General features: G+C 39.3%; 1 protein-coding gene across 1 annotated transcript; it reads left to right on the forward strand.

Moving 5' to 3' along the window:
* Positions 1-4,384: 4,384 nt before the first annotated feature.
* Positions 4,385-37,504, forward strand: TMPRSS7 (transmembrane serine protease 7). Its single transcript, XM_066568878.1, has 18 exons — positions 4,385-4,460; positions 8,259-8,447; positions 9,172-9,302; positions 11,620-11,687; positions 12,715-12,908; positions 13,692-13,730; positions 17,379-17,607; positions 18,901-19,031; positions 20,236-20,348; positions 21,934-22,040; positions 26,671-26,807; positions 27,939-28,046; positions 28,649-28,759; positions 29,898-30,014; positions 33,316-33,493; positions 33,669-33,937; positions 35,043-35,179; positions 37,295-37,504. The coding sequence occupies exons 1-18, from the start codon at positions 4,403-4,405 to the stop codon at positions 37,463-37,465; spliced, it is 2,487 nt and encodes an 828-aa protein (XP_066424975.1). The 5' UTR covers positions 4,385-4,402; the 3' UTR covers positions 37,466-37,504.
* Positions 37,505-72,089: the final 34,585 nt, after the last annotated feature.

The raw sequence follows: 72,089 nt of genomic DNA on the forward strand, positions 1-72,089 counted from the left end.
AGTGTTCTCAGCCAGATATGAGAAACAGGACACAATCAATGTGTGCATGATCATGATTAGGTTCATTGCTAGTACAGTATATAAATATTGCTAATGCAGCATATAAATAAAAGTTTTATGATCTATTACAATATCTAAAGGGTTATAAATATAAGAAGGCTTGTCTAGAAATGTGTAAGTTTAGAGTCTTTGGCCCTGCAGAATTCTCAATTATAAAGCTAGAAAGCACCTATGTAGCTAATTCAAGATTGTATCTCTGTATTTATCGGGATATTAGCACTTTTAGTCACTTATCCAAAAGTCAGTGTTCCCTGTCTTCCCTATTAAAGGAATCCACCCTGAAGTGCTTGCAGCTTCAGGAGAGCTTGTCCTCAGAACAACTGTCCTCTTGGGTTGGTAGATGTTGTCAGGGAGCAGAATGGTCCTCCTGTTATCCAGGAGGAGTCAATCAGAGAACTGCTGAGTTGTTTGGATATTCATAAATCTATGGGACCAGATAGGATCCTTCCCAGGGTGAGGAAGGAGCTGGCAGATGAGCTTGTGAGACATCACCGCTCTCCATCATTTACCAACAGTCGTGGCTCACTGGTGAGGTTCCAGATGACTAGAAGCTGGCCAATCTGATGTCCATTCACAAAAAGGGTGGGAAGGAGAGTCCTGGTAATTATAGACCAGTCAGCCTGACCTCAGTACTTGGTAAGGTTATGGAACAGTTTGTACTGAGTGTCATCATGCAGGATGGCCAGGATATCAGACCCAGTCAACATGGGTTTAGGAGGGGTAGGTCATGTTTGACCAACCTGGTCTCCTTTCATGACCAGATCACCTGCCTGGTGGATGCAGGAAAGGCTGTGGATGTTGTGTACCTGGACTTCAGCAAGGCCTTTGACACTGTCTCCCACAGCACACTCCTGGAAAAGCTGGCAGCCCATGGCTTGGACAGGAGCACTCTTTGCTGGGTTAAGAACTGGCTGGATGGCTGGGCCCAGAGAGTGATGGTGAATGGTGCCACATCCATCTGGGGGCCAGTCAGCAGTGGTGTCTCCCAGAAGTCTGTGCTGGGGCCAGTTCTGTTTAATATCTTTATTGACAACATGGACGAAGGTGTTGAGCCTTTCATTAGTAGATTTGCAGATGACACTAAGCTGGGAGTGTGTGTCAATTTGTTGGACTTGGAATGGTTGGATGGATGGGCAGAGTCCAATAAGATGAAGTTTAGTAAGTCCAAGTGCTGAGTCCTGCATTTTAGCCACAATAACCCCCTGCAATGTTATAGGCTGGGGGGGACGTTGTGGCTGGGCAGTGCCCAGGCAGAAAGGGACCTGGGGGTACTGGCTGACATGAACATGAGCCAGCAGTGTGCCCTGGTGGCCAAGAAGCCCAAAGGCATCCTGGCCTGTATCAGGAACAGTGTGGCCAGCAGGAGCAGGGAGGTCATCCTTCCCCTGTACTTGGCACTGGTGGGGCCACACCTTGAGTGTTGTGTCCAGTTCTGGCCCCTCAGTTTAGGAAGGACACTTGAGTGCATCCAGAGGAGTATGGAGGGGCTTGACAGCTGGTCTGCAAACAAAGCTGAGTTAATAGAAGAAATAACAATTGATGATTTTTGAGTGTATCCATAGCAAGGAAGAAGACAAGGCCCTCAGCATGGAAACAGATTAGAAAAGATACATGAAAATTTTTGTAAGCTAGACTACATGCATAAGTAGATGGGTATACGTGCCTTATTAAATTTCTGTAAAACTTTCTCCAATTATATTGACACTAATTGCTTTGCACCAATGAATATAAGAAGTTATTGTGATGTAGTTAATGGCTTAAGATCACGCTTTGTTAAGAGTATATAAGCTGGAGAACACGCAGAATAAAAAACTTTTTTCTTCTTGGACCCTGATCATGTGTGTATGTCACATCCAACCTAACAGTGACAGAGGAAGGCAACAAGGCTGGTGAGGGGCTTGGAACACTAGCCCTGTGAGGAACAACTGAGGGAACTGGGGTTGTTTAGCCTGGAGAAAAGGAGACTCAGAGGTGACCTTATCACTCTCTACAACTTCCTGAAAGGTGGGTGTAGTCAAGTGGAGTTTGGTCTCTCTCTCCAGACAACAACTGGCAGAATGAGAGGACACAGTCCTCAGCTGTGTCAAGGGAAATATATGTTGGATATCAGGAAAAAGTTTTTACAGAAAGAGTGATAAAGTACTGCAATGGTCTGCTCAGGGAGGTAGTGGAGTCACCATCCCTGGATGTGTTTAAAAAAAGAGTGGATGCAGCACTCAGTGCCATGGTTTAGTTGAGGTGTTGGGGCGTGGGCTGGACTCAATGATCTTGAAGGTCTCTTCCAATCTAGGGATTCTTCGTCTGTGTGTGACATTAGTTTGCCCAGATCACCTGGTGTCCAGTGGTATTTTATATACCCTTTTGCAAGCCAGCCTGCACCAATGTCAATCCAAACATCACAGCTCCCCCAACTCTGGAATGCATTCATTACATGAACATCCAGACTGTTCCTCCTTCAAAACCATCTGGTGTTCTCAGCACAAACCGCATTGCCCATCAGAGTGGAAAGGGAGAGAGTGTCTGTAGGGGAGGATGCACCAAAGATCCAATTATCTTTTTTTTTAATCTTCAGACTTCTTTTTTTATGTAGGGAATATGCAATTAATTAAACAGAAGCAAACAACAGTGCTCCCTTTTGTAAGATGGTTTAATTTCTAATGTGTTTCATGTTTTATTTGTTTGTCAGTCTCTTTATATTGAGTGCATTCTATTTCAAAGTAAAGATATCATGAACAAAACTCAAACCCATGCTTTTTAAAAGGAGAGGAAGTGAAAGTATGTACTAGGTAATGCAACAATGTCATGGTTTAGCCATGGCTATCAGCCAAACTCCCACCCAGCTGCTCAACCCCTACCTCCTTTCCTCAGCAGGATCAGGGGAGAAAATGGGTGGAACAGGAAGGAGGGAAAATGTTTTCTGATGAAGACAGGGAGATTATTTGCCAAATACTGTCACAGGCAAAATAAACTCAGTTTGGGGAAAATTTACTTAATTTATTACACATTCAAATAGAAATTGAAGTATTCATGTGGGTAGTGAGAAACTAGAAGGCAAACATTAAAACAACATTGTGCCTCCCTGCTTTCCCAGGCCCTCTTCTTTGCTTGCTGCTCTTCTGCTTACCCTTTCATCTCCCAAACCACAAGTAGTGCAGGGGATGGGGACTTACTTGTCAATGCTCTTTCAATCTATGGACTAGCTTCTGAAATAGCACTTACAGCATAGTAACTCCCTGTGCATGGGGGAGTGGGAGACTTTGGGGAGTTACATGAACACTTTGAGACCAGAGTAGCCCCTAAAAGTTAAGCATAATTAAATAAAAACAAAAGCAAACAAACAAACAAAAAAATAGGGACTTTGAAGCAATTAAACATAGTAATATGGAATACATGGATACACTTTCCTATGCTGCTAAGCTTTAATACAACCCAGAGCTTAATAAGTACATCTTTTCTATTGTAGTGCTTTTTTTTAAATATATCTTCAAAGATAAATTAATAGAAGGGTTATTTTAAAAATAATAATTGTATATCTCCTGTACAATTTCTGCAGTTGACTCAAGGAAGGCATTGAGATTGTTAATCACTTAAAAGGAAAGACAGCTCTATACTTAGCATTCACTGAGGAAAGTACTGGGTTACATCCTCTATAAATCATTAACAAAGACAATAGGACAGAACTGTTCTAATACAAGTGACTTCCTGCATCTGTTTATAAAAAGAATTCTCAGTTTGAAGCCTGATCTATTTTAATACTATGAAGTAAGTTGCCTGGAGCAGTTTATTTTTCAGTTATAATAAAAGAAGCAAATTTGAGTGTTCAACAGTGTACATTACAAAATTTCAGAAGATAGTCCAAATGCTCATCTTGATTGGCTGTTGTTATCTGCGATTTTCAACACTATTACTTAGGGTGCTTACATTTATTTTCCTTATTTTAGCATGTTTTTGCTCTCACTTTTACATTTTGCTTGCTGCTTTTCTTGTTCATGTAAGTAATGTTTTGACATTTTCACAGAATCATAGAATATGCTGAATTGGTAAGGACCCATGAGGATCAGTAATGTATAGATTTTAGCCCTGCAGTTTTGTATTTTATTATTTCAGCTTTATAAAGACCATGAAAAGCCTGAAGTTACATGATAGCAGTCTTGTAACATTTGCAAAGGTGCAGTAGGGCAGATTAGATTACAATTGGATACTCAATGAAGTAAATTGATGCCTCTTTTGGTCCTGGACCTTGCAATTAGCTGTCTTCAGCTTCACAAGCAGAAAGGGTGCCTGAGGAAAGGTGCAAGGCTCTATCTTAGCTTGGACAAGTCATAAAATTAATTCTGCTGAAATGGATGAAAAAAATGATCCCCCAACAGCTAAACCTGAAGCTGAAGTAAATGAAGTAGGTGACTTAAACATTCTTGATTTTCTATGCTTCTTGACATTATTAGATGTCTTGTGATATAATTCTCAAGTATTAAATTTAATATGATGGTTAGATTTGGTATAATTTTCTGGTTTATAGCTCAGTCTGAAAATGTCAACATGTGTTTATCCCTGGATTGCTAATGTTATATATTTTCAGACAATTGAAATAATGGACATGTCAGTGTGACAACATAAAAGCTTATATTGGTGTCATGCAGCGTGTTTTTCAAAAAAAGTTAACTTCTAGGCAAGAAAGGCAACATTAAAGGAGGCAAAGTGTTTTGCTTTTCCCAGAGAAAATAGAGAAGGGGATTGTTGTATGAGTGCTAACTCATGAAAAAGATGTAATTATATAATTTGGTGTATGGTGATAGACGAATTGTAATGCTAGCTGGAAAGCAGTTCTAGACTACAAGAACTAAGTTGCAGTAGAGAAAAGCTGGATTGAGAATTATGGTCCTTACTGAGGGAAGGGAGCAGCTTAACTTTGCTGTTGCTTTCCTTACTGTAAAAGGTTTATGATAAATTAATAAAACCTATGAAAATACTGATAATGTAGCACAGAGCTTTCAATATTCCTATGAATCCCATGTAACAGAGAACTTTGTCCTGGAAAGCTTGATACATGAATTGCTTTATTTTAAAAGCATAAGATGAGGATTACAATAGATGAAATGAAGACATCAGTTGTTTCAAGTGCCCACTTATATATCCAGTGATGTCAGTTTTGAGTAATTTTTAACAATACTTGACAGGATTTAATTTTTAATAATAAATCTGTCTGTTTAGGTCTAGAGCCACAAAAAGGAGTTACATGGGAAAATGTTAATATAAAATATTATTGTGAGAATCTTGATGAAAGTGAAAGAAACGAAATTTCATTTCTTGATGAAATTTCAGATGTCAGAACTCAACATTCATTGAACTGCCTCCAGCTGGCCTACTGAACACCTAAGAGTATAAAGGAACTTTGTGACAATCCAGAGCTTTAAACAAATGTTCGTTTTCATCCTTAAAGAGACTCAATAAAGTTTGTAAAAAATAAAGAAGATGGGTAAATCAAGTGGAGAGCGCACAAAACAAGAGCAGTTCATTACCTAGATAGAAGACATGAATCTGAAATGTTCCAATTCTGTGTTTAAAGATTTTGTTTGAGGAAACTGTAGAGGGTCATACTTAGTCTTTTAACTCTACTTGTTATTAATTATTACCATGTTTTCTTCTCCTTTTAGAACATCCTCCACCCTGAGATCAAAGATTGCTATCTGTTGCATTTGACTATGGGACCAGCAGGATAGTTGTGGGGATGTTTCTTATGCTTCCTCTGACGATACACAGAGGTCTCTTCTTGATAGTATTACTAGTGCATAATATCAGAGAAATGTATCAAAAATATGTTGGTGAAGACTTCTACAAGTTTTTAATTTTTTTTAAGAACAGGGCTAACATCAAAACAAAGACAGATTTCTTAGAACATTGATCCTCTGAGGTTTGAATAACTCCAGGCATGGGGGTTCCCTGACCTCTCTGGGCATGGCCCAGGTGCATGGCCTTTGTGGTGAAATACATTCTTCCCCCTCCCACAGTGCAGCTAGAATGTCCCCTGCTGCTGTGTGTGGCTGTTGTGGCTCTCTCTTCATTGTGCACCTGTGAGGAAAGTGTGGCTCTGTCTTCTCCATAGCCCACTTTAGAAATGGAAATCTAGAATTAGATTTACTCACACTGTCTTTGCCTTCTTGTCTCCCGCTGAACAACCCTAAGGCTCTCAGCTTTTTGCTGTACATCATATCCTCCAGCTCCCTACCTCTGTGATCTTCCCCTGGAATCACTCTGGATAATCAATATCTCTCATATCCTGATTGGCCCAAAACACAGATGGGCATCTCCTACTGTTGAGCAAAAGGAAAGAAGCATTTATTGTAGGTTATTTCACAACCCCTTTTGCAAATTGCTGGTAGTTGTGCTTGTCATTTCCTGTGTGTCAAGCTGCATCAGCACAGAGTTTTTGTAGCCACTGTATTAAATTTGACATCCCACACTGAAAACTGAAGAGTGAAATTCTCAGCTGGTTGTTTCCTGACTTTCATGTTCTTTTTCTGATCAAGTGTAATATAATTAGTATGGATGAAAAATTACAGTTGTGTCCACACATTTTAGTCAACAACAGATCACGCACTCTTTGCAGGGTACCTTCTGAGAGGCTTCAAACAATGCAATGCTGGTAAATAGGTGAGCATCTTGTTGCACACTTTCTCCTCATCATCTACCTGCTGTAGCTCTGCAGAGGCCTATTGAGCACAGGGAACAGCTAGATCTCCCCAAGACAGGGGCAGTGTGTATCTTCAAGAGTGAGTATGAATTCCTCAGTGTATTTTTGTGTGGGCGCAGAAGGAGATAGGTGATAGGACAGCAGTTTGTCCCTCAGAGTGAGGCTGTCAGCATCTTGAGCACATCATAGACCAGTTATGTTCATAGACCAGGCCATTGTCAGAGGCCATTTTTGATTTGCACTGCTTAGAAATGATGTACCACATAGAGAGGCCTCTGAGTGGCATAAATTCAGCTGTGAGGCGAGGGAGACACACTTTGAAGATGCCATTAAAATGAATCTAGCTGTTCCAAAACCAAGGGAAAAAATCTATTTTTTTGGTCTTCATCTTGATGAAGTTCAGTTTAATCTTCATATATATGAGCTCCTGAGCCACGTCATTTTGTCTAAGACTGTTTTGTGCTTTATAAATGACTGTGCACTGAAACCCTTGCTGCTGATTGCTGACTGGTATTTGTCAACACCTCCAGTCATGGACAAGCCACAGCTACCTAAAGCCACTCCTTGAGAGCTTCCCTCTCACTGGCATCAACATGCTTCTAGAGTACTTTTCGTGAATGCGCCTTGTTTATGTAGCAATATTATCTAACTTATGCTATAATTTTTATGTAAGGAGGAAATGCGTGGTGGGTTTTGGTTTGTTGGGGTTTTGTTGTGGGGGTTTTGGTTTTTGTTTTTTCTTGTAATTTTATTCTGGTGCAGCTGGGTGTAACAGCTAAAACAGTATTCATATCTAGTACACGTGGTCAGTAATACTCTGAGTGGTCCACGAGTTTGCCAGCTAAACTCTGAAGAGATAAGACAATGAATTTACTTGAGAAATGTGATTGAATCTCTAGCTGATTGAATCTCACAACAAACCATTTGACTGTGACAGGAGATACCCTAAAGACAGACTTTTATGAAGTGCAAGAGACTTTTCAGGCAGCTCTTGCTGTGCCACAGCAACTGAAAACATTTTTTGTCTGCTTAAATGTGTTGATTTGCAGAGGAAAATGCCTGAGGCATGGTGGTGGTGTCCGATACAAATGGGCTTTCCAGAACAGACAAGATGTAGATACCTTATAGGAAGTGGAAACTACTCCCGCAAATACAGAAATGGTCATGTATTCTTTTGTACCTAGATGAGATGATCAGGACATATTTTGGATCCAGCATAGAAAATTTGAGACTGTAGTTCAAAATAAACTGTCAAGCATTTGGATATCCAGGTGATTTTGTGCAGGTCCCATCTCAGCAAGACTGTGCTGTGCTCTCCTGTTCGCTGGAGGTAACTTCTCAGAGGGAGCCAGATATGGAGGAAGAGCCTGTCCATAGCCACTGCTCCACAGCCTGAAGGAAGTGGAGACGTTTCTCTGAGGAGCAAATTGGTTGAGACTTGTTCATCAGTAAATTCCGGCTAGAAAGATTCCACGATTTCTGTTGTCTTTCATCTTATTTTAGGCAGCCAACATTTCAGTCCAAATGGTATCTGCAGAAGACAAGTTGGCAAAGAGGATTCTGGCAAGAAAAAAGCATGACAAATTGAAGAAAAAAGATAAGTTGCTATGGAATTTTCAAAACAAAATAATTCTCTTTACTCTCATTCTATTCATTTTAGGAGTTGTAACATGGACATTACTGTGGCTCTTCATTGGTGAGTTGCTGAAAGTTCATGCAACTCTATATATCATTATCGCCAATAGTACTTTCAGATGACTTTAGGATCTCAGTTGTCCTGAAGGCTGTTTCTAAAGTAAACATGGAAATTTTAAAATGGGGTCTGAAAAACTTTTGTCTTTGCTAAGACTTAACAAGTAATAAGAAAAGCTGGCTTTAGGGAGCGTGACTTTATTTCAGGGGTATGAAAAACATTTTAATGTGCAAGCTGATTTGCACAGACCTGACAGGTTTTTATGAGCTTGATTCCTCAGAAATTTTGCCTTCCATTGTGTTTCTTGGCCTTCTGATTCAGATAAGTACATTCTTTTTCAGAATGGATTTAAGGAAGTAAAAGGGGAGTAAATTAAATTTGTGTGTAATTAAGCATTAAAAGCTATGTTTTCCTCTTTAGGCCCCTGATACTAATACTGCCTAAGATACCTTAGAGATGCTTCAGAATCTGGATGTTGATACTGCCTTCAGTTATGCTGGCTTGTTTGTATGGTGGTATCTTATCTTGTGTGTAGGTAACAGGAGCTCATTAACCATAATTTGGTACACATCTAGAACAGTTTGGCTATAAAAGTGTAGTGTTCTTTGGGTAGTTGTTTCAAACTACAAAGTTGATTAGGCCAAATAGATAAATTTGGTTTAGAATTTAATAAAAAAACCTTCATTGTTATTAAAAAAAGGCTAACTGTCTTCTTTGTTTCTTGCAGTTCAGGCAGAAAACAAAGATGCATTGTATTTTGTTGGACTGTTTCGTGTTGCCAACATAGAGTTTCTTCCAGAATATAGGCAGAAAGAATCAAAGGAATTCCTCTCTATGGCACAGACTGTACAGCATGTGGTAAGATGCGTGGGCTGCTTGGTTAGCAAAAAAAGATCAGAGCCGTGGACAAGTGATGTTTAGATGCCTTTGAGGCTGCTGTGGTGCTCTTCTACCCCTTCCCTCTTGGAGGATTATGTGCAAGTGGTGGCTGTCTGGAGGTATGAAGGAACTGACTGCTTTCAGCTTGTTAATCGCAAACCATTTTGAATGGATCTAGTTTTTACATTTGACTTAAAATTTTCCATACTTTCACCCATAAATTATGATCTGGGACTAAAATTCTACAAAAGTCCTTAAACTCAATTGCCACCTTTGAAACATCAAACAGACAAAATCTCAAAATTTTTTGCATTTACACTGGTATCTTCTGCCTTAAAACATCCATAATTGCCCTAGGGATCACAAACATATTTCAGACAGAAATTTACATTTCCTTCTAATACAAGGTATTCTAAAGACCATTATACTTCCCAAATACCTTGCATCAGTCAAAGCAAAAATAGAACTCTGGATCAATAGCTGCCCTCCAGTGGTAAGAAAGGGGTGAGGGGGAATCTTGGTTAAAATGGGAATTTGACTTTAAAGACATTTGGTGTAGGCAGCAAAAATACATTTTTGCCAGGAATGCTATCCACATAACGATTCAAGTGACTGTATGAAAACTGCTAAACAAAACCAACAACAACAACAACAACAAAAAAAAAGTTAGATGAAACCAAGAAATTTTTCAATAATTACTAAGTTTTTGTCACCTTATAATGTGAACTAATGTTCCTGTTTTCCAGCTCTTTCCAAGTCCTGCATATTAATCGTTGAAGTTCTTTCAGATAACCAGTGCAGGGCATCACCTTTCCCTGCTATCCATGGAGCAGCTCTAATGTCCTGTATTTCTTGTGTCTTGTTCTTGTCCTGCCCATGTCATACATAGTGGAGAGAGGCAACAGGGAGAAGGTGTTGAGCTGCCAGTGTCACCACCTCCTACTTGAACATTACTTGGAATTTATTTTTTTTTCTGTGAGCTTTGCCTGAACTCATCAATGGATTTTGAATTGCTGAAACTGACAAACTCAACTGTTGACTAAAATTGTTAGTAGGGAAGTGGGGGATTTGGGATTTTGTTTGTTCTCCTCAAAACCCTTTTGTTACTGGCTTCTGGTCCAGAGACCCCAAGTGGTGGTAGAAAAACCTCTCAAGATAGGTTCTTTCCATTTGATAGTAGCAGTAATACATAAAATCTCTTATACCTTAATCTAGAGCAAAATTGAGCTCTAGCCACCTTATTTAGGCCCTTAAAATTATTGTTTAAACTTTCTGTTTCAAATGATGAAGGTTAGGGGTTAATATGGATGTGATTTTTAGTGTTTGCAATATTCTGTGTCATAGTCCTTTGCACATTAGTTTTAATCATAAAGTAGCAGAGTGAGGTCCAAACAGCTTGAGGTACATGCCACCTTGTGGCTTTGAACAGGATGGGGAGAGGAAAGTTAATGTCACACCAGTATTATCACAGCCCAGCAACAGGGAGAATCAGGAGCTTGCTTTGCCCAAAGACAGTCCTTTGGCAGGGAACAGGCAGAGATTTTGCTTCTCCACGTTTTACACTGTTATTGGAAAGAAATATATTACTACTAAGATGTTGATGAAGAAAATAGACACAAAGGAATCAAAGTGCAAAAAATTCCATGGACACATTTAAAAAAAGATAATTCCTTAGCTAAGATTGGAATCAAGCACTGGGGTTCTCATCCAGGGAAGGTGTGGAGTCTCCATTCTTAAAGGTAAAACTGGAAATGGCCCTGAGCAATGTGGTATAGTCAATGCTGCTTTGAGCAGTGGGATTGTACTAGATGCTCTCCAGAGGCCCTTTCCTATCTCAGTCTTTCTATGATTCTGTGGGAAAAGCTGTGGTATGTGCTGTTCACTGCACATTAGTAACAACGCCAAAAAGCGTTGTGAGTGTGTGCACATTTTTTGAAGTTTGGCCTTAAGTTTTAGCAGCAGGATAGGGATGCTCTCTGTGTTTGGGATTTTCTGGGTGAAGGATGTGCATTGTTGTCAAAATTCATTTATATGGAAAGAGCATTATTATATATACCAACTGGCCATAGGGAGAAGATTTGTTGTTTCCTAGGAATACTGGATTTATTACAGATGCATTGAAGAGCTGGTCTGTTCATCTCCTCTTCTGCCTAGCTTGGCTGATGTATGTCTGGAAGTGTGTGCATGTTGCGTAATCTTGGTGGAAAATAGGTTGCTCCTAGAAAAGCCTAGGCATATAGCATCTCTAGGGGTAACTGGTTTTCAGAATGCTAAATCTTTATACTTTGTCTTTCAGATGAACTTGGTTTACACAACTTCTTCTTTCTCCAAATTTTACAAGCAGTCCACTGTCTCAGAAGTCAGGTAAAACTGTGGTTAAAGTAATTGCATTTCTGCTGGGCAGTAGATAATGTAATAAGCCCACAAAACAAGCTTATTTTTAATAGTTATAATTCAATGTCTTTGCTAGGTACTTGAACTGATAGCAAAATAGGCTTATAACCTATACCAATTCACTTAACAAAAGTAAGGCCAAACTAAAGTCATATAAACAGTTCCTTGTCTGCCAGAAATACAATGCAAGATGAACAAAAACAATGTCAATTAAGAGGTTTGGTAATCCTTTGGCTCATGTAGAAGTTTAACCACTTAAACATGCTGTTGGAGCACAACTCTGTGTTATTGATTAAATCACACATATTTTGTGAGTTATGTTACTGGAATAAAAGCATTTTCTACTTAGAATGAAGGAAATCTATAAAGTATTCTTACTCTAATATTCATATTTGAGCTAATGTTAGAAGTTTAGTTCGTTTCAATCATCCAGAACCAAATACAGTTTTGGTTCAGAAACTGGACATTTTTGGGCTGTGTTTGATTTAAAGGTCTTTCTCCCACTAAGGAGGTAGAGATTAGTGTGATCATACATGGCCTCTAATGTGTTACCTAAATAGTCTAGGAATCATTTCCTACATACTGCAACACACAGTGCAGGGTGAAATACATACTACTGCAGAGCTCTGCATTTCTGGAGATGATAATTCTACTGTTTCTGTTCTACTATTTCTGTTTTGATCTTTAGGAAATAGTCTAGTTCTAATTCATGTGGAGACAATGTGATTTCCATAGAATCTCCACAGTTAGGAGCCCTCAGGAAATCAGCCTACTGAATATTGCCAACTGGACGTGAAGAGCGTGTTTTGGTGTTTTGAGATTTGTCTTGTTTGTTTCTTTCTTTAAGGGTAAAATATACATTCACTGGGTTAAAGTAATTATAAAATATGGAAATGAGCCATGCACTTCTGAATTTATGCTTCAGAAGCTTGGGCTAAGAGTCTTGTCTTCAGAGGACTTCCAACAGGGTGGTGATAACCTGTGCTCTTTATTTCAGTAACAACAACAATGGAGGCCTTCTTATTCATTTCTGGATCGTATTTGTGGTACCACAGGCGAAGGGGCAAGTGCTGTGTGAGGATTGTGTGGCTGCCATTTTAAAGGATTCCATTCAGACAAGTATCATCAACCGGACTTCGGTGGGAAGTCTTCAGGGCCTTGCAGTCGACATGGATTCCATTGTCCTAAGTGGTTAGTACTAGAACATATCCTCGACGAAATACTTCATTAAGCAAATATTTTTACTTTGGAGTAGAAAATTCTATAAATAAACTAAAATCTTGATCCTACATCTCTAGCTTCTATCACTAAAATTGTAATAAAGGAAAAAAACTGTGAAGAAAAATAAAAATGAGATTTGAGGTCAAATCAAGGTACAAATTGTCCTTTTAAGCAGTGATTGCAAAACTTCCTGTATTGGGAGTCGTTATGTTCATAGTCAGGAGGTAAAATGGAGTCCTTTGTAGGCAGATTTGGGTTAGTCTGTGATTTTAAAACCATAAAAACACGAAGGGTTAAGGTGGACCCCTTCATTGACAATGAGACTCTTATCACTACTTTATCAAAGATTCAAGAACAGATTTTAATAAGTTGCCCATTTGCTAAATAACTTTTGTGCCATTCCTGTCTGAGGAACAAACTCACAACCTGTGATTCAAGCATAGTTAATGTATTAAGCTACAAAATGTTTAATGACTTTCTATTCTAAGGGCATCAGCCAGAAAATGATGTCCAGGGTACCTCTGTCTCAGTCCTTCAACTGACTTTGATTGCTTAATTGCCATGCAGTATCTTCTTACCTCACCTCCAAAGCTGCTTGCAGAATTTTCAGAAATAAAGGGGGCTAACCCCTCTCAATGAGAAAAGTGTTTTGTCCTGTGTGTTCAGTGTTAGGACTGAGGTGTGATTGAATTAAACCCTGAATTCTGGATTTCAGGCAAACAAGAGGACTCACACAACTCTTTTTCTATGCAGCAGGTCTTCGGTCAGATTATTGGTCAACAACAGGAACAGGTAATTCACCCTTTTGGCAGCTTCCTGTAGAGGAGAGGTGGAGAACAAAGCTTTTAGTTCATGACTTGGACTTAGATACTGTTCAGTGTTAATTTAAGAGGGCTAAATTCAGCCTTGGCATTTAAGTCCTGACTTACTAAAAGGATGACCAAGAATCTTGCATGTAACAAATATAGGAACTATCTACCTTTAATCTGCCTGGTAAATTTTTAGATGTACCTGGTGACATAGTAGGAAACTAACTAAATCAGGTGTTTGCTATTAATTGTGTTGACCAGCAGATTAACCTTTTCTTAACTGGACAGTAATGAATTTAATATGCTGAAAAAGCGCATGTGTTGTCCATACTTTTGTCCATTCTTTATTCACCTTAACTCCCTTTTCTGCAAGGTTAATGGTGAGTTATTCCTTTGAATGAATTCCCTAACAGTAATTACTTTAGGCAGTTGAGTTTTGCCACGGTTGTGGGAGACACACATTTTGTTTGTATACCTGCTTGGCTTCATTTTGTAAACCTCCCAGAAGGGTTCTTTTTCAGTGTGCAAAGCACTGAATAAGCAGGTCAAAAGTACAGTACATCTACCTTCAATAGTACATGGAGCAGGCATCTAGAAAAAAGGTGCTACTAGGCTGAGCAATAGTACTGCACCTCTGATGGGGACACCTGCTAAGACTCTGTTGTGCCAACAGTTATCAATTAGCTGGGGATGTGTTGGCCTCCCTTGCTACTTGACACAGACTGACTCTTCATCTGGAGAAATCTCAATTTTTTGGTCTTTCAAGGGCTTTATAGCTTTCCATGTTTGTGTTTTTCTTTCCTGAAACATTTGGTTGCACTTCTACCTGTGATTTTTCACTTCTGTTACCTTGTAAAGGTTTTAGTTTGCTTTTTTTTTTTTTTTTTTTTGGAATCCAACTACTTTTGCCATGCAGCCAAGTCAAGCTCTGCTAGTTCTGAGGTCCACAGGCAGACTTCAGGTCACAGAGCATGGTCCAATGTTTATATTGCTAACAGCCCATAATTTCTCAAAACTCAAGTCAAGTTTGCTATATCATTCATTTGTATAAGCCTCCCAATTTAAACTGCAAAGCATAACAATATTGGCTTCTATCACATCTCATTAATGTGCATTTTATTTCTATAAAGAGTTTTACGTATTGGTGTTTATTTGCATAGCAATTTCATTTCCCATTTCCGTGTTCCAGGGTGGAGAAGTTAGCACAGTTGGAACGTGGTTCCAATTTATTCCAGAATGCAGCCCCTAAAAGAGAAGAAATTAAGAAGAACGCAACACAAATATTGTTGCTGAGGCTTTGTAGGGCTTACATGGTGTCTTTTACACAAAGGGAGAAGGATGACCTGCCATATTCTAGACATCTTTCAGAGACTTTGTATCGGTACCCACAGGTTTCAGATGGTATCTGTGGGAAGTGTGGAGTGGGTATATAATGAAGTGTGGGGACAAACAGCATGGATGGCCACAGTACATGAGAATCTTATACTGGTGCAATTTTATTTGCTGGGGTTCTTTGGCTGTGTCTGTTTAGGACTATAGAATATGATGCAGAGGTAAAAGTGAACATGCAGCAGCACAAAATGAATGAGCATTGGCAGGCTATATTTTGAGAGCAATGGAGTTAATTTTGGGTATGGAGATGAACCCAGTGTTTGGTTCAGGCACAGAATGGAGTGCAGATTTATTGAAGAGTGGTGCTGGAGAAGGGACTTGTGGACATCCAGCTGATGTGAGGTTCTTGCATTGCCATAATATCTGATTGTGCTGGGTTTCCTTGGGTAAAGACTTTATCCAGCTTTGGTTTCAAGCCAGCATGCTTCAACTACTTGTAGTTCTAGAGTCAGGTCTGTATTTGACTGTGCCCCATAGCAGCAGCGACCTTATCCCATTATTAATTACTTAGTAGAAATAATGGTAGTTACATATAATTTTAGGGATTATGATCAAAGTTGGTTCTGCTAAGGGTGACTAGATAAGCACAAATAACTATTATAAAAATAATGTTGTTGTGAAGAGATAAGAACAAGGAAGAAGGAAGAAGAATTACTTAAACAAAGCTTTTAACTGTAATTCATTTAAATGGAATGTGAGCCTTACAGATTGTTCATAAACATTCATAGCATTAGTTTCATGTTACATTCAATCATAGTTTCAAGATTGTAATTTAAAAGTGGAAGTTGGACAAAGCCTGCCACTTCCTGTCTTGATTAGCTACTGGTTAAAAGGTCAACATTTAATTTGAGTCAACAATTGTTAGTAAACTTTCACAGTGCTCTTAATTGGTGTTCCATGATGGTAACTCTTTGAGAGACTTATGTTTGTAATAGGCAGAAATTAGGGCAAATACTCACTTTTGATCTTATTCTCCCTAATTTGCATTTTTCTTCCTTCTCACCTTTTTAAAGAGCTATGTTAAGAGTTTTAGACATGACCAAACAAAAATTCCCTAAGCATTTTGCTGACTGCTAACTGCAATATTGAATTGAAATAAAGACCTCAATATATTTTATTTGGAAATTGCAGTTGTTCCCGCTTAATTGGAAAATTGGATGCAAGTAGGATAATATTTTTATTATCCTTGTCTAAATTATGACAAATTTTTACCCTTTTTAAAATAAATGTTGTGTAGGGTAAGTTGCATAATTTTTATTTCCATTGTTTCCATTTGTTTCCAGTGTTTCCATTTCTAATGGTGATTTCTAGCACAGCAAAAATTTTCAAGACTGGGCAGAACAAAGTCCTGGTCTGAATTAATTTTGATCCTGCTTTGAGCAGAATGTTGAGCAAGAAAACTCCTAGCATCCCTTCCAAACTAAAGGACTTGGTGAATCTGAATTTGTTACTAGCACTTCTAGCTCGTGTCATGATAAAACATTGAGAACCCTGACATTTGATCAATAAAAAATCTGGGGGCATACAGACGTGCAACTGTATTTTTCCTTTGATTTTGTTTTATGTATTTTAAATGTCCTAATGTCTGCAGGGGCAAGCAGTACATTTATGCTTTGAAAGTAAATGAGTATGTCCCAGTGAAGAAGTAAGTAATTTATCCTTTAGAGACTCTGCAGAACTTTAACTGCAAATTGTACAAAATGGCACTGCTTTAGTGCAAATACCCTGCAAGAAAATACCCTGGCAACAGCACTGTTGGCCATGCTCTGTACTTGTTATAAATAGACTGTTCTTGGACCACAGAGTTTTATCTAAGATGAAAGCAGTGAATGACACAAACAGCCAGAAAGGGAGGCTTCACAAGTCAAAGGGGAATGGTTTTAACCTGAAAAAGGATAAGTTTGGGTTTAGGGTAAGAAAAAATTATTTATTGTAAGGGTGGTTGCCCAGAACAGCTGTAGATGCCCTTTGGATGTGTCTGAGGCTGGGTTGGATGGGGGTTTGGACAACCTGGTGGAGTGGAAGGTATCCCTGTCATGACAGAGAATTTGGAACTAGATCATCTCTTACAACCCAAACCACTCTATAATTCTATTATTACTTTGTTTTCCAAGTTAGATATGCCTTCATAATTTGCTTTAGTTTAACACAAGTTTTAGGGTTTTTTGTTTTAATGCCATGTGGATTTAGGAGTTTTGGAGTGATTGTGTCCAGTGTTGAAAATGTGACATTTTAACAGGAACAAATTGCATGTATGATCTCTATGCTGACCAACTACATGAGCACTTTCCTCTGGATACTCAAGCTAACTCAGAGGGAACAATCTGCTATTTTAAGCTTATTGCCTCTGTGGGCCACCTTGTCCGCCTTTCCATAGTATCCCTTCAGATTGAAGCAGATAACTGCATCACTGATTCGCTCACCATTTATGATTCTCTGATGCCAATCAAAGATAAGATACTCTATCGGTGAGTATAAATTTCTATTAAGAATTAATTGACAACTTTTGGGTTTTTTTCTGAAGACCTATCATCTTCATTTTTTGGTTAGTTTGGTTTTGTTAAAACTGTTCTGATCTTCATGTATTACTCACACAACACCTGACAAATTAAAATTTCTTGGATAAGTTATATTGCTAATAAAAGGGAAAATTTTCTTCAATTTTTTCTCTTTTTTTTTTTTCAACTGGAGTGCATCTTCACCTAGCTACAGAACTATGAAAAATTTGTGCACTACTGGGCAAAAATTTCTGTTTCTTATCAGGAAAGAGATGCTGACTGAAAGAGAATGTCAAAATTTCCTCCCTTAAGCAAGCTACTCTGTATTAAGATTAGTGCTTTTCAGATAAAGACTGAAGTTCTGAAACTAAGTCTTGTGATTTTCACTAACTGGCACTCGCTAGTTCAATGCTTTTTTAATCTGCTCTATTTGTTTAGAGGGCTATGAAAATCTTGACTTGAAGCTGTGATGGGTTGAGGGATGTGGACTACCACTTTTTTTCTTGGTCTTCTCTCTCTTTATTGATCTATTATGCTCGTTTAGGAACTTTTTCTTTCAAATTCCTGATAATTAATTCCATAGGACTCTGTAAGTCAAAAGGAAACAGCACCACCTCCATGAAGTAGGCAAATGCTCAGCATTTTCACCTCTGAAACCTTTTCTCTGCTATTTCCGTCTGTGGATAAGCCTCAAAACTGGAGCATTGACTTTTCAGTCCTTTTTGAGAGCTGTCCTGTACTAATCTGTATTTCCAATTGATTTGGATGGTATTCACTCACATGTTAGTATCTGTAGAGGACTGAAGATGTCTGCTAGGTAATGCATATGGAAAGTAATATATTTTTTTTTAATGAGAGTACTTGATTTGCTTAGGTTCTTAATTTCTGACTTGAAGAATAACTTTCTTGTCTTTCCCACTCCCCAATAAGAAGATAAGACTGTTGGTCTAATAAAATAAGATTTTTCTTCAAGCTTTTTGTTAATTTTTCCTTCATTCATTTTTACTGGGAGTGAAGGCTGGAAGTCATCATCTCATAGAGTGAAACATTCCATATTAATTTTCATGCCACTTCCTTCATTTTTGTAAGAAGAATTTCCAGTATTGAGTTTTAAACTGCCCTTGTAACAGGTACATTTTTGTTCAAGAGCATGGAGATTTGACTGGACTTTGAAGGAGGTAAGATCTGAACCAGTGGAAAATTTATGCATAGAGTGAGAATAATGTGTTAATTATGTATTTGCTCTTCTTTCTTCCCCCTCAGAGCCTGTGAACCAGCTGATTCATTGGTGTCACTTGTGTCCACAAATAATCTCATGCTGGTAATATTTAAGGCAGCACAAGTAAAGGAGCAAAAGGAATTCCATGGCTATTTTGAGGTCATTACACAAGAAAGTAGGTTTGTTCTGTGTTTGGAAGTGTGTTTATTATATTGTTTCTTCTTCTGAAGTGTCTGTCATGTTTCTGACTATGGCAAAATGATTCCTGTATCTGAGTTTCTCCTTTTTACAAGTGCCTGTCTCCCTTTCACCTTCTTTGCATTACTCCTATTGAGTAATGTAATCCGATCAGACTGGTTGTGAAGTATGAATACAAGAGGCTGAAAGCAGCCCTGAATTCAGTTGGCGAGGACTGCAGTGTGCCAGTAGATGGGGCTGTTATTTCAGGTGTAGCAGTGGTCGCCCTTCTGCCTTGGGACTCGGGGATCATGTTAAAAGCGGAAGGATGACAGCACTAAAAACTGCTTCCAGAAAACAAAACTTCAGTTGCTTTGTCTGAATTTGCTATCAGTCACTGCCTCCTCAGGAACACAAAAGAGTCTGTAACGTTTGTGCATCAAGCTCATGTCTTTATTGCTTTAATCTTTAGGAAATGCTGAGATCATAATCACAAATAGTGCAAGGAATATCATGCTAGTGGCCCAAGAAAAATCTCACACAACTCAGTGCAAGGAAATTCAAGCTGCTAAAAAAGATGCTGCATACTTTTAATGTTGAGTAATTAAGCATTAAAATATCATCATAAAAACATGTGATAAATTCTCCATAATAATTAACTTCAAGTTCTATTCTGCATGGGCTGTGTGTTGGTTGGTTGGTTTTTTTTAAGTTCAAGTTGAAGTTTTCTTTGTTTCTCTGCGTGTGCAAGTTTGTCTTTAATGAATTCCGTAAATCCATTGAGCTGTCATCCAAGAAAGTTTGGTTTCCAGGAAGCTGATTAGTTTAGTATTTTGTCTACTTCACTTCTAGTTAGCTGCTTTCTAAGACTAGAGGTCCCTGTGTAGTACTGCAGTGTGGATGTATTGGCATTCTTGTTTGCAAAACTGTCTTCAGTGAAGTAACGTAGATTTACAGTGTGTTCTTCTGGTCCTGCAGAGACTAGCACTCATCCCTGGATCTTTACAGTCTTTGTCTTCTGTGTGCACTATTGGGAAGGGTCCCTTTTTACAACTTGAATCCAGCTAAACATAATTCCTGACCTGCCCAGCTTTGCAGTGACAGACTTCTGATAAATTTGGATGCTTTAGCCCACTGAATAGCTTTACTGAAAGTATATTAAGGTTTGCCAAATTTTGCCTCTTTTAATTTTTTTTCCCTAGGGTGTGGGAAAGCAATAGTGACAAAAGAGGAAACTGGCTATGAAGGGAGAATCACAAGTCCATATTACCCAAGCTATTATCCTCCAAAATGCCTGTGTGCATGGAACTTCCAGGTAGCGTTATTCTTTCTCTCTTAGGCACTGCTGTGTGTTTTGGCCACATAGAGCTTAAGTAAAGCAGAAGTTATTGAATTGGCAGTAACCTGCATCCTCACAGATGCAGTAGTTTAAAGAAATGGTATTGCTGAATAGCTGGCTGTGCTCAGGTGTTTTGTATCAGTTTTTTCTCTTTCTGTGCACTTGTTTTTAAGGAAGATAATATAGTATCTAAGCTGTCCTATTACAAAGGTGAAGAGTTAAGAGTTTTGATATTAAGCCTGCAGAATTACTTCATGGCAGGCAATGTAAGACTTGACTGTTTTTAACTCCTCTCTTCCCACCCCCAGAAATCTGAATGAAAAGTATGTACAAAAAGCCTAACCTAGTTATTATTGCCACTTCTCTGGTATCTTTTCATATGCCTAATATATTTAATTTGTCTTCAGAATGGTCTGTCCTATCCGCACAATCCTGTGCTGTTTGTTTAATTTGGTATCCTTTTTCTGCATCATTTCATGTACTCTCCTGAAAGCAAATTGCTGAAAGTTGATGTTGTTTTAAAGTACTTCTGTTTTCTCTGACATGAGTGTTTCCTTATCAGTGCTGCTGAAATAAGGTCTCCAACAGGCTTTGCTCTTCAGTGTTTTCCTCTCTATGGAATGTAGCCATGGATATGATAAGATCCACTTTTTACCCATCTTTCTGCTTATGGTACTCATGACTTGTTAATCTAGTGACTGACTACAATTAATAACAGCAATATAAATGAAGTCCAGCTAGCCTACAGCCTCTTCCTCTTCTAAAATGATGAGGTGATTTTTGGGGGGCTAAATTTACAGTCTTCAGTTCACCCTGGACTTCTGATAGAAAGGTTTATTGCTCAAACCAGTTTCATTTTCAGTGTTGTATTTTCTTGCAATATTGAAAATTTGCTCATTTCCCAAGTTATATTTTTTGTAAGAGAGAGGGAGAAAAATTTTCATTTCTGGTTTTTTGCCCTGAATCAGTTCTTGTTTTTAAATGAACACTTCTTTGCTGTGCAAAAAAGGTTCTGTTCCTTTTTATGAAAGCAATTTCCAGTTAAGTATGAACACTTGTGATTTTGCTGGGTTTAGAAATGTTCTGTAAAATATGAAAGAATGCATGGCTGCGCAGGTGCTAGCAGAAGACTATAATAATGTGGGTAGAAGTAACTCCTAGCATTACAAATGTGACACAAGTATTCCAGGCAGTATCTTAACTCTAAAAATCCTCTGGGGCTCTGTGTCCCTACACAAGTACATTTGGATGTGTTTGAGTGCTTTGATCTTGATACAAAAGCTGCTTTCTATGGCCAGTGGCTCTCTAAAGATGAGAAGACTATTGGCTAGCGGGGGAGAAAGCCTGCAGCTGTGGTGGGCCTGTGTCAACCCTAGACTCAGGACTGAATAGCTGGCAAGTGTGTAAAGTGCTGGCTGTTGAGGTGGTGAAGCCAGCACAGCTCCCAGAGTGTGGCAATGCCAAGCTCTGTAATTCCTGAAATACGTTTATACACTTTTATGTTCTATGCCCACAAAAGGAAAAGGAAGACTGCTTGCACTATCTTTCTTGCTCACAACAGACTCCACAGAAGAGCCTTGGTGTAGCTCTGAAGTTCCATAACTATACCATTAGTGAGAAGAATATTAAAGGCTGTGAGCGAGGATGGTGGAAAATTAATGAACACATGTGAGTACTCTGCATGGATTATTAATGTAATGGTACCAAATAAACCATCACATTACTACTGCAGCTCACTCAAAAAGCTTCCACAAGGACAGAAGTAATTCACTGGGGTGTCCTACCATTCTTTCATTTTAGCTGATAATGTAACAATCCTTATAAAATATGTGTGTGTATATATATATATATACATATACATATATACGTATATATATATACACACACACATATATATATAAATACATATTCTATTGAAAAGTACCAGAAAGATGAAGACAAGAGTCTGTGGTACTCTGGAGAGAGAGAAATGGAAAGAGTTGGATGAAGATTGGTGTCCTGTGAACTCTAAAATAAATCTGTGTATAAATCTGTGTTTTCTGGGGCCACTAAACAAGGTCCGGTTAAAGCCCTTTTAAGTGTAATTTAATTCTATGATTGCTCAAGAGGACAATGAATCTAATTAACTTTTTGGTGAAAGCCATTGCAATGAGATGATTTGGAATAGAACTATAACTGCTTCCTCATTCATGTCACTGGCTCTTGAAAGAGAGACTGCACGAAGTAGCTTTCAAGGAACCACTGTTTTTGATTTTTTTTATTAAAATGTTGCTGCTGGTTTTTAATTAAGACGCCACTGCTTTCCCAGCATATTGTCCATCCATGCTTTTCTCAGTTTCAAAGTCAGTATCTTTAGAATACAGGATGATGAGGCAAGGCTAGATTTAAAACATCTTTTTTTTTTTTTCCTAAACTTCATTCAAATGGGAACCTCAGTAAGATTAGTCTTGAAACTTAAGTTTCTGAACTCACTACTGGAACTAAGTGAATTAGGCCCTTAAGAGTACACTGAAAGAATAACATACAGAAGAAAAAGCTTCATCTGTTCTTGAACAGCATGTTGTATTTATAGAGCGAAAATTCAATTTGAATCTCCTACAACTGTACCTTGAAGGGAATTGGTTGCTGGACTAGATGAGTACATAAAAACACCAGTCAAACACACCACACGTAGTATGTTTGTGTGATTTTTGGGGGTCTTTTTACGAAATAAATTGAAAGATTTCTGATATTTGGGATGGTTGAGATAAAAAACAAAGGCAAAATCTGGAGAAAAATATTATAATAGGATCATACTGAGGAATTCTCTGACAGAGAATCCTGAAAGAATATGAGCAGCTTTTTGACAAACCTGCCAATTATGCGTTCCACAGAATCAAATGTCCATGGTATGATTCTTAGAAGTTCACTCAGGGTTACTTTTGAAGTACTGCACAAGAACACATGTTCCTGCTTTCTGCTGCAAGTTGCTGGCTATAGTTATAGATCAAGACAAGCTTTCCTTTGAACAACTGTTTTTCATTCAAAATAAGGCTTTTGAGCTTTTGATTTTCTGTCCTATATTAACTTTTGAAGGGGAAAAAATATGACTTCAAGCATGAAACGTGGTGATGTGGTTTTTTTTTTTGTTTTTGTTTTCCAAATTTTAATTGTTAATGAAATGGGGTGGGGGGGGTGGGGGGGGCAGGCAGGGGACCCCCATTTTTCAGCCTCTTGCAGTTGCAGCCTACGGGATGTTTATTCTGCTATCTTAGATAAAAATGGTTAAGAACCTTTGGGATACTGATATTAGTAAACACTGTGAACAAGCAGGTGGTGCAGATAAGGTTCCATCAGACCTCTAGGGACAGCTTTCTCTAACCAGAGACACTCAACACGACCATGCAGTTCTTCCTTGTCTTTCTTCCAGTGGACATACTGCCTTGTCAAAGTTACAGCTGGTGAACTTCTTACTTAAAGTTCTCAGAGGCAGGAATACCCAGGAGTGTCTTATGAGGAGACTAACAGAGCTTTATGTGAACACAAAGGTGCTTTATTTGTCTTAAAACTGTTAGTGCAATATCCCCTTGTTTCTGCTACAGCATGCATGAATTTGCTCATCCCCTGAAAAATTATCCTACTCACTTCTCCAACATATGGGCAGGATCCCCTTAATCAGTTTCTCTCTGCAGCAATGGCACAGAGTTACGGATGGTGCTTTGCAACTTCTATTTGCCCTGGACTTGGATATATGACCAGTAAAACACCAGCAAAAGGCTCCTGAGGGCCTGTAGCTTTCTTTTACCAATCCCATGAGCATATAGCCTTTCTCAATGTACAAAGGAGATGTACCTGTTTCAGCTTTTCCACAGATGGGCAGTAATTTCTTCTGCTTTTGGTGAGATGAATTTGTTTTATTTGTCTGAGAAGGGCTCAATGCAGACTTTAACCTTCATTTGTTGTTTGTTTGTTTGTGGCTTTTTGTTTGTTTGGGGATTTTTATATTGCTAGGGTTTGTTGGAAGGAAGACTGTGTCAGTCATTGGCAGAAGAAGAAATGTAGAAAATGTCTGTGAACTACTTGAAGGGAATCAGACTGGTAAACAGCATTTTGCTGTGAACTTTGACAGGCTGTTTTAGGTTGGGAGCATTGGTGGCAAACACTAAAATTGGTGACAATTAGACTTCCTGTTGTAGGAAGTCTGCACTCAACACTGATTGATTTGGCGGGTGGGTGTACTGGTTTGAAGGCAAACCAGCAGGAGGAATTAGCTTCACATGAATATTTTGCAAGAGCTTCCAGGTCAGAGATACAATTTAATAGGAAAATTGCAATAAAGGCAACACTGAATAGGTACAGAAACACTGGCCTAAACAGAGGAAGTCAGAATACGACCTGACACCCTGTTGGTCAGGATGGGAGAAGCAGTCCAACTAAATGGTGGCTGCAGTGCCATTGGAGGATGGATACAGCCTTGTCAAAGCAGTGATCCTGTGAAAAGGTCTCCTCTTTCTCTGGAGATCCAGCGGTGGCTGTCAAGAGTCCTCTGGGTATCAAGTGGTGGTATTGTGGTGTCCCAAGCCCCAAATTATATACAGGCAGGACTGTTTGGTACATCCCCCAGGGCAGGGAATTCCACAATGGGATAATGTAATTCTGTGAGTCATTCTGGGGAGTCCTTGACTTAGCAGAGTTGGCCCCCTCAGAGTGGTGACTGCCTCCCCAGAGGGAGTTACCAGGGTTCTCTCATTTTAACAGCTCACATAGATGGTAGTAGAAATATGTACTTTTGGTTACACCTTACATTGTAACCCAAGACTGTAGTTAGTGGGTTTTTTTGAGGTTTGGGGTTTTTTGGGTTTTTTTTTGTTTTGTTTTTGTTTTGTTGGTTGGTTGGTTGGTTTGGGGGGTTTTTTTGTGGTTTTTGTTGTTGTTTGGTGGTGTTGGGGTTTTTTTTTTGTTTGTTTTGGTGGGTTTGGTTTTGGATTCTGTTTTGGGTTTTGGGTTTTTTGGGGTTTTTTGGGGGGTTTTGAGGGTTTGTTTGCTTGCTTCTTTGTTTGGGCCTTCTTTTACAATTAATTTTCCTATAGTAAGAAGTTGTAAAATTAACTCAGATTTTTGTATCTGCTTCCAGGATGTCAAAGAGAAGTCTTATTTTTAAAATTGTTTTCTTCCTTTATTTTTCACATTGCTGGAACAGATACCCCTAGATATGTTGACAAGATGTTTGATTTTAGTACAGTGAAATAGGGCGTACATGAAAACATATGAATGTGTTCATTCCTTTTGGCAGACCTCACTGGGATGCTCAGGACACTGAGGCAACATCTGTTCACATGGAAAGCACTGAACAATTTTTCTCCATTCAGTGACATGAAGAGTAGTCCTGGTGCAATGTTTTATGTGGAAAAATACACAAGGGGAATATTTACTTCTGGCTAATAGTCCACTGCTCCATTTAACAATACAACAATCCATTTTTTTCTTTTGTTCTTTCTGTGCATTTTGTTGTCAGTGAGTGACCTTGTACTGCTGTCAAACAGTGTGTGTGCCAAGTCTGCTAAAAATCAATACAGCCACCTGTGTTCTTAAATCTACTTAAGATTCATATGTACTTTTATTTTGGCAGGAATACTAAAGCCAGATGTTTTTCTTTTAAGTGTTGCATTTTTGAGGCATTTTAGTTGAGCAGAGGAGGGAGTCTTTATTTCCACTTCTGGAACAACCTGTACTGTTGATGTTCACTGATATACTACCTCTAAAACAGTCTCCATTTTTAAAATAATGATTCAACAACCTTTCCCTTGTCAAAGAGGCTTTGTTTGGTTGTGGGGTTTTTTTTGCTTTGGGGTTTGTTTTTTCTTCTTTGCTTTTTTTAATCTAGTATTTTTGTGGCCCACCTCCAATCCCCTGGTAGAGAATGGCATATTTGATGAAAGGAACATTAGAAATTCATTTAAAATGGATGGATTAAATATTTGCTGGCATCAGAAAGTACTTAGGTTTCTCTGAATCAAGTGGCACCTAGGCAGAAGTCCAAGGAACCTCTTTGCCAAAATAGCAATTAAAAGTATATGTGCACCCAAGGCATTCTTTTTTAGGACTAATTATTTGAAGGTGGGACATTCAGAAGTAAATTTCTATAATGTTAATGGTGGATGAAGGCTGGGTAACTACTGAGAAATAGTTTTGGTTTTGGTTCTTAATTAATGTATGGGAGCTGACTGTATTTCTGAATTTCAGTGGTGTTGACATTTAAATTGTATATAAGGCAGTTTTCCCGTGAAGGCTGCTCTAGAATTCGCCTGGACACTTTCAGGTACTGTGGTTACTATGTTGATCACCAAACAGTGTTCCACGTTACAAGTTCTGCTGTCAGCGTGGAGTTGCAATGCAGTTCCAAGGTCTCTGAGAAGCCCCTGCTGGTGGAATATGGCAGCTATAACATCGACCAGCGTAAGATGGACTTTATCTCTTTCAACCCCTCTTTGCATTTCAGATCTGTGAAGTAGCATTTTTTGGGTCCAGTAGGACCTAATTAAGTTTATGCAGGAAATTACCGGTTGGGCTTCAGTTAATTTTCTTTTCTAATCTCTCTAAGTCAGATGATAGCAAACAAAGAACCTTTCTAGGCTATGCATCTAAGGTTTGCGGGCATGTGCAGCATGCTCTGCTTTCCTGCATGCACACTGTTCTCTTCTGCACAGTTCTCAAAGCTTCCTGCATGACTATAACCATGGTGAAGTCAGTTGAAGTCTGTTCCTGTTTGTTTTAATCCCCAACAGTTTGTTTGCAATGTTTCTATTGCTATAAGGATTATAGGTAATGAAAAGAGTACCAAATAACCATCTGCTTATTTCAGTGTTTCCATGTATTTATATACAGTGCGTGCAAATCTGAAATCTGAGCTGAAAAAAACAGCTCAAAAAATTAATAAACTCTGAGACCCTGAGTTTTTCCAGTCTGTAAAATACAACCTGTTTACTGGTACTTTTTCACCTGTGTTACTCTTATATATTCTTTTTAAGGTGGTAGAGAAGCAGTGTTTTCTAGACATAGTTACTTGTCGCATTAGAGGAACTCTATTCAATATGTATATGTAGGGTATGTAAAAAGAGGAGAAATTTGATTATTTTAGTTTATAAGGCAGAATTATGTAGTTCATACACCTCCTCAACACAGGTTATTTACCAAAGTTGCAAAGTACTACAAATTTTAGTTATTGGAAGTGAGATGTCCTTTAAAACAAAGATGGCCTTCTAAGTAGTCTTGTGTTGCACCATAAAACACTGGCTTATTTGTTCCAGCACTAGAGAGCCTGTGGTACCATATTCCAGGAACAGCTGAACTGGAACTTTAGAGATATTTTTTTCCTCTTCTTTAAATCCCAGTTTTCAACATTTGAATTCAATTTAAGTGCTGGCAATATATACAGACTATTAAATTTAAATCAATTTTATTGTTCCTTGGAGCAGCTTAGTGACTGTAAATTGAAACAAGATGGCAATATTTGTGAAAAAGAAATCTTGAGGTTTGGTTGCTTGGTTTTTTTGTTGTTTTGGTTTTTTTTTTCCTTTTAACCTCCAGCATGTCCACCTGGACATTTCAAGTGTTCTACTGGCTTATGCATCCAGCAGATGCAGCGCTGTGATGGCATAAACAACTGCTTCGATGAAAGTGATGAACTCTCTTGTGGTTTGTATTCATTTATTAGAGATCTTGACTGGAAAACAGTGAATGTATTCTCTAATCTTAGAAGGCAGCTGAAACAAGGTGAAATATTTTTAATGAGAATAACAAAATATGTTTTCATCTTCCTTTGTACATCTGGGTACAGAATATCTGTCAGTCTCTTGAATGCTTAATTCATAGTTAATTGGCAAGGGACAAAACCAAGAATAAATACGATATGCACTGGAGAGCACGAGGAAGAAATTTAGATGTGCAGTAATAGCTGTAGTAGGATGTATTTTCATATGTGATAAAAGCTGGCAATAATTAATGAAGTTCTGTGCCATTTTGATGTGAGGTTTTTTTGTGGGGGAACAACAAAGAGGGGTTCACAGAGTAGATGAGAGTGATACTAAGCATCACCACCTGGGGCACTCACTGAACTCCTTTGTGCTCTATTTTCTCCATGCATAATGTGGCACTGATGCCCATCCTTGTATTGGAATGTATTGCCTTGTATTGCCCATCCTTGAAGGAATGAATGTTGTATCCAGACATAGTCAGAAGGGGATGTGTTAGCACTTACAGGAATGCTTCTGTACCTGATTTGGCTTATATTTTTAAAGTTGTCCCTGAGTGGAACTGTAACTCCAGCTTTGCAATACAGGACAACTTGCTTGCCTGCAATGGAGTAAGTGATTGTGAGAACGGAAAAGATGAGCAGAACTGCACCCACAGTAAGGCTGTTCTCCTGAATAACTTTTTTCCTCTCTTTTGTCATCTGTCCATTCCTGACTTGAATTGTGGATGCTGCATTCAAAAGGTTGAGAGGCACTGTCAAATCTCACTTGGGCTATATAATTCTGTTTAATTCTTCTGATACACTTAGAAACAAGCTGTTACAGATTTTAAACTATTTCTTTTTAATAAGCCCATGAACATCTGTTTCTGCAAAACACTGGCAGAAGAATTAAGTACTTCAGGTGCATGATGGGGATCTAGGGATTTAAAAGAGAAGCTGAGATTTTATCTCTTTACTGCATAATCTGTGCAAATTAATTCCTAGATCCATTTTACCATCTGTAAAATAACGATTAAAATGATAGTTTCTCTGTCATATTTTTCAGGGTTATAAGGTTAGCAGAAGCTGTAAATTTGGCATTAGACAAATAAAAATTTTGAATCAGAACTTTCTTGAACTTTTTAGAGTAAATGGATGCTGTGACCTATGGAAGGGTCTTATGAAAGGGAGCACAACTGCAAAGTTCTGCAAGTAACTTTTTAAAAGAAAACTTTTTTACTCCTCTCACAAGACAATCTGTTTAAATGATTACAGGATACTTCTGTGCATTGACAAGAAAAATGGATTGGGTTTGAGTGCATTTATTGCAAGTCACAGGGAAACAGGAAAATGATGAGGTTTGGGGGTTGCTGTTTTACTGGATACAGTAGTTAATAAGGCTAGTTAATGATACTAGTTTAAAAGGCTGCTTTCACTGCAGTCCTTCATTTCACATTTAATACTGAATTACAAAGGAGAGCTCCTTTCCAGAGTACTGGATGTTTTCTCTTGCTATCCTTACACTCTAAATCTAATTTTCACTATTATATCTGTGTGTGTTAGTGCTGTGGGAAAGGATGGGAAGAAAACTTTGTTTGGACTTAGCCAAATAAATGCACATCCAAGTACAGATGCAGTTCTATTTGAATAGCTTATTCTCTTTAGAGGTTAAGCCATCCCCACCAAAGTGCTTTTTTTGTCATATTACTTCCTACCTACTAATATATGCACATCTTCTATCTGTGCAGACATGTCTTCGTGTATTAAGCTGAGCCAATGGTTGTTTTGGGTTTTTTTCCTCACAACTATTTCAGGTATTCCCTGCACCAACCACACATTCAAGTGCAGGAATAACATTTGCATTAGGAAACAATATGCAAGGTGTGATGGGACTGTGGACTGTGTTGATGGAAGTGATGAAAGCAGCTGCAGTAAGTTCCTTTCAAATATTCATCTTTTTGAACTTTGAACTTTTTACACAATAAAGACCTTTATTTCTTCTTGTTCTGGAGTGGGTACAAGTCAGGCTGCAGGTACTAAATTTTTATTGCATTCTCTCTGCGATGGTTGGGTAATGATCAGCTACCAGTTTACCACAGATCTAGTTTCAGAACTTGCTAGGTTCTTGTGGGAGGGTGGGCTTAATGTTATGGGAAGCCTTAAAAAGCTGTACTGCTTATTGCAGCTGTGCTGAGGATTAGGGCATCAGGGTTAATTACAGAATGAACTTGGTTAGTTGAGGAGGCAGCAACTTTTGTTGTCTGCAGCAATGCCAAGCATTTCATTGAAGTTGAACTGTATTTGGACTTCCAAAGTGATACGGCTGCAATGGGAAAAAAACCACAAACTTTTCATTTCTCTGATTCTTCCAGATGGTGAAGACCCCAATACTTCATAGCATCAAGTCAGGTTCTACTCTTAAATCTTCCTAAAGTAACCTCTGTGCAACCTTTTAAGTTTGTTTTGATGTAAAGCGAAGAGATGGTTGTCACTGCAATAGCAATAAAAGTGGGGTTAGGATTAGTTGCTTAAACTGAATGGTCTCAAGTATATTACATAACATGGATGTGTTGGAACAAGTTCAAAGGAGGTTTGTGAAGATATCTGTGGGCTGGAGCACCTCTCCTATGAAGACAGGTTGAGACAGCTGGGGTTGTTTAGCCTAGAGAAGAGACAGCTTTAGGAAGAAGGCTCCTAGTACCTTCCAGTACCTAAAAGAGCCTACAGGAGAGCTGGAGAGGGACTTTTCACAAGGGCGTGTAATGATAGAACAAGAAGGAATGGCTTTATAATAAAAATGGGTAGATTTAGATATAAGGAAGAAATTTTCCACTGTGAGGGTGGTGAGGCCCTGGCAGAGGTTGCCCAGAGAAGCTATTGATGCCTTGTCATGGTTTGACACTGGCACAATGCCAGTGCCCCCATGAAGATACTTTTTCTCTGGTTTTTGCTGTGAGATGTGACCAGGAATAAGCAAAGCAGGCTCTTACTTAGGGAAAAAGAACTAGAACTTTATTAACTACTCTACAACTACAGATAAAAAGGAACACACACACAGGGAAAATGAAAACTTCACAAGTGCATTTCCTCTTCCCCCCACCAAATTTCTAACACAATACATTTATTCTTCAAATCACTAACTTTTGGTCTAGCACCACTTTTTAGACAATCAATCTTCAGTTCATCAAGAGGAGAGGAGTCTTTCTTGTACTATGGGCTTCTTCTGGAAACACAGCTGAAGCTTCGTGTGTTTCTGTGTCACTCGTGGCACCACCCGGAGTACATCTGCTGTCGTGACTCTTTCCTTTTCATGTCCAGTGCTCTCACCACTGAACACGGACCAGAGCTGCTTCTAGGGTTGTCTTTTAAGGATGCTCTGTCCCGATATAAAAAAGGCACAGTTTCTCTTTTGGGACACTTGTCTCCACAATCTCTCCTTTGGGACACCTGTCCCCCCCATATTTTTTCACCCCCTGGGGCCGAGGGGCATCAACACTGAACCCTCTTGGTTCTGAGGCCATTGCCTCCCCCTAGAATGCAGTCTCTGTGTCACAAGGAACATGGGTCTGTCTATGGCTGTACAAAAAGAGTCCAGCAAAAGCCACTCCATCATCTCTTCTCACTAGGATTCTTCTCAACTCTTCTACTATTTCTCGCTCACCCAGACCTCTTTCACACTTGCACATTTCTTTCTTCATCTTCCACTCTATCTTCCAGGAGAGGTCAATGATCTGTAAAGTTCTCATTCTCTAAAAAAGGGGTTAAAAGCTCCTACAAGTGGCCGGCTGAACGCCCCCCTTCTTCTCTTTCTCAGCTGTGCTGCCAGCACAGGCCCATGTTTATCAAGCTTCAAGGTTACAGTCCCAGGCAGCGGCTCTCCCTCTCTCTCTCTGTGTCTCTGTGTCTCTCAGGGGGGGGCTGCCCGATGGCTCCCGGTCTCTCTCTCTTCCACCCTTCCACCCCCGGGCTCAGGCCTACCTCTCTCGGCCACATGGCTTTCCCCTCCCCCTGCCCAGCCAGCAACTGGGCCGGGGGAGAGACCCGACCTCTTTCCCGCCGGAAACCCAAGAGGACCCTCCCAGGGGAGAGCTCTGCTTTTAACTCCGTGTTCTCAGAGGCGTGTCCATGTCTCAATGGCCAGGTTAAATGCCAATATTAAAGTCTGAATATCTATTGGCTAAAAACACAGCATCCCAAAAAACACATTTCCTGTCAAACCACCACATGCCTCATCTCCTAAATTGTTCAAGGCCAGGCTGGATAGAACCCTGAGTAATCTGGTTTAGTGGGAAGGGGTCCCTGCCCATGGGAGGGGGAGTTGCAACTAGATGATCTTTAAACTCCCTTTCCAAACCAAACCATTTTAGGATTTTGCCTGACCCTCAGCTGTCTCTGGCTTGCTGCCTGTATGACAAATCTGTCAGCACTTGCCTTGGATCCAGTAGGATGTCTTAAGAGACTAGCCACATGCCTATTTTTATTTGGAAACATTAAAGCTACATTTGACTTTCTGGATGTGTTCAGGAAAGGATCCAGAAATATTAACGCCTGTGTGTGGGAGCGTAGGACTAAAACCCCTGAGCAGATGTGCAAGCACTAGGGATGGAGAGAGACTCTACAGAAGGGTCTTTCTTCCTTGCTTTTCCAATTAAGAGTTCAGATTTTTGTGCTGATAAGACATGACTTCTTCACCTGTTAGTATTATACATTGTCAATCAGTCATTTCCATACAAAATAATAATTGTACCACCTTGTTTGTCAAATAAATATCCAGTCTCCACATACATTTTTCTTGTATCATTCCCACTGTTTTGGCAAGAAGTGTTTTGATGATGTTGGATTTCTTTCTGGTTGGTCTCTTTTCAGGTCAGGGTTGGCAGTATCAAAAAGAGATGAGGGTTTGCCTATTTGTATATATTCACTGTGATGCTTATTAAATCAATGGATCCCTTGACATTTTTGACACAATAAATATTTTGGGCTAATTTCTGTAGCAGAGTTGGAAAAGGGACTCAGTAAAATTTCCAGACTGGTGCCTTTTTATGGAGTCATCTCTGATTTCACTGATAGAATAGAATAGCCAAAGAGAGAAGTTTTATTATTATAAAAGGGGAATGACATAGATTTCAAAATATTTCAAAGTGTAATATTCTTTCATGCCATGTGTGGGAAGACCCCTCATTAAAGGAAAGTACTGAAAATGGGGATTATAACCTGAAATATCTCTTGCAGGTTGTGGCAGTAGCAAGATCAGCAACCTCATCCCTCGGATTGTGGGTGGCTCAAACACTGAGGAAGGTGAATGGCCCTGGCAGGTCAGCCTTCATTTTGTGGGAGCTGCTTACTGTGGAGCATCAGTGATATCGAAAGAATGGCTTGTGTCTGCAGCCCATTGCTTTCAAGGGGGCAAGTAAGCAGTCTTCCCTCTATATTGGTCCCAAACATGGCCAGAATCCACAAGTGCCTTTAGGTTCCGGAGTTTGAACTGCATGGAGGTGCTGTGTTCTGTTTTTCCCAGCCCTGCTGAGAGTGACTGTTTTGAGGTACTTTTTTAAGACAAAACATCTTTGTTTGCTCCTACCTAGGCTGGCTGACCCCAGAGCATGGCGTGCCCACCTGGGCATGCAGATGCAAGGCCGTGCCAAGTTTGTGTCTGCAGTGCGGCGGATTGTAGTGCACGAGTACTACAACAGCAGGAACTACGACTACGACATCGCACTGCTGCAGCTGAGCACACCCTGGCCGGACACCATGGGCCACCTCATCCAGCCCATCTGCCTACCTCCCTATTCCCACAAAGCCCGCAGCGGGGACAAGTGCTGGATAACAGGTTGGGGCCAAAAGCAGGAAGCAGGTGAATTTTATTCCTTCCATTGATATGATTTTGTTCCAGGAGCCTTCACAGCTGGGGCAGTGTGCATGTACCTTCGTACACTCAGGAAACTTGGCTGCTGGTCCCATGCATCTGAATGTCATCCATATTGTGTTGTTAGTGTAGGGAGCTACACTTACACCAAAATATCACAGGGTTGTCTTTCCCTTCTTTTCCCCTCAGAGGTGTGGGACACATGGTGTGGTTTCTCTTTGGGCTGCTGGTTAATCATATGTAAAATTAAGAAGCTGGTTATTTGAAAGATAATGTAATGTCTCAAAAAAAAAAAAAAAAGAGGGTGTATTTTTTCCTTTTCCCCTCTATTCCCTTTGTCAGCTTCTATAATACAAGTGCCAAATCAATCTTTTATAATTTCAAAGTATACTTTATTACATACTAGCTCTATCAAATCCTAAAATAAAGTTTCATTATGTAAACCAGTGCTTGCATATCTGAGTATGTGGGTGAGGGCTTTTTGGCTATAACCAGATTTTGAAAGGATCACCTGTTGATGAGATTGGGCCTGCTGTATGGAAAGGAGGGGAAACTTTAGTTCAATTCTGCTATTATTAAGTTATATACCTTACAAAAAAGAGGTGTTTCACCAAATCTTTCAGAGAGAAAGAAGCAAATGTGGAAATTGATTCTTTATGCTGTGAGAATTTGCATTCTGAAACTGACTCATAATCTTAATCTTGAATTTGGCTCCTTCATATATGCTGCCCTCACAGCAAATCTATCAAGTGATGGTCTAAATATCTTTGTAAAATTCAGTTTCCTTTTTGAAATAAAAAGAGAGCAAATGAAGAAGTCTTGAGATGTTTTGGAGAAAAAAACCAAAAACAAAAACAAAGAAAAAACATTTTGGCCAATCCTAGTGATTATGTCATTGTATTTTGTGTGTCTGAAGGACCCAGATAACATTAACCAACTGCCTGATAGTTTGAAGAGGCTTTCTGCTCTGTTGCAGTTAGTTGTTTGGAATCTGGAATAAATCAATGGTCAAAAGTATCTATGGATATTTTCTAAAGACTTCTTGTTTTATATTTCAATAGATGAGTAAAATGCTGTTGAATTTGTTTTCCAGATGATAAAGGTTCAGCAGCTCTTCAGAAAGCAGAGATAGAAATTATTGACCAGACATTATGTCATTCCACATACGGGATTATCACAGCTAGGATGTTTTGTGCTGGGCTATCATCTGGGAAAAGAGACGGGTGTAAAGTATGTACCTCAGTGAACTCTGCAAAGAACTTATCTGGTCTTTCATTGCTGCATGAGGAGGTGTAAAGTTGACTGGCAGACCACTCTGTGGTCAATATGTTTCAGTTCTGAAAAAGAGGAATATAAGTATTGCCTGTCAGCAAATCTCTTCTGTGGGTGATTTCAGAGTTCTGCTGCTTTATGTGCATGAGTAACATCGCTAAATTTCAGTTGCAGGCCAAGAGCCAATCAAACTGTATGTCCCAATAACAAGTTGAAATCAGGCAATTTTCAGCATAGTAGGCTCTCAGCTGAAAAAAAAACAAACTGAGAAAGTAGCTTGTGTCTTTTCGGAATCCCTCACCTCCAACTTGAAACTACAAGACTGTATGATGAGATGCAGACAATTAGGCATAAATTTGCAAATGTAAGATATTTCTGATCTGGAAAAACTGAAAGATGATAAATGTAACGTGCTGAATTTACTTCTAGTGAAAAGTAGTAAAACCCCATAGATAGGCTGTATATATCTATAAGACACTTAATATTACAGATGCCATATTGTATTATAGTACTTATATAAACCATACATATTTACTGCTAAAATAGTAGTACATTTACTGCTGAAATAATAATAAGACAATTTTTTTATGATGGAGATCTGGAATCTTCAAGATGTTCTAACTTTCACTGATCTACATAAAAATGAGTGAGCCTACAATGGCTGAGGGAGTATAATGCTCCAGCTGTTTTTTAGAGGTTAGTGAGGCCATTGATATTAAGTATTGTTTTCAGTAACTGGAGAATTTGTTTATTTATGGCCACTCAAGATATAGCCAGGGAAAGACATCATTTTGGCTACTTTTTTGTAGAGGTAAATGATTTGTGTCTGTGTCTGGCAGTTGTTAGAGCTAATCAAATTGTGGTATTCCGGTTTTGTGAAAAGTGCTGGTGTTCTACTTTTGTCCTAGGAATGAAGGAGAAAACTTGCAAATTTTACTCTCTAAATGTGAAATCTTTTTTGTCATGGAAGGAAAAAAAGTCATCTAAATTCTTGACCTTTTTTGAGGCAATTCAATCTAATCCTACTCTGAGGAGTGAGTAGCACCTTAGCACCTTGGAAGAGGTCCCTTCCAACCTGCATATCCCAACAACCTATAGAGTGAAAGCAAAATCGTTTTCTAGCTCTAACAAAATATTTGTCTAGCAAGAAGGCACTTCTCTTGCAAAACATCTGAATTTTGCCAAATGCACCTTTTGCTTTTAGAAGTTGTTTCTTGCACCCAATATTTTGGTAAAGTTTACTTTGCTAGTGGGTGTCTTTCAGACATGCTCTGTGTATGGCAGAGCCTTACAGGGAAGTATCAGCTTGGTCCAAGGAATTTTCCCCAAATGGTGGCAAATGGTTTTATACCTGATGGTCCGCCAATGTATTTCTAAAAGAACATGCTGTAAAGGAAGAGTCCTAGTTGCTTTGTCCTGTATTACAGCATGATGAGATCCTGTAAAAAATTTTGAAGTCTAGAACAGACTTAATTTTAACTGCTCTAATTACAAAGACATTATGGGCCCCTAAACATTATATGCTGACTGGTATCTACCAGAGGACAATCCTTAGGCTCTTTTTCCTTCTTTAAAAAAAAAAAATCAAGAAAAAACCCAACAAAAAACAATTTAGGGATTCCATCTGTTTCCATTTACCTTTAATTTGAACTAAGTCATACAATTATTAAATACTTAATTGTATTTATCTTATTTAAAAATATTTTTTAAAGTGTACTATTTTTGAGTTTTAGTGTCTAACCTATGAATGTGCATACATGTTACGTAGCAGATTTGGGGTTTATGGTTAAGTATAAGGTTAGGGGAAAAAAGTGAATTTCAAATGTAGTCCGTGCAAAGTAATATCTTTGTTAGTGTCTTTAAAGAGTGAGAATTACCTTCTCTCTTGTGAAAGAGCAAACTTTGGTAAAACTGCGCAATGCCATCTACTTGAAAAAAACCCCTATCAATTGTTTGAACTATCTGAATTTGAAAATATAATCACTGGAATTATGCAAAATATCTCCTGTGGATTTTTCCCCAGTTTTCATAATTCATGTTGTAAACACATATAACTCGATACATTATTTTTAGGGTGATTCTGGTGGACCACTGTCATGTCAAAGCAATGGAGATGGAAAATGGTTTTTGACTGGCATTGTGAGCTGGGGTTATGGATGTGGAAGACCAAATTTTCCAGGTGTCTACACAAGAGTGTCAAATTTTGCACCATGGATACACAAATATGTGCCTTCAGTCTTGTAACTTGAAAACTGTTTCCTTGGAATAAAACATGTCCTGGATATCTTCATTAAAACCGTATTTGGAGGAACTGTTCACGGGTGGAATTTCTTTGCATGTCTCTTGCTGATTCTGGCTCACATATGGGGCTAATGAATACCAGGGATTTGAGCTCTGGTGAAAAAGGAGGAGGCTATTCCTTGTGGTGGTTGTTTCACGCAGTTGTCTGGAGACATGGGGGGAGGTGCAACAATAAACTTTGTTTTCAAGGCACCAACTAAATGCAGGTGCACTCACCTGTCAGGAAGCTGAAGATACAATTGATTGTGTAAACAGAGAGCTTGAGGCTTACTCATAATTTCTTCTGAGATGTGTGCAGCTAATACAGAAGTAACGGTGAAGTAGCAGTGAACTGTTTGCACTCTGGCAAATACTACTTTCACTACCTCTTCCAGCAAGGACAGCTGATGGGGAGAAAGAGAGAGGAGACACTGTAAAAAGTGAACTCAATCCCTTCAAACCCATAGGGCCCAAATTTTTGAAGATCACAAATTCTGCTGCTATATGTGATTTGTCGCATGCTTATTCCTTCTGCTTTCATTTTAATTAACTGCATGATTTGGACCTACTGACTTTTCTTTTGTGCTTTCATTTCTTTATTTTCAAGTTCATCCACCTAAGAATTTGAATTCTCAAGCTTCAGGCAACCGTATCAAGATGAATAAACATGGTGATGTGTGTTATTGCAATGATCTTGTCCTTGATGAAATAAAACCATTATTTCTAAAAGGTCCTGGTATAATATTTATGTAAAAGTGGGTTTGTTTCCTCTAGGCCTTTTTCTGGGTGTCTTTTTTTGCCTTTTCCATGAAGGAAGGGGCAAAGCATCAGTCAGCAGGTTCTGTATGTGTAGCAGAGACAGGCTGTTGAAAAACAGAGGACTTGAACAAAGCCATCTGTCTGCAGCTGTAGTTTGAATTTCTGAGCTGTGAGGATTGCCTTCCAATCAATCCCTTTTGCAATCTCTGTATGAACTGTTCAGATTTGTTTTATTCCCTTTGTTCCCTTTGTATTATTTTTCTGGGGCTGAGATTTCTCCATCTCCTTTTGCTTTTCTAGATTCTGTTCTTTGTGCTCTCTCTCTCTTTCAACATGTATCAAATATGTTCTTTCCCCACACACATCCTTGATTTTCTTATTTTATAAGCAGAACATGCTGAGCTTGATGGTTTGCTGACTTAAAGCAGCTTTTCCTTTCAAAGAGAAAATGTGAACATAAATTGGTTTTCAATTTATTTACTGTATTTATTCTGTGGTACCATCTTGAAGCTGGAAAACTAAGGTGATATGTGGAACTGAACATTTCTCCTCTCTTACAGATATTTCTATTAATTCCCCAGGGTGTTTACTAGAAGTTGCCTCATTCATATTGCCCTGGGGCCTTTTATCTGTAAATTGCATGTCTGCATGTCCTTTGTATTGTGTCATAAATGATTTCCCTACTCCCGTGTTTCACAAAGAAGTGATCTATTTTCAAATGATGGGATCCATATCCTACTTAGCCTGTCAGGTAAACAAAGAGTTACAGTGATGGTAACTTTTCCTGCCCACCTTCTTTGACTGCAAATCAGCTGGCTCCCAGTTGAAGCAGTACGGCAAAGGTGAAATAAGAGAAGCTCAGGATGTGCAGTGGGGAGAGCAGCTATTCTGTTTAAGAAACAGGGTTCATTTATGGGGTTGCTGCTAGCTTTGTCAAAAGGCATTTGTCATGGCATCATGCTGCAGGCTTTTCCCTCCAGCTGGATTTCTGTGTACAGCATTCCAGTTCCAGATGCTGAACAGGCTGCAGGGCAAGTAAGAGCCACCAGCTAAGCTTTGCAGTTGGAACACAATAAAAAAATTATCTCTGTCTACTCCTGTGTCCACTGACCCCCATTCTTCATAAATTGCTCTTAACTAAAATTATAAAAATTCCCTTCCCCCCCTCCCCACACTTTCCCAGACTGAGATGCATACAAAAAGGAAATAGCCCAGAGAGATAAGGGTTTCAGGTGTGATGTAGCTGATAACATGAAAGATCTTATCTCAATTTTCAATATTTTTATCTCTTTAAAACTATGAGAGTAAATACATGAAAATATGATACAATAGCTCTTCTTTTTTTACACTGATGCCATCCATGGTCTTTCTCTAGGAAAGACTGGATGTTTGCTACTGCCCATCCTACCAAGAAGGTTTGTGCCAAAAGTATCATTTCTCCAAATGGATGAAGTTGTGTTTCTGGAGGAGATGTCTTCTAGGAATATTACCTACAGTTTCTTTAACAATTACAGCAATCATGTTAGTCCTGCACTACTCACTCTGTAAGTGTTACTCCCCAGCGTGGATTAGGTGGGATGGATGTTTCACACTATGAAAAGCTCTGCACTAAGCAGCTGAGCACAAAATGTGCATATATAGACTACTGACTTTCCCTTCTTAATGTCTTTGTTAAAGCAACAAAATACACAGTAATTAGCAGTGAGTAGTTGCACAAGAATATTGAAAATGTGCATTTTATCACTAATTATTTTTTGTCACTGCTTGTGAATACCATCATTATTGGTATTAAATGTTATCTTTTGCAGGAACCTATAGGAATTCTTTGTCTATTTTCTCTTCACTTTCTTTAAAAACAGAATGAGTACTTAAATTGTTTATGTACTTTCCCAAATGTCAACACATAGCCATTAAAGCCATGCCTCTTCAGGAGGAGAGTACTGCAAAAGAAATGGAAACTTAACAATGAAATCTTTCTAGTAGAAACACCTGCCTAAACCTTTATCCCTTTCCTTTCCTTTCCTTTCCTTTCCTTTCCTTTCCTTTCCTTTCCTTTCCTTTCCTTTCCTTTCCTTTCCTTTCCTTTCCTTTCCTTTCCTTTCCTTTCCTTTCCTTTCCTTTCCTTTCCTTTCCTTTCCTTTCCTTTCCTTTCCTTTCCTTTCCTTTCCTTTCCTTTCCTTCCCTTCCCTTCCCTTCCCTTCCCTTCCCTTCCCTTCCCTTCCCTTCCCTTCCCTGACTCAGTGCTCTAGTTATTACTACATGTTTCTCTTAAGAGCTAATACCTGCAAATGCCAAGGACAAGCACATACTTCTGCAAGCATCTTGCTCTGTAACGTTATTAGGTGTGCTAATTTTTTTTTTCTTTTTCTCTCAGCTCCAGCTTTTTCCTTTATTTTTATCGGTGGAAGTGTAGAAATTCCTAATTTGACTTTTACAAATGACCTCAATGATCCAACATAACAGAAGTTCATCCTGCAAACAAACGCAATCCAAAATTATGTAAGTTTCCACATAAGTAGAGAAATATTTTGTAAATATTTATACAGAAGCAGTTGGGAATGAGGAGAGGACTAGAGTTAGCCATTTTTTATTTCCCTTGGAAATAGTAAGTTTAAAGCTAGAAAGAACCTTGGCAGCTTTCAGATTTAGAAATGCAGCTAGAGAGATGGGGCTGTGTGTCTTAAGAGTAAGGTCAATATTTTCTAGGTAATAAGGTTTCAGGGTTATGGACAAGTTACTTGTCTTGAAGGAAATAGGAGAGTGGGGTTTGTTTTATTTTACTTTATTCAAACTCCTTTCCTTTTACATTTTCCTTTTTCTTTTTAATTTTACCTCCAATTCAGTGCTTCACTTTTTAAATTTTCCTTATCACTCACAACAGTGCTTGGTTTCTTGCCCTTCTTATGAGTTTCTATTTGTGAGATCAGTACTGTTTGCTAGGTACATGTGGACAGCAGTTTTGAATACAAAGCTGTTCTCTGTTAGCTTGTATTTCCCAAAAGAACTAATCTAGTGTCTCAAAGCTGGTTTGTGCATAGCCAATACAAGTTAGTGATTCTGGAAGTTTAAAGACTGAAAGAAAAATATAAATGTATTCATAAAGACTTTTTTCACAACTAGTTATCAAGAACTGTCTCAATGGCCTTGAAATGTGATGTGGAAAAGCAAATTTTTAGTGGAATTTAATGCACATTTATGATCCTTATTTGAAACATTTTGTGAAAATTATGGACAGTGCTTGTAATGTGGGGGAGGGTGGCGAGGAAGAGGAAAGAATGAAAAAGACAAGCACTTTATAGTATTAGCGATTATGTTGGCATTCCAATATAATTTTCTATTTTCTTTTACTACTATTTCATTGTCAGTTGGCAGAAACATATGAATCTTCCTTCTTGGGAAAATACTACTTGAAGTCTGTAGTGGCTGCTTTCAGGTAGGTGCTGTTTCAGCATATGGTAGCAATTTGATATATTCAGCTTTGTTTTCCTGTTTTTCTTTAATGCATTTTAAATTTGCTATCTAGAAGAAAATGCACATCTCTGTAAGAGAATTAAAAATGCAGAAATGCATTTAAGTATATGATCTAAGCTTATAGTGTGACTTCTGTCCGGCCCTGTAGAATTTGTGAGAAATGAAGTCTGATTAATCATTCCTGAGTCTATGGGTATTTTTTTTGTCTGTTAATCTACTTTTAGTTTTTGAAATAATAATTCAGCTCTTGCAGGATCTTATTTTATCCATTCAAATAAAGTTATCTTTCAACCTCTGTAAACAAATCCTTATATATGTAATTTGGGGCAAAACACTATTTGAGCTCCTGGTAAGAAATGTAAATCCACTGAGAAGCAGGTTATTACAGTCCTGGTAGTTTCTGAAAATCCTGAAGGGTCAGTGCACAGGTGATTTCAAAAAGATTGTGGTGGAATCACTGCAGTAATAACTTGTATGTGTATGCTCAAGGATTCTTTATTTCAACAAAAATTGCGTGAGCAAAAAAATTGCGAGCATAAAATCATGTCATTGTATGGTGATAGCTTCCATTAAAAAATTAATTGCGATGTGTCTGGAGCTGTCATATGATCTTAAAAGTGTATAATTATACAGCTGGGATGGTAACATCCTATTGAAGGATTTCAAGGTGTGGTTTTCAGTCTTAGTGTGTAGCTGGTTAATCTGTATATGTCAAAAATAGTCCTACTGTATAAAAATGCAACAAAAATAATTGTTAAACAAAAGAGCTTTTTGTCACCACGTTTAGCAGCAACTATTGGGCACAGAAGTTCAGCTGCCTATGAAACTGTGCCAGCCAAAAATGCAGACCAGTGAAAACCATGTCCAAAATAGTAATTAGACTGTATTTATAGTGAATTTCTTTTCCTTTCACAGTGAAGGAGAATGTGGGCTGCAAGCTTACTTCTGGAATACATTCTGGGCACCACAAGATATGGTTGCTTCTCTTAAAATCTAACCCCAGTGGAACAAAAAGAAATCTGTAGTAAACAAGCAGTTCCCTTGCTCAGTTCTGGGGAGGAAGATTTTGATCTTGTTACCATGGAGCTTTTTGGTATCAATGTACCTGTCATTTAATACTTATTCTGTCTATTTTTCTCTCTCCACTTTGTGTCTTTGGCTTGTGTAGCTCATAATTATTACATTTCAGTTTCAGATTCCAGAGAATATGATGTGATGATAAAATCAGGAAATTACGCTTCAATCCCAAGTGATGCCACTTTGAGGGGGAGTGGAATCCTGTGATAGAAAAATGGCATTTTTTGAGTTATTCTTATATCTGTAGGGCTTATGAACTAAACTAGGTTATGGAATCTCCATGTCTTATGTTTCAAATGAAGGCTGGATGTTCCGACTAGAATGGCTGAAATTTAATAGCTCCCACTATTGCAGTGAGCTGTGGCTCCAATTTTTGCCATTTCTAAATAATAAAACAAAAACAAAACAAACAAGCAAACAAAAAAACACCCAACAAAACCTCTAAGAAATTGTACATAATTTGGCTTGTGATTAGACAATTTTGGCTTTATATTGTTAGTGAACAATTAGGCAGATATCATACCAATTGCAGCTGAATCAGTTCCTGCTCATGATGGTGAGGCTTTGTACTCCCTCGGCCAGAGCAGGAGAAGGTGATGCAGTCTGATAGGAAAAAGGGAACAGAACTGTAAACGTAAGAGCAAAAAAGGAATAGAGGAGTCAAGAAATATGGATAGGTGATTTTTTTCTACCTTGTCAGAAATCTTACCCAAGAACCTATCTTTCAATCTAACAGTTTCTCCATACTGATCTACACTCTATTTTGTAGCAGTATCCTTTGACCTGTATGCCAAGCCAGGCAACAACAGGACTCTAACTCTGATGAATCTCAAAAAGTCTTTTTATCAATGGAGACTGTAAGTTCCTCCTAATTACGTGGTAGTTATCACTCTACATGGTGTCACTCCAGAGAGCTGTGCATCATACCACTTGTCAACATATGATTTCCTTCTTCCACTGCAGAACAAGATCATTATGAAGTAATATACAGAGCAAAGACGCTTTACTGAGCTGTACAGAAGCTCTCTGAAACCATACCAGATGGATAAAATGTGAGATTTGAAATACAACTTAATTAAAAGTCTTGGATAGTGTAATAAAAATATCTTCTAATAAAGTTGAAAGGCACTGATAAGGGTTTCCAAGTCCAACTCCCTGCTCCTCAGAGGACTACCTAAAACGAAACCATCTGATTAAGAACATTGTCCAGATGTTCCTTAAACTTTGACAAGCTTGGTGCCATCACCCCTTCCCTGAGGAACCTATTACAAATTTCTGTGGGGTTTATTCTACACTATGACTAATTCTAATGGGTTCCTTTCTATAAAATTACATTTACAACTAAAAAACATACAGAATTTATTTTAGAGTATTATATTCTCTTACTTTCAGAAAATGTATGTTTTATGGCAGTCCAGTCACAGCTGAATTCCTCCTCATAATAGGGGGTTGGAAGGCTACATCCTCAGAGTCACTGTAGTGTATTTGCATAAGTGGGTTCAGATGATATTTAAATTTGAGAGGCTACACTGCTCCTACTTTTCAGAGTTAAATTTCATGTATGAGCACAAGGAATCTGTCTTCCTCAATCAAATGAATGAACAAGTTTTAGCATCTGAGGATGGATGGTTTCAAGAGGGGAACTTTACTTAAATTTTTGGAACTTTCAGGAAGAGGTTAGCTGGGCATGAAGATTCAGCTAGGAATCTGAAATGCACTTGTTTAGGAGTGGTTTAGCTAAATTGAGTAGTCCTCTTCAGCTCTATTAATGTACTAAAATTAACTGCTCTCTATGCAACAAGACATAACAGATTGCCATTGTTGGCATGAAATGGACAGAAGGTTTTTGTAAGGAGTTACTCTCAAACTTCAAAGGAGAATCCTGTTCCTGATGTAGGCCTGCATTTGTTCTGCTACTTATTATGGATTATTGCTGCGACTATTACTCCATTGTGTATTATTAACACTGGCTCAGCTTTTTAGGAACCACAAATGTAGAGCTGGCCATGAGCATGAAAACACCTGGAAGACAGCAAAACCAACACAGGTGTCTGATATAAGACATTCAGAGAATATTGATGCAGTAAGCTGTAAGACAAAATTCAAGAATGTGTGTCACAGACATCTTTTTGTGAAAATCTTTTCTTTAGGATTTTCCTGCTGAACTGAGAAGTTTCAGCAACAAATGTAAACAATTATTATCTGCTGCTGTGGAATGCAACAGGTTCACCTGTGATTGGCCCCTCTTGGATGTTTATAATTAATGGCCAACAAGATGGAGCTATCTCAGGCAGAGTCCGAGAGAGCTGCCTTTGTTAGGCAAAAATCATTCTTTTCTATTCTATTCTTAGCTTAGCTAGGTTCTGAGGAAACCTTTTCCTTTCTTCTCTTTTTAGTATAGTTATAATGTAATATATATATATATATATATATAAAATAAAATAATAAATCAAGCCTTCTGATCATGGAGTCAACATTCTCGTCTCTTCCCTCATCCAAGAACCCCTGTGAACACAGTCACAAATGTGCATTGATGTCTGTCTATTAAAGAACCAAAACAGAATTTGGTGACTGAAATGATGTTAAAAGCCTGATAGTACTTCAGAAAAATGGACTTTTTCGGTTGCTTTTACTGCCACCCTAAAAAATGCATTGTTTTGCATATGTCTATTCGTTTTGTTCTTGGATCAAAAGCAGCCTAGTGACATACTTATTACACATGCAGTAGAACTAATAATAACAGCATGTCCCTCTGTGACAGCCAGTAACTATGATAGCCATTATTCCCTGATGTTGAGGTCCAGGGTCACACGTGGTGACTGAACTGATTCTCTCCAGTTTCTGTAAACTGCAGTAATAAATCCGTTCAGTGACAAATCCTAAAGCATGCTCAAGCTGAGATAGGGAGGTGTGCTGTGAGAGTAAGTATCTCACGTGGACAACTCTTCTCATAGCTTGCCTTGCTTTTCTGATGATACTGTGACAGAAGGTACAGATAGAAGATAAACCAGGCCGTTGACTGGGTTGATGAAGATGCTGAAATATTTTCACATGGCAATGTGGAGGTACTTAAATTGTTATTTTATAAATGTTTTGTCAGCTATTATGATAGAAAGTATTTAATAATGTCTGCAGGAGAGGCAAAGCAGAGATTCATTCACTAGTGCCTCACTTCAAACGCATGAAAGGAATATCCTGCTAAAGGAGAAGACAAGTACTTTCAATTGAAGGTTAAAAACTTTGATTTTAATGCTGCCAATCTGGGCCTCAGTTACATCAAAGAACTTGATGTAGGGCTGTGATAGAAATAATCTGTTACTGTGAGGTCTAATCTTAATTGCTTTCATTTGCTGTGCATAGAAAAAGAGAAACCTGTTAGAAATTTTTAATGTATAGATTCACAGATATCGCAAAATATTCTGAGTTGGAAGTGACCCACGAGGATCATCGAGTTATAAACAAATTAAAAAAGTCCAAAATACAATGGAGGTGCAAAATGGAATAAGCATAAGAGTGAATTACAGATGCAAGAAATAGCATCTCACATTACAAGTAAAAGAACAGCAGGAAGTAATAGTTGCTAAGCATGGGGCTCCACATTTTGTGTGATAGGTTTTGTGACACAAAACCAGGCCTAACATGGATAGATTGAAAATGCTTTGGGTTCATCTGTTGCACAGATGCTGCTTAACACTGCTGCACTGGCACTTGTTGCATTTTCATTCCTAACCTCTGTTTCTCAGTGCCACTATCACCACTGAAGTAACATAATCTGGCATTGTCTTTCTGATGCTTCTATAGGTACAGAAACTCCAGGGCACTTGTTAAGCAATAAAACAGTGACGTACACACAGAGCGACTATTCATCAATGCTGGGAAGCCCAAGCATCCTGTGTACTATCAGCTGGGTGGAAGAATAAAAGGGAAATGGTAACCAGGGAAATATTCTGGAACACAGATGCCCAGATCAGTGTTACTTCTGCCCAGTTTCCCAGCAAAGACAACAGGAATATGAGAAATGTTTTGGGATTATTTTTTTAATGCTTTTTTTTGGTAACCTTCCAGATGGTGTGGGCCTGGGGCCTGGACTCCTTTGGTTGTGTTTTTAACTTCATTGAGTAATGTGATGTTGCTTACCTTCTCACTGGACCAAAGAGGAGAAAGCAACATATTAAAAGCTCACTTTCAAGCTGTTCCTAAAATCAGTAAGTAGTTAATAGAAACAAGCATCTGATGGAAGCACACTTATTACTGATTTTGCCTCTAAAAAAGTTGATATTGCCTTGACCATATCTGGGGGAGGGAATGTTGGCATATAAAGCAGGGAATTATCATTGAGATCCACTTTACAAAAGACTGAGAATTGAACAAAGAAGAGAGAACACCCTTTGGTCTGGGAGACTTTGTCTTCCTGATAACTACTGAAGCCTTACTTGCCAGTCATTGCATGGGTAACACCGAGTAGCGGCAGGGAAGCAGACAGACAGACAACTACAGGCACTATCTATCTGGGCAAAGCTAGATAGCCCCAGTGACAGAGTAGTTACTTTTGTCAGTTTTGGCAATGTATCCACAGATCACAGAATGTGTGTTTAAAGAAAATGGAAAAGAGCAAACACTTCTAGTTTATCTTTGTTCTTTTTCTGAATGCATTGTTCAGTGTAGTTAACTGAATAAGAAAAATGTGTTCCACACCTAAGACCTACATTCCAAATCTATGAGGTACTATGGATTTTACATGAGTGCTGTGGGGTGAAATATTTTGAGTAATGCCAAACTGTAGTACTAATTTTAGAAGAGATAAAGGGGCTTCACAGGACCAAGTTTAGCCACAGTTATTTGGTAAGGTATAAGTGAAAGAGTTTTGACAGTGAAGCAAGTGACTTTTCTTTAATGTGTGGAACAAGTCACTGAGGACAAATTCCTCCAAAACTGCCACATTTCAGCTTATGTCTCTCTGCATGCTGCTTATCCAAATACTTATCCCTTGCACATTACGAATTAAAATGGCTTTATTGTTCTGAGGATGGGCATTTCAAATTACATTTAGCCCAGGTTTTGCTACAATATTTTTTTAATTTCAAAATTATCTTATTTTCTGTTATGTTCATATTTGCATTCATAATGTTACCTAAAGGGAACCAAAAGCACTAAGGACTGGATATCTAATAGAGTCCTTAGTAGAAAATAAAACCTCAAAGGAATTCTTCAAATATGGCATTTTCAAACTGAGAACTGATACACAAACTTCCTTGTTTACATTAAATTAATCAGTTATCCCTTCACTGGGCTGATTGCTTTTTAATTTTGAAAATACCTACAGAACAGTCAGAAGTAGATTGGAAGGGGGAGGTTTGTTGCATCCACATCTGGTTGCTTCTTTCACTTACCATGAAAAAATGTTTTTTTAAAAAAGAAAAACTTCAGTCAGAGGTTTTTTTGTACTTACCCTTAGTTGTAATTTGATCCAAGAAAAGAGAAATTCAGTTTTATGTGGAGGTGGAAGTTAAGTGATTTTCAGTTAATACAGGAAAAATGTGAGTTGAATACTGTCACAATGCATTCTTCGACCTCTGTATGTAGAGAAGACTCTGCACTTTCATACAGCTGAGATAACTGTGCTCTTTGATGATGTATTTCTCTCCTAGTATGTGGTGGTCAATATATTTCCTGGAATGTGACACTGAGTTCTCCTTATTATCCGAGTTACTACTCACCAAACATTGACTGCACCTGGATCATCAAGGTAAATGCTAGGAACTCTTCTGAGTATTGATGACTTTTCTTTATCTTATGTAGACACAAAATTGGGAGAAATGGCTTTTGATGTAGATGAAACAGAGAAAACCTAGTGAAACCACTGAACCTGACTTCTTCTCAGGCACGCATTTCTTTCCTGTCCTATGTACAGGCGCGAACTATGGGATGGAAATATTGCCAACTTCCAGAAGTTTGAGAATTTTTTTGACTGCAACAAATTAATGTGTAAGATGACAAATCCCAGCAGCCAGAGAAAATTAATAATAATCAGAGCTTTTATTCTCTGTCAAAAAGAAAAAATGGTCATGTAAATCATGCCTCACATGATGGATACCACAGTGTATTTCTCTGAATTCTGCAGAGCCAGGACATTCTCTGGTTCAGAAATTCACCTCTGAATGTCAAGCAAGTCCTTTGGCAGGACTTAACATCTACTCATGATTTCTACCAACCGCCTAATGTGTCGGTATATTGTTCCGTTCAGCATTTAACTACTTTTTTAGTTTCCCCAGTAAAGAAGACTTTTCATGTATATAACTTGACACATCTCTACCTTTCACAGTATTATTAGCAGCTTATAGCACAAAACTCTCACCTCTGTGCCAAACAGGAACACATGGCATTACAAACCTAGCATGAACCTCAGATATAGTGCTTTATGCTGGCTGCAGAAAGGCTTACACTCCTTCATCAGGCACAGTCTAGCCAAAGTTGGGTCTAAAAAGACTTCTATAGATGTTTAAATTAGCAAGGTTTTTTAGCTCTTCAGAGGCACTAATTTCAATAATACAAAAGCAGTACTTTCAATCCAGGAACTGGTAGAACAACTTGGAAGCAAAGGCTATTTTCATTTTGTGAATGCATGTCAGGGTTTTAATCTTTTGATTTTTAGGCATCATTGCCTGGCTACAAACTCTCAATAAAAATTCTTATAATACAAATTCCAGACAAGTCTCCAGGGTCCAGTAAATGTGATAAAGACTGGCTAGAAATTGGTGGAGTTAGGTGAGTAAATACATTGTTTTCTGACATTGATTTACACTTTGAAGTTCTGCACGTTTAAGCATCCTGGGTTTTTTCTTACAGGTATTTACTTTTTCTTTTGTTCCCCTTAGAACAATAATGTAGAAAACTACAGGATCTTATGCAGCTGCAGCTGAACTGTAAATTCCTGGCTGTGGTCTTGATGCAGATGAGGAGTTTGTGTAATCAGAAGTTTAATTTTCTTTATCACTTGCTCTTCAGTGATTGCAATTTTTACACAAACACTAAAAATAACACTATTCAGAGAAATTTGTCTCTTGGAAGGAGCATATTGAAACAAGCAACAGCTGTTGGATTTGGCTGAATGATTTAATCCTTTCCTGGTGTCATGGTTTGACACTGGCACAATGCCAGTGCCCCCATGAAGATACCTTCTCCCTGGTTTCTGCTGTGAGATGTGACCAGGAATAAGCAAAGCAGGCTCCTACTTAGGGAAAAAGAACCAGAACTTTATTAACTACTCTACAACTACAGATAAAAAGGAACACACACAGAGGGAAAATGAAAACTTCACAAGTGCATTTCCTCCTCCCCCCACCAAATTTCCAACCCAATACATTTGTTCCTCAAATCACCAACTCTCGGTCCAGCACCACTCTTCAGACAATCAATCCTCAGTTCATCAAGAGGAGAGGAGTCCTTCTTGTGCCATGGGCTTCCCCTGGAAACACAGCTGAAGCCTCGTGTGTTTCCGTGTCACTCGTGGCACCGCCCGGAGTACATCTGCCGTTGTGACTTCTTCCTTTTCATGTCCAGTGCTCTCACCACTGAACACGGACCAGAACTGCTTCTAGGGTTGTCTTTTAAGGATGCTCTGTCCCGATCCAAAAAAGGCACAGTCTCTCCTTTGGGACACCTGTCCCCACAATCTCTCCTTTGGGACACCTGTCCCCCCCACATTTTTTCACCCCCTGGGGCCGAGGGGCATCAACACTGAGCAGTCTCTGTATCACAAACAATCTCTCCTTTGGGACACCTGTCCCCCCCATATTTTCACCCCCTGGGGCCGAGGGGCATCAACACTGAACCCTCTTGGTTCTGAGGCCATTGCCTCCCCCTAGAATGCAGTCTCTGTATCACAAGGAACATGGTTCTGTCCATGGCTATACAAAAAGAGTCCAGCAAAAGCCACTCCGTCATCTCTTCTCACTAGGATTCTTCTCTATTCTTCTACTATCTCTCACTCGCCCAGACCTCTCTCACACTGGCCCATTTCTTCCTCATCTTCCACTCTATCTTCTAGGAAAGGTCAATGTTCTGTAAAGTTCTCATTCTCCAAAAAGGGGTTAAAAGCTCCTACAAGCGGCCAGCTGAACCCCCCCTTCTTCTCCGTCCCAGCCGTGCTGCCGGCGCAGGCCCATGTTTATCAAGCTTCAAGGTTACAGTCCCAGGCAGCGGCTCTCCCTCTCTCTCTCTGTGTCTCTGTGTCTCTCAGCGGGGGGCTGCCCGATGGCTCCCGGTCTCTCTCTCTTCCACCCTTCCACCCCCGGGCTCAGGCCTACCTCTCTCGGCCACATGGCTTTCCCCTCCCCCTGCCCAGCCAGCAACTGGGCCGGGGGAGAGACCCGACCTCTTTCCCGCCGGAAACCCAAGAGGACCCTCCCAGGGGAGAGCTCTGCTTTTAACTCCGTGTTCTCAGAGGCGTGTCCATGTCTCAATGGTCAGGTTAAATGCCAATATTAAAGTCTGAATATCCATTGGCCAAAAACACAGCATCTCAAAAAACACATTTCCTGTCAAACCACCACACCTGGATGTGGAACTTTTGTGTTTGCAAACCTAAATGGGCAATATGAAATCAAGCATGCCTGAAGCAGCTTGTGTTTACAAGGTAGACCCTGATATTGATCATCTTGCTGTATTTTGTTTCAAAGTCTGCTAATCCCAAAAATGTTGCAGAGTGGGAGAAATTCATAAATAGGCTTTCTAAAACTTTTGTTGGGCCGTTTTTAACACCAAAATATAGCTGATCCTTACTGCATTATCTTAAAGCTTTTTTGACATCACTACCACTCAGTAAAAGGAGACATAGCTGGATGGTAGTGGTCAGTTTGGTTAGAAATTAGTATTTCTCACTTTTGCCTTGCTAGATACTGTAAAACTCTTTCAGAAAACAACAGAAACAGAGAATATGGCTATTCTGTTGCAATCAACTTCCATTCTGATGAGCTGGTCACCCACAGAGGGTTTTATATTGAATACAAAGCTTTCAGTCCCACAGAACGTAAGTTAATAAGCACACAATTTAATTTTCAAGGAGAAATCTTTCAGAAACCCTGCTTGACAGATCAGCATACAACTCAACCTGCCTACTTTCTTAACCTTATTGCAGGAGACAAATGTGTAAAATGTTATGTCTTTGGTTGACCAAATAGAGCTACAAATTTAGATATAAGACGTATTTATAAGCTAGTACTTATTTCCTAAGTTTTTATCAACTTTTTATCAACTATTCTGTAAAATGAGGAGTAAAAGTTCTCAGTTTCTGTAGATCTACTATATGGCACTTTGCTGACACTTTAAAATAGCCAAGCTGCAATATGAAAATAGAATGGCAGAGGACCTCTAAGCATGACTCTTCTCCCAGCCAAAGTTAACCATGAGTACCTAATCTTTTCTTGTTTTGGTTTCAACAGACAGGTGTCTGCTAAGGAAGGCAGGAGCCTCCTCTGAAATGGAAAATAAAAACCCCCTCCCTCCAAATTGCTATAAATTTTAAATTAAGAGGCTCTCAGGCAAAAATATGGGAGCAGGGATAACAGTTCTTTATTAGGGAAGAAAATAAAAAGATAAAATAAACAATGCATAAAACCAAAACAACACTGACAGAGTCAGAACACAACCTGACACCCTGTTGGTCAGGGTGTTGGTAGCAGTCCAATTGGAGATGTGGCTGCAGTCCTCCTGGAGTGTCAGGTGTGGTTCTGTTGGAGCAGGGATCCTGCAGAAAGGGTGTATTCTTCCTCTGAAACTCCAGTGGAAGAGGCAGCTGTTCCTCTGGGAAATCCAGTGGAGAAGTCATGCTGGTGTTCCAGAAACTCAAGATGATATCCAGGTAGAAATGCTTGGCTCCTCCCTCTGGGCAGAGCATCTCACAATAGGATGCTATAGCTCTCATCAGTCATGCAGTGACACTCAATAGGCTGTTATCAGCAGATGTCTCCCCTGAGAGAGGATTGGTTGTGGAAAAGATAAGGAAAACTGCCCACTTAACAGAAGACAACTGCCATACAGATGGCAAATAGAAAACAATTTGCTTGGCAATCCAGGACATGATCCATCCCTTATTCTATTTTCCATCTGCATCACATTGAAACCTTACACACAGTTCTCACTTAAGACTAGGTTTCCTTGTGGTACCCAATGGCTTTCTCCATCTTTCTGCATTACCCACCAAGTGTAACCAGGTCCTTGAGCAAAAACAATCCCATGGATGGGTTTGTCTTTGCCTGAGGTGGGATTAATCCAAACAGTCTTTCCCAAAATATCTTTCATATGTACCACAGGGACTTTATCTCCATCCACTGTGTGCAAGGGTTCAGACTGGGCAAGACCAGCTGGATTGATGGACCCTCGGGTGTCAACCATCCAGGTGGCTTTTGTTAAGTTCATTTCCCAATTTATAAAAGTTCCCCCGCCAAGTGCTTTCAGGGTAGTCTTAAGTAGTCCATTGCACCATTCAACTTTCCTGGCAGCTGGTGCATGATAAGGAATATGATATATCCATTCAATACCATGTTCTCTGGCCCAGGTGTTGATAAGGCAATTCTTGAAATGGGTCTTGTTTTCTGACTCAATTCTTTCAGGGGTGCCATGTCTCCACAGGACTTGCTTTTCCAGGCCCAGGATGGTGTTCTGAGCAGTAGCGTGAGATACAGGGTAGGTTTCCAACCATTCTGTGGTGGCTTCTACCATGGTCAGCACATAGTGCTCGCCTTGACGTGTCTGGGGCAGTGTGATGTAGTCAATCTGCCAGGCCTCCCCATACTTGTACTTGGACCACCGCCCACCATACCATAGGGGCTTCACTCGCTTGGCCTGCATGATGGCAGCACATGTCTCACAGTCATGGATAACCTGAGAAATACTGCCCATGGTTAAATCCACCCCTCGGTCCCATGCCCACTTATAGGTGGCATCTCTACCCTGATGGCCTGAGGCATCATGGGCCCATCGAGCTAAGGGGGAACAACTCCCCTGTATGTTGCCAATCTATGTCTATCTTCGACACCTCTATTTTTGCTGCCTGATCTACCTGCTCGTTGTTTCAGTGTTCCTCATTAGCCCGACTCTTGGGGACACAGGCATCTACATGATGGACTTTCACAGGTAGCTTCTCCACCCAAGTAGCAATGTCTTTCCATTCATCAGCAGCACAGACTGGCTTTCCTCTATGCTGCCAGTTGGCCTTTATCCACCTTTCCAGCCAGCCCCACAGAGCATTGGCTACCATCCAAGAATCAATATAAAGGTAGAGCTTTGGCCACTTCTCTCTCTCAGCAATGTCCAGGGCCAGCTGAACAGCTTTGAGTTCAGCAAGTTGACTTGATCCACCTTCTCCTTCGGTAGCTTGTGCAACCTGTTGTGTGGGGCTCCATACGGCTGCTTTCTACTTCTGGTTCATCCCTATGATGCGACAGGATCCATCAGTAAAAAGAGCATAATGCATTTTCTCTGGCAGTTGATGGTTGTATGGTGGAGCTTCTTCAGCACATGTCACTTGCTCTTGTTCCTCTTCATCAGTGAGACCGAAGTTTTCACTTCCTGGCCAGTTTATAATTATCTCCAAAATCCCAGGGCAATTCAGGTTTCCAATACAGGCACTCTGTGTGATGAGAGCAATCCACTTGCTCCATATAGTGTCAGTGGCATGGTGGGTAGAGGGAACCTTTCCTTTAAACATCCACCCCCGCACCAGTAGTCGGGATGCCAGGAGGAGTTGTGCTTCCATGCCAATCTCCTCTAAGGTGTCTTGAACTCCTTCACAGGCAGCCAAGATTTCCTTCTCTGTGGGAGTGTAGTTGGCTTTGGACCCCCTGTAGTGTCAACTCCAAAATCCTAGCAGTTGGTCTCAAGTCTCCCTAGGCACCTTCTGACAAAGGCTCCAGGACAAGACATTGTTCCCAGCTGCAGTGTAGAGCACATTCTTCACCTCTGGTCCTGTCCTGACTGGGCCAAGAGCTACCGCATGAGCGATCTCCTGCTTGATCTGGGCAAAAGCTTGTTGCTGCTCAGGGCCCCAGTGGAAAGTGCTCTTCTTGCGGGTCACCAGGTAAAGAGGACTCACCATCTGACTGTACTCGGGAATGTATATTCTCCAAAAACCTATGGCACCTAGGAAAGGTTGTTTTCCTTCTTGCTGGTTGGAGATATTGTGATCTTGTCAATGACCTCAGTTGGAATCTGACACCGTCCGTCTTGCCACTTTACTCCCAGGAACTGGATCTCTCTGGCATGTCCCTTGACTTTGCTCTTCTTGATGGGGAAGCTGGCTTCTAGCAGAATCTGGATGATCCTCTCCCCTTTCTCAAATACTTCCATTGCCATGTTCCCCCATACAATGATGTCATTGATGTACTGCAGGCGTTCTGGAGCCTCTGCACCCTTTTCCAGTGCAGCCTTGATCAGTCCATGGCAGATAGTGGGGCTGTGCTTCTACCCCTAGGGCAGTTGGTTCCAGGTGTACTGCACCCTCCAGGTAAAGCCAACTGAGGCCTGCATTCTGTTGTCAGAGGAATGGAGAAAAACACATTAGCAATGTCAATAGTGGCGTACCACTTTGCTGCCTTGGACTCCAGCTCGTACTGGAGTTCCAGCATGCACAACAGCACTCAGTGGTGGAGTCACTTCATTCAAGCCACAATAGTCCACAGTCAACCTCCATTCTCTGTCAGACTTGTGCACAGGCCAGATGGGACTGTTGAAGGGTGAGTGGGTTTTACTGACCATGCCTTGGCTTTCCAGTTCACGGATCATTTTCTGGATGGGGATCACGGCATCTCAACTGTCCAATACTTCTGGTAGTGCACCATCGAGGTGGCAATTGGTACTTGTTGCTCTTCCACCTTCAGGAGTCCTACTGCAGATGCGTTTTCTGATAGTCCAGGCAGTGTTCAACTGCTTAATGTTCTCTGCCTCTACAGCAGCTATGCCAAAAACCCATGTGAGTCTCTTTGGGTCCTTGTAATAGCCATTCTGGAGGAAGTCTATGCCCAGAATACACAGGGCCTCTGGGCCAGTCACAATAGGATGTTTCTTCCACTCTTTCCCAGTCAGGTTCACCTTGGCTCCCAACAGGATCAATTGCTGTGATCCCCCCGTCACCCTGGCAATGGAAACAGGTTCTGCTCCCACATGTCCCGATGGTATCAGGGTACACTGCACACCAGTATCAACTAAGGCATTGTATTTTTGTGGTTCTGATGTGCCAGACCATTGGATCCACACCATCCAGAAGATCCAGTTTTCCCATGCCTCTCCCTGGATAGAGGCAGGGCCCCTTTAACCTGGTTATGATCTCTTTCCTGGACATTCATGATAGACGTACCTTCAAGGGGATCTGACAGATCATAATCGGCAGCTCCATCATGGGAGGTTGAGGTTACCTTCACTTTACTGGAATTCCCTTAGTTAGGGTTTCCCTCCTTGAGCTGATGGACCCATGCTGCCAGGACAGAAGTGGGTTTCCCATCCCACCTTCCCACGTCTTCCCCATGGTCACGCAGAAAGAACCATAGGTCAGCCCATGGGGTGTACCCTCTCTCTCTAGCTGGGGAACGTTGGGCTCTGACTTTGGGGCCTGTGACTGGCACTGGTGCAATTTGGGAACTGTTCCTCCTCACCTCCTCCCTCACCTCCCTCATCTCCTCTTTGAGTTCCTTGACCACAGCAGAGACATGAGCCTGCATTGGGCCATTGATCATACTTCCATAATTTCTAAGCTTGTTGGCAACAGAACCCACTGTCTCTCAGTTGGTATCAGCATTAATCGTTGCAATGAAGATGGTGTATTGAGATGGCCCTAGATTTGCCAGACTCCACAACATTTGCCCTGTGAACCTGACCTTGTTGGGGTCATTACCATGATGTCCATCCCTCCCAAAGAGTACCTCCCATACTGCCATTTCTCTCAGCTGTTGGATCCCTTCCTCAAGGGTGTTCCAGCGCATTCTATGGTGGTGTTCCTGCATTCTCTCCCTGTCGACAAACCTCTCTCTGACACTTATTACAAACCACTCCCAGAGGAAAAGGGACCCTGGCTCCCTTACAAAAATCTGATTCATACCTGAGTCCTGGGTCAAGGGTCCCAGATTCCTTGCCTCACCACCATCCAGCCGGACACCTGTACCCATAAGGTCCCAGACCCAAAGTAGCCAGCTGGACACCTTTACCCATAAGGTCCCAGACCCAAAGTATAAGCCTGACATCCCCATCATGCAATGTCTTTGTGCAGATAACAGAGACTTTCATACGTCAGGGACTCAGTGATAATTGCAACCTCTGGCTCCCCTGTGGGTTGTGAGGACCTTCCCCTACCTGGGTGCTCCGATTTCATCCTAGATCTCCTTGTTTCTATAGGGGCAACTGCTGCTGGCTATGCCTGCCTTTGCAGTTCAGGTGGAACCTGGACAGTTGCAACATCTGTAGGTTCCACTGCTGCACTGTTAGACTCTCCCTCTTTGAGTCAGGGGGAGGGTTTCTCACCAGCTGGGGAAATGTACTCCTTCAGCATTTGGCCCATCTCACGTATCTCCTTCACCAGACCCCCCACCCAGTCTGGGTTGTTCATATCTGGGGTGGGCTGTGGGGCAGGGTTAGGCTCTGGGGCATCAGCATCCCTAGTCTCTGGTGCCATGTCAGGTTCTGGAGTAGGTGTCAGGGTGGTTGTCCACGTTAATCTTCCCTTATCTCTAAATGCTAAATAGAACAAGTCTATCAGCAACACCAGCCACTGTATGATATCATTAGTATTTAGAGTGGATCTAAACACTTCAAAAAATGGTGGGGCAGACCCAAATAGATGGTTAAAGGGTTGGGAGAAAATTTTCCCTGGTGTCATTTCCTTATGGTAGGTGCCATTATTAAAGTAACCCCAAAAACATACAGTTAGTGTGTGATAGCTCTGAATCCAGGTGCCTGCTTTCCAGAGGAAATTAAAAATCCATGAATTCCTCACCTTATTCACCCATAAAACAAACTGGATAACAGCCACAGTAGCCTTGGTTATAGGACCCTTGTTTAGATAAGCGTCTGCAAATGGAAGAAATATAGCCACAATCACATGCCACCCAAACTAGGGTAAGCTGGACCACATGGTGTCACTTAACAAGGTTTCTATAGCAGCACACAAAAATTAGATTACTCAAGAACTGTTATTCCCTTTTTGTTTCTTAACCTTAAGCCTCATGTTGGGCACCAAAATCTGTCTTGGTATTGACAGACAGGTGTCTGCTAAGGAAGGCAGGACCCTCCCCCGAAATGGAAAATGCTCTGGATCAATGTTAGATTTTAGGGGTCTTCCAGATGGTGGAACAGGAATTTTCAGGAGATACAAGTATATTTACTTGTGACATTTCTTAGAAAAGATGCAATTTCAGATTTTTTTAAATGCCAGGGTTTTTTTACCCAATTAATGTCTAGGTAGCTAAAGTTCTCTGTGATTTCATGAGATCAGTTCATTTTGAGAAGCCTCTTCAAATCCTCAGCTTGCTTGTCAGAATGTAGTTCTGTTTATTGTTGACATAGAAGCATTTAAGTTTTAAGGTTTCTGGTAAAGATTTTTGTTTCATGGCCTTTCACTCTAATAAATGGCACATTTTTTGGTCAGTCATTGTGGGATTCACATTCTCTGAACCTGAGAGAAGCAGAGAAAAGAATGATCAAAACAATTCTTATCTCATTTGCTGCACCTGTGTTGTTCACAAGTGGAATGCATTGTGGAATGTTGTTTACCTGAAGGGAATTGGTAATTGGATTTTGGTGTGAGTGTTTTGATTCACTGGCCAATTGAATCCATGTGTGTGTCAGGACTGTCAGTGGACAGTCACAAGTCAGTGCAGTTGAGTGCTTGGCAGATTCAGCTTAGATGTAATGTAACATAGTGTAATATAGTATAATAAAGTAATTAATTAGCCTTCTGATAAGATGGAGTCCTCCTCATCATTCCTTCCTTCATCAGGGGCATCCTGAATCCAATAAGTCATTCTATAAGACACAAATTTTCAAAGATTTCTTCTTCCAACAATGTGGGTCCTCTTTCTACCAGAAAAAGTTACCAACTATTCCTAGTTCTGTGGTTACTCTGGTTTCTGCCTCAAAAATGGTTAAGAGTCTAAGCCTAGGAATACCTTTTTTAACAAAATCCACTGCCTTTATTGTGTGTATCTGTGTGCTCTGCTCCTAGCACTGAGGCAGGAAGCAGATGGCTCAAAGTTATTTAATCAGTTCTTAGTCACAGTCAGGAGGCTCTGTTTAAAGACTCAGGAGGAGTGGAATGGCTGTCATGCGTCAGTATCAAGTTGATACAGTAGTTTGGGGAATGCTATCTCAGACACCAGCATGGATTGAGAGCGCTGGCCTATATCAGCCTTCCCTTCAGCAGTAGTAACAGGAGAAGGAAAAAAATAAACTCATGTTTTCCCATATCTTAAGTACCTGCAATCACCCACCTAAGGTTAGTTTTTTCCCCATTGTTGGGTGCCTATCAAAGCACAGTTGCTAAAAATCACAGGCTCTGCTCTGAGCTGACCTGGAAAGCAAATGCCAGCCATCAGCTCTATAACTTCAGGGAGAGGTGACAAGAAAATGCAGACACTCCTGCTTTGAGCTTGTGCTGGCTGGGTGGTGTGTGCTTTCCTCCCACTGACATCACATGCAAGGCAGTGAAGAAGACTAATTTACTCCAGATTGGAACTGATTAGACAACTGTGGGAGAAATGGATTTGGTCCTTCAATCTGATGTAGCTCTTAATTTGCCTATGGTGCTGAATGGGAGAAAATTTCATTTTACTTCACTTGGGCAGAAAGAGGAGTCGTTTGAGCCACTTAGTCTTTCAAAGACTTTTTTTTTCTTGCACATCTGAAAGAGTCAAAGAGAACAAACATTTTTATATATTGTAAAGAAACAACTTACCATCTAAACTAACTAGTAGTTAGTTAATGTGAATGTGAAAGAAATTCTTGGTCAAGGGCTGTTGCATATGAGACTGCAAGTTTTGGGAAGTGTTTGATAAAGCACTTATTCACATCAGATACTGAGTGTAGTAACATAGAGATTAATTTGTACAGAATTTTAATATGAGGAAATATGTATTTGTAATACTAAAGAGAATGCCTAGCTTTGATTTTATATTCCTTTTCCTTAGAAAAATAAATTTTGATTTTATTTTCCTTTTCCTGTATTAAATACATTCCTTAACAAGTTAAAGAAATGCTTCCTATCAGTAGTTATGTATCTGTGGTGAAGGACTTTCAACCCTTAGAGTAGAGGCAATTAATGTAAATTCGATTTGCTAAGTATATTTAGGTGACACATTTAATTCAGACTGCTTGACAAAAATCTTTGACAGATTGTGCCGAGATTTTTTTTTTAATATTCATTTTATTTTACAAATTACACAAACTTTAATTTTTAATAATAATTTTAATATTTCTTCATGGTAGAGTCCTGCATTACTGCATTTAGGCTGTATCAATATTTCCAGTGTCATTGATTTCTTATTTTTCTAGCTTGTCCTTTGATATGCAGACAGAATGTGCATTCCTTCAAGAAATTAGTTTGAATGATGGAAAGGCTGCCCAGGTAGTAGTGCTGAATTGGATTGGGGTAGAGCAATTATTTCTTGTTTGTTGTTTTCTGTAAAGAGACTTTTTCCACTTTTTCCACTCAACTTTTTTCCACAAAGTTGAAACACGAGTTGAAATTATCTCTAAACTACTGCTGGCAATCTTTAAGATCACATGAAACATGTGGGTGAAGATGTAAAAGTGTGGAAAAGAGGCTGTGTAATGTGTCTCTTTGAAGAGTAGGAGAACAGAAAAATCAAGAGGGAATTTCACACCAATCTTTATAAGTTAACTTTCCAAAGGGAAAAAAATGCACAAGAAATAGTCAAAGTAAGCTATTTATAAATAGTGAAAAGAATATTAAAACCATCATGGAGCTTTAAAATTTTGTTTTCGTTCCCTGCTGTGAGAGGATAAATAGATAAATTGTACTTTGACACTGTTTTCTGTGACAAGCTTATCAATAAGTAAAGAAAATGTGGGGAGAAAAAAATACAGGAAACTGTTTCCACTGAATGATTGGTCAAGACTCATTGCCAAAGAGAAAGGTTATTTTTAAAATCATTCTGCCAATATTGTTACAGATTGTCACATAATTTTTGTTCATGATCTAAATTATGGATTAGAGTAGGTGCTTATGAAATAGAAAAGTGTTACACAATAGAAAGATGGATGTATTTAAGAGGGATGCATTTGTAAGTGCTGTAGAATATGTATGGAGAAAAATAAAAACAAGAATATGAGTCATCAGTGCCCTGGCAGCCAGGAGAGACATCCTTGTCCTGAGGTGCATCAGACACAGCATCGTCAGCCAGGTGAGGGAGGGGATTGTCCTGCTCTGCTCTGCACTGGGGCAGCCTCACCTCGAGTGATGGGGGTAGTTTTGAGCACCACAATATAAAAAATAATAATCTTTAAGAGAATGTCCACGGGGGGGGTAACAAAGATGGTGAAGGGCCTTGAGGGAAAACTGTATGAGGAACAGCTGAGGTTACTTGGTCTGTTCAGCCTGGAGGAGACTGAGGGGAGACCTCATTGCAGTTACAGCTTCCTTCTGAGGGGAACAGGAGGGGCAGCTGTCTGATTTCTGCTCTCTGGTGACCAGTGACATTCCCGAGGGAATGGTCTGAAGTGGTATCAGGGGAAGACTAGGTTCGATATTAGGAAAAGGTTCTTCCCCCATAGGGTGATTGGTCACTGGAACAGGCTCCCCAGGGAAGTGGTCACGGCCCCAAGGCTGCCAGGGCTCAAGAAGCATTTGGACAATGCTCTCAGGCACAGGGTGTAACTCTTGGGGGTGTTGCTGTGCAGGGCCAAGAGTTGAACTGTAAAGTTGATCCTAGTGGGTCCCTTTCAACTCAGAATACTCTGTGATTCTGTGAAGATCTGAATGGAGATAATTAAACAGACATGGATTGCCTAAGTTGCTTTGTGAAAAAATGGCAGAGGGGATGATTGTTGCTCAAAAGCTGACTTGTGAGTCAGAGTCACAAAATGCTCTGTGAGTTTTGTTTGTATTTAGTGTTTTGTTGGTTGGTTGTCTTTGTTCTGGGGTTTTTAAGTGTCACACTAGGATATAAGACAGGAAATTGAAAATGCCTTCCTGATCACCAGTGGGAAGGCTTCAGCTAGTGTACTGTACCTAAACTAGGTGTTGCATGTCAAAGAAGATAGGGAACATTCAAAAGATACCAGAAACAGTGACCAGAAGGTAATCCAAGGTCAGATAGTACAGCACAAGTCTCTCTGTCACTGTATACTACCAAAACCAAGGTAGATAAATGCCTGACAGAAATGGCACAGAAACGTCCAGGTGACCTCTAGTAGGGAGTGTAGCATGTGGCTGTTGGTCTGCTGTTTGTATTAGAAATTTATAGACAATTTTTCTTCAGGTTGTAATCCAGAACAATTGAACTGTGGTGATGGGAACTGTAAACCTCAGTATAAGTCTTGTAAAGATGATAACAGCCTCGGACAGGATAGTGATGAAAACAACTGCTGTAAGTATGTAATTTTAGGTATTTTCCAAAAGATGGTAGAAGACAGAAGCAGGAATATACCTTTTTTAATGGTTGCATGAGTTGTTTCTAGATTTATTTTTTTTCATGGCACAAAGTAAAAGTTTCATAATCGTGAACATAAATCATGCAGAGTAAAACTAGGTTTTGGGAGAGTTTAGACAATTAATGAAGAAAAATCCAAGATAACAGGGATTTTAGTAAGAAAACCAAACCACATTTTACTGGTGATCCTGTGGGAAGAGCACTTTTCCCCCAAATGCTACCTGATCAGTACCACATAATTTAAGGAACAGGGACATAGTAGGCTGGGGACTTTTGTCACATTTATGGTCTTTTTACTGTAGATCCACAATGGTTGAGGACATGGCTGATACTACCAATGGCTCCCTAGTGACTTGCTTCATTTTGCTTATGTACTTTTTGTCTTGCTTTCAATCTTGGGGTAACCAGGAGTAAATATTTTTTAAAAAAAAACCTACCTCCCACTGTTTAGAGGTCCTTGTAAACAACTGGTAATAAAAATAATAGTAATAGAAGCCAATTGATGAGATCTATCAGGCTTCTCACATAGTAAACTGTGATAGTCCTTAGTCAGAAATTTATTGGAGGGAGGTATAAAGCTCTTCTGCAGTTTCCTAAATTTCACTTGAAAATTAAAAGATGCTGTGCCATTTTACTGGTGATCCTGTGGGAAGAGCACTTTTCCCCCAAATGCTACCTGATCAGTACCACATAATTTAAGGAACAGGGACATAGTAGGCTGGGGACTTTTGTCACATTTATGGTCTTTTTACTGTAGATCCACAATGGTTGAGGACATGGCTGATACTACCAATGGCTCCCTAGTGACTTGCTTCATTTTGCTTATGTACTTTTTGTCTTGCTTTCAATCTTGGGGTAACCAGGAGTAAATATTTTTTAAAAAAAAACCTACCTCCCACTGTTTAGAGGTCCTTGTAAACAACTGGTAATAAAAATAATAGTAATAGAAGCCAATTGATGAGATCTATCAGGCTTCTCACATAGTAAACTGTGATAGTCCTTAGTCAGAAATTTATTGGAGGGAGGTATAAAGCTCTTCTGCAGTTTCCTAAATTTCACTTGAAAATTAAAAGATGCTGTGAATTTTTATTATTTGTAATGCCTGTGGTTCTGGTGAAGGCAAAAGAACAGATCTGAGAAGCCTCACTTACTCAGGTTAGAGTTATGCAAAATGGGAGTGCGGAAAGGTGAAGGGTCTTCTTTTTTGTCAGGGACAGTGGAGACTGAAATTAGTGTGATCATTAATTAGGGTGGGTCATTCCCCTGTTCCCTCTCTATAGTGGGACCAGTTTACACTAGCATAGACTACTACTTTAAGCAGACTAGAATGTGTAGCTTTGAACAACTTGCTGAATGTGCAAGGTGTTGTTAATAATTAGAAAGCATCACTCCAAACATGTGACACTATCTTCTCTCTCTTATTTCAGCCCACCAAAGTTGCTCCCCTCATGCATACAAATGCCTCAATGGAAAATGCTTGCTGAAACCAAATCCTGAGTGTGATGGGAAAAGAGACTGTGCAGATGGATCACACTGTGGTGTGGTAACATTTATTTTAAAATTTGTTAGTTACTTGGGAAACTAAATCAGCAATTTGTGTTATTCTTAAGCATTATTGGATTAAGAATTTGTTAATCAAATATGAATTTTAAAAAAAAATAATTTCCTGGTAACACTGTATGCAAATGTCTGTCTTGAATTTTGCACTGTTTCTTTTAAATCAGCTCATCCATTCTGTCTATGATGACTTATTTCAAGGAATGCACTTCCTGGATAATCTGGTAGGTCTTGCTGCTTTTTTGAGCTGAATGAAATGCAGTCAAGCTGTGTTTGTAAGGAGGGAATAGAGACAAGAATTATTCAAGTGAACTTTTAAATTGTGCTTAACCTCTTTTTGAGTTATTCAACTCTTTAGAAAGCTACACAGGAACATAGACAATGCTTTATATCTGACCTGCCCATTGAGTGAAAATGGGCAAGTACTCACCTTTTTACCAATTGCACAGTAAGGTCTAAGGGTAAAAGTTTGTGTCAAGCATGGCAAAGTGAATTAACTGGTGGGCTTTTTACTAATTTATTAAATTATTTCTGTTAGCTTGTGGAAGACACCAGCTTATAAAAAACAGAATCATTGGAGGTGAAGATGCGAGATCTGAGAAGTGGCCTTGGCAAGCAAGTTTACAGATGGGGGCATGTGGCCACGTGTGTGATGCATCTGTGATCTCCAACAGGTGGCTCGTATCTGTTACCCATTGCTTCCTGGATTCTGATTCTGCAAGGCGTGAAGAAATTATACTGTTCTAGAGTATTTGCAGTTTAATAACCTTACAAAGGTGCTTTCAATAATTTGTAGAAGCTATTCCTTGTCTAGATAAGTTGATCCAGGTAATAACTTGGTGACATGACCTCGCTACACAAACACTTGGTGTTGTCTGCTGGCTTCAAAAGTCTTCAGTTTTTGAAGTTATTCTTTTGCTTCCATTGCCAGTAAAACCTGGATGACAGAACACTGTTCTGTTAGATGTAGGGTAAACACCATTGGTTTTTTTCCCCTGCTTTTCAAAAGGCAGGAGTTTTCTGAATAGAACTATGGCCTTTTATCCCAATACATGTCCTATATATTGATCAATGAGTGAAAACCTCATTGATGTTCAGTTTAGGTAGTGGAAATTGAAAATGCATACCTCCTACATGTGTTAAGAAGGAGATAGAGTTTAAGAATACACTTTTATGAGTTCCAAAGCATGATGCATAGCAATGAGTTGCTCTTATAGATCCAGGAGATTAATTAAGTTCATAATAGCAAGTAAAAACATTGCTTAATGTTTTAGCAGAGAGACCTAGAGTGCATCTATCTTCTGAAGTCACATTCTACTCCATGCACCATGGTTTTGATGAATGTCCTCAAATACTGAAAAGTACTTAAAACAGAGTGAACTAACATTGTGTTGCTTTCCAATGGGATGTTCTAAAAATACTTTTTTTTACAGATACTCTGTTCCAATGGGATGGAGAGTGTATATGGGCTCACATACTATAAATGAAAAGAGCAATCATGTAGCTATAAGATCAATCGTAAGGATTATTGTACACCCACAGCTTGACCAAACTATCTCAGACTATGACATTGCTCTGTTGGAAATGGAGACACCTGTACTCTTCAGTGAGCTGGTAGAGCCCATTTGTTTACCTAGCACCTCTAGAGTGTTTTTTTATGGAACTGTCTGCTATGTAACTAGCTGGGGAGCCATAAAAGAAAATAGTATGTTCATTTCCTGGATACGCTTTTTTCAAGTTTGGCTTAGTTTTAAACTCTAACAATGGAATATTTATACTTGTAAGCAAAAAAAAACCAACAAAAAAACCCAAAAAAATAAAAAACAAAAAAAACCCCCAAAACCAAACCCGTGACATTTACTTAGTGTGTTTATAAAAAGCCAGAAAAGATCTCCTTAGCTACAGTCTGTGAATTCTGAATGGTTGCTTGGATAGCAAGTGATAAGTGACAAAATGCATACTCAGGTGTCACAGATCATTGAAAAGCAAATGATCATAGATTTATAAAAATGTGCCCATTTTCAAGTTCATGACTCATTTAATGTGATGAATAGAACCTTGCAAGTAAAGAGATCAATAACTTGCAACTATTGCAGAGATAGAATTTGTTTCTGATTGACAACATAGAGCCATAAGCAGCAATATTGCAATTGCAAAAAAATGTGGAGGATCTTTCATTTTCTCTGTCTTAATCAAAGGCCTCATGAAGTTCTGCCTCTGTGTATCTTGGAGCAGCCAGCTGCATTGGGGAGGCAGAAAAAAGCACACTGAGTTAGAGAGGGCTTGCAATGGAGCCTGTGGGATCCTTGCCCTGTTTCAGCATTAAACAGCTTGAAACCTAGACTTGGGCAGCATCTCAGCACATCAGAGGTATCAGGACATTTAGCTCACAAGGGCACCTCATGTCAATACCATAGTTCAGAATTAAAGTCTTAGCATCATTTGTGAGTTACAGACTGTTCTTTGGTGTTTCTTTAAAATTATTTGTTTTTCCATGCTCAGCTTTATTCCTCAATTTCTTCCCTAGAATTGAGAGAATGGAAAACAATATAGAAATTGCATTTTGTAGGACTGGGATGTTGTTTGGAGCACGGCCATGGTTTAAATAATAACAAAAAGCTTCAGGCATAATTTGAAATGGCATTCAAATTTAGTCTCCCTGTGTGCAGTCTTATCTTACAATTTGCATGGCACTTTTACTACTTTCTGACAGAATAAGGTCATAAGGATAAGGGCTAGGGAAATGGAAAGGTGGTGCATGGTACATTGGAACGTCTATGGCTATGGGGTAGTGTGAACAACCCAGCTTTCAAAAATTAGGGCAGGCACCATTTGAAGGCAAGGGAATTACTCTGCTGTCATTAGCTGGGTAGATTTTGAGTTAGAAGCAATTCTCTTTTGTTTTGATAATTGGTATCTCTGTAAGAAATTTGTGCCACCTTAACCTCTGCAATACTCTTCATATTTTTTTCTAGGTCATCTTACCAAAAAACTGCAGGAAGCTCAAGTGAGAATGATTAACCAAAGTGTTTGCAACAAGCTCTATGATTATCTTACTACTTCACATATGCTCTGTGCTGGGAAACTTAATGGTGGTGTTCATGCATGCCAGGTAATATGGAACTGGTAGGAAAACTACAAAGGAATGTTTGCTTTCATTGGAAAACTCTTCAGTTTTAGGTTGTTTGTGTGGTGAGGGTTTTTTTGGGGTTTTTTTTTTGTTGTTGTTGTTGTTGTTGTTCGGGTTTTGGTTTTTGGTTTTTCTTTTTTTATTGAGTGCAAATTTATGGTTAATTTAACATGGCAACTAAAAGCCCCCCAAAATAAGGAAGAAAATTCATCATGGATAATCTCTGACTCTCTTGAGAAATATCATTTTGCAAATGCAAGGATTAAAATGTATCGAGAAGAGTTATTTTTCTTCTTCAACAGTTATATTTCATACCAGAGAACAAAAATATAAAGATAAAAGGAATCATCTGAGCTAAAAGGTCCACCTGTGAATTGTGCTATTTGTATTAATTTCTTTTTATCTTTTTTAATATCTGAATGTGGAATTGCTAAAATACTGTAAAAGTATGATGAGTAATTTATTGTTACAGTTGAAAAGAAATACAAAAGGAAAAGCTAAGCTAAGTTTTGGAACTGCAGCTGCAATGGTGCTTTTAAATTTCAAACATTCATTCATGTGTATAATTACAAGTTGTGACTACATCACAGTAGAGTAAGTTATAAACCCCAGCTTGTTTACACGCACAATCAGAAACTGCCTTTTGGTTATACTTCCCTGTCCTGACGCTGCCTTCTTTCTCCTAGTACATTAGTTGTGCACTTCATTGGTGTTCAAATTTCTGATGATGAGTATCAACTTTACAAACATGTTTTTTGTACCAGTTACCATGCAAAAGGGATAGAAATTTGTTACTGAATATTAGACTGAGGCAATTTGGTATGAATTTTGCGTAATATATATATTTTATTATTTTAATGCAATAGGATAGCTTTTGCAAGATTGTACCTTATAATGGGTCAAACTTATTTAACACAATAGACTATTTGTAGAATTTTCTTATAGTGTCAAAGACCTAATTAAATTAATTATTATTTTTATTAACATTACGTGGAGTTTATCTGCAAACTTTGACCTTGGAACTGTTTTGCTAAAATATGTCAAAGGGGTAGTGTTCCTCCAAAAAATGTGTTGCTTAAGAAATGCCCTTGAATTTTCAGATGGGCATTTTTAACCTATTCATCTGTATATCATACTGGACATTTTCCAGCATGATATGCTATGTCTGAGTTTTAGCATGCTGGTCTGAGTTCTAGCATGTTGGCCCTCTGGGTCTTTAAGTTCTTAGTCTGGGTAGCATCTTTACCTTTTTTTGGGGTTGTTTTTTTTTTTTTTTTCCCTTTCTTTCTGTCACTAGTATATATATTAAATTTACTAGTATATATATTATATATACTTTCTGTCACAGTATATTATATCACTGTAATATATGGTATGTGTTTCCTGTACAGTGCTAGAGAGGAATGACACTGGGAACTCAGGAAAGCCCCATAACACCCTAAACCTGCTTTACTATGCTTTCAGACTTGTGAGGGCCCTGTTCTGTTTTACTCCTTCCTGGACATGTAAGCTGTGCATATGTTGCACAAGTGAAGCTTCCAAATACCTTTCATCTTTAAAGGACCTGATACACAAGAAATAAAAATATCACCCTTTCATTCTGTTTTCTTATCACTCTAGAATGTTCTTTGATCTTGGTTCTTCTGCTTAGGATCCTTCCTTTCCTGAGAGATATACAACCCCTTTGGTCTTTCAGAACTGGCTGAGTAATTGGCTGAGCCTCCTTTCTCAAGTCATTTTGACATCAGTCTCTTGGATTAGCAACATTTCTAGTATGACAGCAGCCTGGGAGAAAGGAAGAACTCTGGCTGCTTTTCTTATCTCTAGATAATTTTGTACCATCATAATAGATAATTTTGTTTGGTTGGGTGATGAAAGCTTTGTGTTATTACTCTTTTCTCAGCACATGGCTTTCTCCTGACCTCTTACATGTTTTGGCTCCACCTGGGGGCTCAAACAAGCCCCGGAGTGAATTTGGAGGCTGCTGACTGCCCTGTGTGCATTAGGAACAGCTGCAGAGAGGAGCTGCACTGTAGTTGCCCAGAGTTCTGTCAACAGACTAGGTCAGAGAAGGTTAAAGTAATGGAAGGCAAAAAAAAACCATTGATGAGCCCAAATGCACTTTGATCCTGTGAACTGAATTGAATAGAACTTTTTATTTTTCTACCCTGCTGTGCAAACCTGCATGTTCGATTTGAGAAGCATGTTCTTATTTGCACATTTCTTAGTCTTTGTTCCTTCTTCTGCCTCTACAAAGTAGTCTACTGTAGAGTCAGTCTTGATTATAAAACTGCTGATAATACTTAATTGTGTCTGGTTTGTTTGTTGGGTTTGAGTTTATTTTGGTTAGTTGGCTTTTTTGATTTGGGGTGTGTGGTATTTTTCTGTTCCTATTGAGCACACAGAATAAGAGATCTGCCTTCAACCTGTGAACAATTTATAGTAGATTCCAAATTGCAGTAGAATTTGCCATTTCAAGTTGTAGTAGAATTCCCTATTTCCATCCCCGTCTTCTTCTCTTCCTATTTGAGCTGTGGTGAGTTATTCTATGAATCCTGCAATGAGACATTATCAAAGAGTAATTTTATAAACTGCTTCTCACCGTTGCTTTATATTGGTAAGTGTGCTGCATCCATAATTTAAAACAATTGAGTAAATATGGCATCTGGCTGGGTACATTATATCAAGAAGTAAGGTTTAATTAATATTTGAGAAAAAGAGGGGCAGGTATTTACTGTTCTTAAATAACCTAATTTTTCTTACAGGGCTCTCTGTGTGTGCACTAATGGCTGGATTCCTTCATTTTGGGGAGATTCTGGAGGTCCCTTGGCCTGCACAGGGAAGGGCAGTAGATGGTACCTTGCTGGCATCGTGAGCTGGGGTGAAGGGTGTGCTCGGTGCAATCGTCCTGGTGTGTACACCAAGGTGACAGGACTTTACGACTGGATCCGTCGGAATACAAACTGGTGAGCCAAGGACAAAATGCAGATCACCTCTGTGTGAAAGCTGCTTCCTGCTGTAGTCAATTTGATGATACAACATGAAAATGCCATTGACTGTTCCTTGGTGAAAGAATACATTTTTTAAATGAAGAAACTATCATTTGTGGTTCATCTAGCAATAACTGTTCAGCCTCAGAGGAACTCCAGGCTCCTTATGGATCCATCTTCCTTATGGCTATTTGCAGAAACAGCACTGCCTTAGAAACAAAATAAAATGGATTATAACCTGTAACAAAAATCCAGCCATACCTCATTCATAACCCTTCTCTCCTTCCTTGTCCCTTGTTATCTATATTTATTTCCACATGTTATCTGGATAAAAATGGCCACATACCATATATACTATATATATTCAACTCTTTAGGTATGTTACAGGATTCTAAACATAAATAATTATTTTATTGTTCTCAAAAATATAAATAGTGTATTGTGTATAAACCTGAGATTATTTCTTTCCAGTTATGTGTGACTGAATGACTTTTACTTTCTGGGCTGTAACTTTTGGGGTCTCTACTGTGTTTTCTTAAAAATACCAGATATATAGCTCAAAAATGCTCGGATGCAAGAAATTTTCATTAAGTAACTGGAAGAGTATTGTTTAGGTTCTTTGGGATGACGTCTAAATAAAAGGAAGGAATGAATGAGTTGTAATTCATTCAAATTGAACAAAGAGAAACTATAATGCTTTCTTAAATTCTCTTCAGAATTTGAACTAACTGTAGGGTTTAATATTTGCAACATGTTACATGTGTAGTTCTCCAGCTCTGGCATCCATTGTGAATTTTTAGCATGTTCCTGGTAGGTTAGGATTTTTTTTCGTCCTGTCCTCGGTCCACAGTAAGCAGAGTTTCAGGCTCAGGAAATTTTTTTTTTTGTGTATCTTTCTGGGCTGTCCCCACAAGACCACACTAAATTGAAATGGGCATAGAAGGAAAATGGATTTATGTGGTTGGATGCATCCTTGGGCTCAATGAAAATAACATAAGAAATGACAGCAACATTCCTTTAACCCTGGTAGTAAATCTAAGTTTTTTAATTTTAATTTCCTGATGAGCTTATCACTCCAAATCTAGCCAATTTAAGGTTTCCAAAGCTGTTTATGGGACTTCAGAATAACAGTACTTAGCTTAATAAAATAATTGTCTAGATGGCCTTAAGACCATTTAGATGGTCTTTAAGCTGTGCTCAATATTTGGAAGTGTTTAGCTTTGACCTTTAATATATATATTTAAAAGATGAAACTGGCAGTTTGAACACCTTTTATTGCTGTCCACACAGCACACTTACTCTGCAGTACATAAGTATGTGATCTTTGTTTAATGTCAGATGTACCTTGGCAGCATGTGGGGGAAATGTCGAAAAGAGCTAGCACTGTAATCTGCATGCAGTGAGACTGCTCTTTCTAACACTGTTATTTCTTTTCCTTCCTTTCTCCCGTTGGGCATCTTGCCCCAGTTGTGTCAAACTTACAGCATAAGCTATATTCAAAGCCAGTATATTAGGAGGGTTGTTTCTTTAGTGGCTACTCAATTATTCACATCTTCCTTTTTAATAAACATGTGCTAAAACTGCAAGGGGCTATGTTTTGTTTGTTTGGATGTGCCTCTGAAACTCTAAACTCCATGTGTAATCAGAACTGCATTGGTGCCTTGGACTTTCCTGGTTTTGCAAAGCTGAAGGGTCAGAATTTCACATGGAAGAAATGCACAAAGTGTGGAAGTTAGATCCCCCAGATGAAAGAAAGACTTCAAGCAGTTTCTTCATAAATACATAAAATAAAATAAGGACTTTGGCCTTTGCATGGTGAGATCTGTATAATCATTAACTCTTTGTTTTAGAGGAACAGTTTTGATTTCAGACAATCCAGTAGGAAGGTCTACTGTGAGTAGAAATTAAATAATTGAGCCCAATATTCTGCAGGAGTAGTGAGAACCAGATAA

Source organism: Molothrus aeneus, chromosome 2 (assembly GCF_037042795.1).
Source record: "Molothrus aeneus isolate 106 chromosome 2, BPBGC_Maene_1.0, whole genome shotgun sequence".
NCBI classification, from domain to species: domain Eukaryota; kingdom Metazoa; phylum Chordata; class Aves; order Passeriformes; family Icteridae; genus Molothrus; species Molothrus aeneus.

Excerpts from the sequence above, each read along its gene's own strand:
- TMPRSS7 (XM_066568878.1), top strand. The coding sequence starts at position 4,403 with ATGGATGAAAAAAATGATCCCCCAACAGCTAAACCTGAAGCTGAAGTA. Across the intron at positions 28,047-28,648 it reads AAGTGATGAACTCTCTTGTG|TTGTCCCTGAGTGGAACTGT; the intron begins GTTTGTATTCAT and ends ATATTTTTAAAG. Across the intron at positions 35,180-37,294 it reads GGAAAAGAGACGGGTGTAAA|GGTGATTCTGGTGGACCACT; the intron begins GTATGTACCTCA and ends CATTATTTTTAG.